The sequence below is a fragment of the Pelodiscus sinensis genome, chromosome 19, assembly GCF_052426305.1.
Source record: "Pelodiscus sinensis isolate ZL-2025 chromosome 19, ASM5242630v1, whole genome shotgun sequence".
In the NCBI taxonomy this organism is placed as follows: Eukaryota; Metazoa; Chordata; order Testudines; family Trionychidae; genus Pelodiscus; species Pelodiscus sinensis.
The window spans coordinates 22,176,005-22,247,362 of NC_143070.1; the positions used below are offsets into that span (position 1 = coordinate 22,176,005).

General features: G+C 49.7%; 1 protein-coding gene across 1 annotated transcript; it reads left to right on the plus strand.

The window, feature by feature from the left end:
* Positions 1 to 239: 239 nt before the first annotated feature.
* LOC102461324 (uncharacterized) lies at positions 240 to 33,754 on the plus strand. Its single transcript, XM_089771523.1, has 7 exons — positions 240 to 294; positions 1,100 to 1,273; positions 5,845 to 6,444; positions 8,991 to 9,191; positions 21,460 to 21,525; positions 27,028 to 27,141; positions 27,621 to 33,754. Exons 1-7 carry the CDS (start codon positions 240 to 242, stop codon positions 30,101 to 30,103), a joined length of 3,693 nt encoding a protein of 1,230 aa, XP_089627649.1. The 3' UTR covers positions 30,104 to 33,754.
* The last annotated feature ends 37,604 nt before the right edge of the window (positions 33,755 to 71,358 follow it).

A 71,358-nucleotide genomic window follows, 5' to 3' on the forward strand; every position in this document is an offset into this window, starting at 1 on the left:
ACAGAGGAAACGACCTCGGACCATGGGGCAGGGACGAGAACACAAGGCTGGCGGTTTGCATAAACACCGACCTAATGGCCCAGCAACAAGAACAGCTGCAAGATGTCCTTCAATGACACCAGCAGACCCTTACGACCCAGCCCGGGTGCACGACCCTAGGAGTGCACTGAATTATCACGGCAGACAGCAAAACCGTGCGGGAGCCACTACGGCCGCTGCTCCGGGAAATGTGGGACACCATGGCGAAGGAGATCCAGCTGATGCGGCACTGGGGGGTGATAGAAGAGTCAAACAGTGAGTGGTGGAGTCCGATCGTCCTAGTACCGAAGTCCGATGGGTCGACCCGATTTTGCATCGATTTTCAGAAGGTCAACTCAATAGCCTGCTTCGATGCGTACCCAGTACCTTGGGTGGATGAGCTCCTGGAACGGGCTAGGGCAGGCCGTCTATATATCCACTGTAGACCTCTCAAAGGGATTCTGACAGATACTATTGGACCTCGAGACCAGGGAGAAAAACACCTTTTCGACCCCCTTCGGCCTGTTCCACTTCATCACCATGCCCTTTGGCCTACACGGGGCTGCCCCCACCTTCCAGTGGATAATGGATCAATTACTGACACCCCACCATGAATATTCGACTGTGTATATAGACAACATCGTTATTTACCGCCAGACCTGGGAGGACCACTTGGGACATGTAGAGAAGGTACTCACCTCCCTAGGTAAGGCTGGCCTTACGGCCAACCCAAAAAAATACCACGTTGCGCAGAGGGAGGTTTCCTACCTAGGGTATACGGTCGGGCAGGGAAAACTGAGTCCAATTTATAGCAAAATACAGGCACTACGGGATTACCCAATGCTGACTACAAAGAGGCAGGTACGGAAGTTCCTGGGACTCACAGGCTATTACAGGAGATTCGTGCCGCAATTTGCCACGCTGGTGGCACCCCTAACCAAGATGGTAAAGAACACTGAGCCAACGAAGGTGAGGTGGACCCCGCTGGCTGAACAAGCTTTGCAGGCGCTAAAAGGGAAACTTTCGGCCTCCCCGATATTGGCTCAGCTTAATTTCAATAGACCTTTTCTCCTATATACAGATGCCTCTGAGGTGGGACTAGGCGTGGTACTGACACAACATCACCAGGGAGAGGAACACCCCATCCTGTACCTCAGCCGGAAGCTCCTACCTCATGAGCGAAGCTACGCCACCATAGAGAAAGAAGCTCTAGTGGTGAAGTGGGCGATAGACGCGCTGAAATATTACTTACGGGGTAATAAATTCAAACTGATAACTGATCATGCTCCCTTAGTGTGGTTAAATTCGATGAAAGAGACGAACGCTCGCATTATGCGGTCGTATCTGGCGCTCCAACCATATTGCTTTGAAGTGGTGCACCGGCCTGGGGCTTCCCATCAAAATGCGGACTTCTTTTCGTGAATAGGGGAGTCGGAGCCAACCCCAAAGGAGTTACCCAAAAGGGGAGAGGTATGTGACCAGGGTCGGGGGACCACACACCCCACCTGGCTAGGGGAGGGCAGGTGGGAGGCATGAACGGCTGGAGTAGCCCCGGCTGGGCTGAGACTTGGCACAGGGGAACACGCATGGCCCTGCAGCAAGGGGGGTGGGGCCAGACATGACCAGGGCAGGCGGGCTGGGAGCCCGAGGAGTGTGCCGGCAGCACAGGGACGCGCAGAGTGGGGGCAGAGCTCCAGGCTCTGGCCGTTATGTGACGGGGCGTGCGGATGCCGGAGGGGCGGGTCTGGCGCCCCCAGTGTCCCTGCCCGGGCTGCTTGAAAAGCAGCCGGGTGAAACAGTAGGAGACGGCTCAGGGAGGAACTGCCAAACTTCCCCCAAAAAGACGAGCATCCCACCTTGCTGGAGGGAAAGAAAAGCGCTTCTGGTGCCCATGGGCAGGTGAGTTTCAGGGATCGTCCCCACCTGTCGTAGAGGGAACATGTTAGTTGTCCCCCACTTAGGGCCCTGGGCTGGGACCCGGTGGAGAGGGTAGGCCCGGGTCCCCCACTCCTCCCCCCTTTTTGTCCCCGCTGCCTCAACCTACCCATTAACTACGTCACGCCGTAACTTCTGGGGAGCCAGGTGACCTTGAACGCGAACCGAACGCTTGATATTACACCCCCCCTTCCGGGGAGGACGTTTCCTTGGAACTGGCCCCTGGAAATCCCCCCTACCCTATGGGACCCCTGGACTGTAACGAGGGCGGGGCAGTGAGTCTGCTGAACCCCGGCACCAACTCGGCACCGGGTGATCGCACTCATGTACCCCTCCCCGGGGAGCCAGTCCCGGGACAGAAACACATCAGACTCAGACAGTGGGTCCGCTCAACCCCCCTGCTCTGTTGGGAGGGGGCGCTCGCACCCGGTAAATCCATCACATGTAGTCTTGCCTTAATCTTTGTATTCATGCCCATCAGTATGAAAGGAGCTATTTGCATATATATTTGCAAGTATATGCAACCACACTTAAGTTGCAAGGAAGAACTGTCTTGTCTAAGCCCTGGATAAGATTGTGCCATTCAGATCACAGCCCTGGGAAGCAGGCCCTGAGATGTCCCAACTTGGAAATGGGAAACACACCATAACTGCCCCTACACTCCATTTTTACTAGCACTGTAGAGGACTCCCTGTCCCCACCCCTATCACTTCCAACCCCTCTGCCAGTCCCTATCCTGGGGTTTCCCCTTTGCTAGTGGCTCACATAGCCTCTCTCCTGCCCCAATGTTGCCCCTTGGCCCCTTTCCTGGCCCTGTAGCCAGCTGTGTAATGCACTCGTGTGGTCAGTTTTGCCCTTGCACAGACTTGCCCAATCCCCACTTCCCTACCCATGGTTGTTGCCCGGCTACTCCTGGGGTAGGGCCACATGGAAGGCGGCTGCACCATGTGCTGGAGCCATGGTGTAGCCAGACATAACCCCCCCTCCTCCCTCTGACACACTTGGGAGAGAGAATCCTTGAGAGCAAAACTGTCTTCAAAGGCTCCAGGGCCTCCAGAGGTGCTGGAATAACAATGGCCCTGGCTGCTAGACAGGAACCAGATCACAGCAACAATTGGGCCAGCAGGTGGTCGGGGGTCTTGGGCTACCTTTGGCTGGTACCGGTACTGATACGCCTACACACACCATTCCAGAAGAGGAATCTACCGCCCCATCAGAAAAAGGACGTCTGGCCCTAATGATTTAGTTACCTCCACCTCACACGTGCAAATGAAGCTTTGGACCCCCTGTGGGAATGGGCGTCACAAAGACGTTCCAACTTAATTGGCATTTTAATGACAAGAGAAGCGTCTATGTGACCACAGGGGTATAAAGTGTGGTCGTGTGCCCCACTCTAATTGGAGATCCACCCATATACCTGCTGGTCAGGCAGTCTTGGACCCCCAAGACTTTAGGGATGCATTTGTCTCGTACCGACTGCTTCCCATTGGGACTGAGAGAAACGCTGGCTTCGCCGGAGTAAGGATCGCAGGAGTAAGAATATACTCGCTAGGTGTCTATTTTTGCATGCATTCAATAAGAGCTCAGAGAACCAAAAGGGTTTCATGGTACCTTTAAGTGACTTTTCATTGTATTTTCTTCTTGGCTTTTGTAGTGGCTGCGGTATCTGTAACACAGCAGTAACATTTAACAGCTAAGCTTGTGAAAATGGCGATCGGGGCTTTTTTTTTTTCAGAAAAGCACGTCTAGATTGGCCACAGATGCTTTTCCACAAAAAGTGCTTTTCCAGAAAAGCATCCTGCCAATCTAGATGCACTTTTCCGAAAATGCTTTTAATGGAAAACTTTTCCGTTAAAAGCATTTCCGGAAAATCATGCCAGTGTAGACGTAGCCTTGCTGAAGACACTTCTCAATTTTCAGTCAGACATTATTTCATCCCCTCTGTCACAAGACACATCATCTGCTTTTTTAATAGCACTGTTGTTTTTGTCTATTTACACATGTACATATTTGCATTCTGTTGTTTTCACATTAACTTCCAGAAATATGTACCATATAAAACAGGTTATTTTCCATTTTTAAATTAATATGAATTATTTTCTCCATCTAAGCAATTGTTTTAACTTTAATATGTATGTAAAGTACCAAAAAGGAAGTGTAACTATAGAAGGCAAGTAAAGGCATTGGAAGGGAGCTGAAGAGTTCCCTTTTATTTCTGACATGCAGCAAAATTGTGTAACTGGAAAATGACAAAACAATATTCCATAATAAAATCCAGTTAAAATCCACTACCAGTTATTATATCACTAAAAAGAAATATTTCCCCAGACCGATTTAATTTGGAAACATGAGCAATATTATCCAGCACTGTACACTGGCAGCTACCGAAAAGGGTTTAAAATACATTCTTGAAGATACATTCTCACACAACAGAGTATAGATTTTGGTGTAGACACAAAAGCTGTTTTTCAGCACTTTTAACTTAATTTCTATATGCACTCAGATTAGACAATTTGAAACCGTTACCAAAACACGAGTTTTAAATTATTTTCAAAGACATACAGCAGACAAAATTACACAGTTGGACATGCTATAACACACTGGTGTACGAGCAGATGATAGAAGTGGCTATAAAGTATCTTCTTTAAAAATAAGTAAAGTTTTGTTTTATTTTACTACATATCTCAATGCACAATCAACTCTCAAAACTCAGATTCTCATGGATTTTGGGACCCCCAAGATTTGTCCACCTCGCATCCCCCCCAAAATTTTGGGCTTCTGATAGTAACTAGTAAAGCTAACAGATGAACACAACGTTTACAAATAAATTTCACTCGCTGCTTTGTTTTTAATGTTTGTTGGGCTTTTTTTAGTGTGTTTTGTAAATATTTACAGTAGAATAGATGCAAGAGAAACAATAAATTTTCTTGCTAATAACCCGGTCCAAACCACCTGTTGAAAAGGTCTGTCAAGAAGTCAAAATGCTACCAATTGGCAAGAATTTAATAAGAAAATATTCCAGCATCCAGACGGGGTGTGACCGAGTAATATGAGAATAAACCCTGAGAATTAAGGATTCTTAAACCCCATAGTCTCCTATAGACAACCACCTAACCTCAAGATGATTCTTACCAACAACCAAAGGACATACCACACTAATACCAACCCTGGTACTTTCCCTTGCAACAAACCCCGTTGCCAGCTTTGTCCACATATTCACTCTGCTGATACCATTATTGGGCCTAACCAAGTGAGTTATAAGATCAAGAATACATATTCCTGCGCATCCAGAAATATAATCTATGCTATCATGTGCCGAAAGTGTCCGTCTGCTATGTACATTGGACAAACGTCTCAGACACTTCGCCAAAGAATCAATGGCCACAAAACAGACATTAGACAGGATCACAAAGAAAAAACAGTTTCTTGCCATTTCAACCAGAAAGGACACTGTCTCAATGACCTAATCACACGCATCACGCATCACCTAATCCTACTTCAGAAGACATTCAAATCTGCACTTGAAAGGGAATCCTCTGAACTGTTATTCATGCTAAAATTCTACACTCTTCGCAGGGGGCTGAACAAAGACCCCAACTACCTTACCCATTACAAAGATAGCTTCCCCAATTATCATCTCTAATACCATTAACTCACAGACATCTCCCCTTCCCCACCTCTAATATCATTAACTCACAAGCATTTACCTTCCTTCCCCCCCCCCCCCCATCCGCCCTCTGTTCTGTAATGTGATTTGTCCTTTTCATATGTGTTCATTTTTTTAATTGTATCCTTTGGTATATATGGTTGTGACTATTTTCTTTCACTATTTGATCTGAGGAAGTGGGTCTGGCCCACAAAAGCTCATCATCTAATAAACCATCTTGTTAGTCTTTAAAGTGCTACACAGTCCTGTATTTTGTGTAAACCCTATTCCAAAGTCTTTCTCTGCACTCTTGGACAAGCAACATCACCTCCAGGCCTCTGCTCCTCTTTCCCCTCTGTACCCGCACGCCACACAACATGTATCAGTTAAAATTTGTCAAGACTCCCGAAGAAAAACGAGCGGTTGCAGGAATCGGCCTGACACATGGAGCTGGACCCCTGCTGTTCCCCCACCCCCGGCGCCTTTGCACCTCGGCTCCTCCGATCCCTCCCGCCCGGCGCTTCCCAGAGGCAATAGCGCAGATGGTGCTGCCTCCCTCTGCCCCCCGCGGAGAGTCAGACGCTGCTGCGGGCTCCGCCCAGGGGCAAATCGCAGCAGAGGCGGGCGGAGCCTGAGCAGGGGTCGGGAGTGTCTGGCAGAGAGGAGCGGACGTACTGAAAACCCAGCCGGATTTATCCGGAATGGGGACGTTAGACTGCGCGTGCGCAGCGGGTCAGTGACTCCGGTCCCGAGCCAGCGCCAGGGCTCAGCTCAGACCGGGAGCTGCCTGGCCACGCCCCAGCCCCAGCCGCTTCCGCCTCCCGGAGCCGGGCCGCAGGCTGCAGGTGCGGGGCGCGCTCGGGAAATTGGGGGGGAATCTGTGCAGGGGCCGCACCCATCGAGCCGAGCGGAGCGGAGCGGGGCGGGGCAGGGCAGGGGAGCAGCGGCTGCCGGCGGGGCTGGAGCCCAGCCAGTGATCGCTCCCTGTCGGGCTGCGCCGCGCCCGGCGCCCTAAGCTCCTGCTCCTCCGCAGCGCAGCTTTCCAAGGGAGCAGCTCGATACAAACCTCCGGCGGGCCGGGGGTTGAAGTGGGGCGGACCCATCTGCGGTGTTTGCATACCGGCCCCTGGGGCAGATGCGGGTGTTTCCCATTCCCGGGACCGGCATGCGGTCGGTCTCAGGCCCCTTCCCACGTCTGGGATCTGACTGGCCAGGGCGGCGCTTCCCTGCCGAGTAAGGGGCACTCGCTTGCTAACGGGGCTGGATGCAGGGAAATGTTTTAGATGCAGCCGCTTGTAAAGCGCGCTATGTCAAGGTCTGGCTTTAGCGTCTAAAGAATCTCTGATCCGCTTCAGTGTCTGCTTAAAGCTGCCTGGCTCATGCTATAAAGCAGGAGCTGGGAATCTATGGTCTGGGGACGGACATGGCCCCTAGCTTGCCATGGCCAGGCCTGGCTTTAGGGTCTAAAACAGGGGCGAGGAACCTTTTTGGGGTCGGGGGCAACTGACCCATACAAAAAACAATCAGGAGCTGCACATAAGTGAGAAGCAAAAAAAAACAAACAAAAACCAAACCCTCACTGACCTGGCCTCCAACTGAAAAGGAGAAAGACACTCCACACCTTCTCCTCACACCCCAATTCTAGTGGGGCCCAACCTAATAGATTTTGTGTGTTCCAGCCTTGTGGTTGTTCAGCGGGGTGGGGGCTGGGGTGCCAGTGCTGGCTCCCCAAAGCTGGGAGGGCCCTGAGCTTTGGGGGCTGGATCTAGGCAAGTCAGGAGTTGCATTTGGCCCCTGTGCCTGGAGTTCCCACCCCTGGTCTAAAAGATTCCCTGACCCTCTTCTGTGTCTGCTTACAGCTGACTGGCTTCTACTCTACACATTCCTTTGTTTATGGAGGGAAATTGATGGATCAAATGGGAGGTGTGGGGGCCAAACTGACTGCACATGGTGGGGGGGGGGGGCTGGCTGCACAACCAGGAGAGGGGTTAAGAATCAGATTCAGCCCTATCAGGATAAAAGATACTGCAGTGCGGGAGGGGACATCTACAGTGTTTGCAAAAATAGCAGGGAAGGGACAGAGGGTTTTTTCCCCACTGCCAGGATGGGGTGTCACAGGGCTGTGTTGGTGGCCGGTGCCTGGAGAAGGCACTGCCAAAGGGGATTAGATTCAGTGGCTGGGGGCTGCCTGCGTGAACTTCTGTTTTGCCTCCTGTCCAGCACCCTAGTCAGGGTGAGTAGCACCTGAGTTAAAGGGACAGGGCTGGACTTAAGCCCTGCTGCAGGTGTCCTGACTTTTTCTTAAAAACAGGCAAATTGTCCTATATTTTCTGTCTCCATCTGTCAGTGCTGGTGAGTCTTGCTGCTGCAAGGTCCCTGCTTACCAGCCACCTGCCCACCAGCAGGAAGTGGGGGGTCCAGTGGCTGCAGCTGGTTCATCTGTGCAGCCTCTGTTGTATGTCAGTGTAAACCAGCAGCTCCCCCCTCCCCCCCATCCCGTTTCCATCTGGCACTGATTGCACTACTAGCAGCAATGGCTGGTCCATGTTAGCAGTTGCCAGGTGGCAGCCAGTGACCTGTTCCCTCTGCTGCCCCCATCGGTCCTTTCCATTCTCTCCCTTTTTCTGCTCTCTTCCTGCTCTGCTCCTTCATGGCCCGTAGCCTCCTGCTCCTCCATATCTCCCTGCGGAGCATAGCCCTGCCCATGTGCTGCCTCAGGGAGATGTGATTCCAGATCCTAGTAGAGGGGAGTGTGTCCTGGGGGCTCAGTCAGGCAAGCAGAGAGGTGAGCACCAGCCAGGGAGGAGCAGGTCTATCAGACACCTCACCCATGTGAGAGAGCTTTACGCGGTGGGGGAGGGATGTTCACCACTGACCATGTGATCCGTGTGCACGAAGCATTGCGCGAAAAGCCAGAAGTCCCTGATGATGTTCTGTGCTGGCAGTTTCCACATCCCATAGTCCTAGGGTAGCATTCCTGTCTGTGCTGCAGTTTTCCAGTCTACATTTTTGTACTTGCATTTCCTGCAGAACTTTATTCTTTCAGATCCCCTGATATCAAGGTGACAGATTTCCTGGGTTGGCATCAGAGCTTTTGCACCTAAACCTGTATTCAGACAGGTGAATCTGCAGCTTTTTTAGCAAAATCACTGGACACTCAGAACTGAATACCATTGTTACAAGCACAGTAATGTTGAAACTGAAGCCAGGTATTAAGAGAAATGAATGTGGATTTTGGATCTTAACTTTTATGCATTGTTTATGGACTACCTAGACTAAAGCATTTGCCCAAAATATGTGTCTCCAGGGACAGAGTCTGGGCAGAATGAGGGTGTGGAAAGGATTAAAGCCCCTTCTGAAAGGTCTCCATTTGCCCTTCTCCCCTTGACAGGCTACAGAACATCCATATCTTGCTCCAGCTCAGCCCACGGCCTGAAGAACCAGGGAAAGGAAGTGTCTGTAGCGGAACCGGTGAGCTTCAAGGAGGTGGCCGTGTTTTTCTCTGAGGAGGAATGGGCTCACTGGGACCCAGCTCAGAGAGTCCTCTGCCAAGATGTGATGCAGGAGAATGATGAGGCTGTGAGCTGGCTGGGTAAGGATTCCTGTCCCCTTGAATATAAGAAGCTGGGTGGGTGCTGGAGCAGCTGGGTTGGGTTTGGTTCAGTTTAGGGTCCCTCATTGCCCCTGCCCCCCAATGTCAGGAGTATCAGCCCCAGTAATCCTGGCTCCTGTGTGAGAGACTGTCCCCTCCATGCCCCCTTCCAGGGACAGCGGGTTCATGGACATAACAGTGGTGCTGCTCTTCCTACAGCCAAGGTCTCCATGTGCTTTCCCACTATCTTGCCCATGTTGTGCCTTGGCCGGAGGTGTCAGTGGAAGGGCCAGGCAGGAATGGCAGATACCAGAGTTGTGGGACTGGTGTGGCTGCTGCTAGTAGCTGCAGGGTACCCCCTGACAGGTTCTGAGGCAGCCAGCCAAGGATCCACTTAGATGCTCAGGCAGCTTCCTCTGCCACCTTCTGATTCAAGGAGACCTTGAGCCAAAGAGCAGGGTGATCCAAGCCAGGAGCTTTGTGGACAGAACCCTAGGAGAGCTAGAGCTCTGCTGGGTCCTTTCTTTCAAGTCCTAGTGACCTGCCACATGGCAGCTGCAATCTGAGCCCTGCCTGGGGGCCTTGGTGTCAGACCTGCCAGCCCTCACTGGAGCTCCCCTTCTGAGCAGTGTGTTCCTGTCCTGCCCTGGAATGGAACAGGCCATGAAGAAAGTCTTAGTTGTACCTTAGAGAATGCAGCAGAGGGCTCTGCTCCCCTGGGGAATCAGCTGGGCCATTCCTGAGGCAGCGGGGGATGCATCTTTACTGCAGCTGAGTGTGTCCTGGGATCCTATACCTGTTGAATTTCCTGTGCTCCTTCTTCCAAGCAAACAGGCCATTTTATTGTCCATGCACGTTTACAGCATTCTGAGTGGCAAAGATTTGGCGGCAGTTGCATTCCTTTATCCGTTTTGATATGTAAATTTACATGACTATAACTACTTTCCATAAACCTGTCTTTAGTAAGGTTAACTTCCATACAATGAACATTATAAGCAGGTGATGAATACAATTATACCCACCCCTGTTTGTTGTTTACTGGTCTTAATTGGCAGCTTACAGAGAGGGGAAAAGAACACTAGGCCCTGATAATAAGTTTTACAGCAAGTGAGAACAGGCAGGGCTACAATGAGAAGCCATTAACAATGGGTGGATTTATCAAGTTGCAGTTTAGTATAACACTGCCCCATCTATCTCATCATCAGTGGAGAAGGAGAAAACTGGCCTCACTTATCTTTTCTACAAGCAGCAAGGAGGGAGAAAGCAGGTCTCATGCAAGAGGAAAACAGACCTATAATTTAACTAGGAAAATTTGCACACCTTGCCAACCTCACAGGCCTTCCCAGACTCCTATGAACTCTGAAATATCCCAACACTCCCCCACTCTCTTTCAAAGACGGTCCAGGTGCCCCTCCTTCCCCCACACTGACCCGCAGGGCATTCAGGCCAGAGGCCCTGGCTCTAATTACCCAATGCCTTGATGCACTGATCATGCTATGGGGTGGTAGGAAAAGTAGGTCACATGTGGAGTGGGTAGCTGACCTGCAAGTATGGCTTCTGGGGAGTGGCCAGGGCAGCAAATAACTTACAGCCTGCCAGTTGTCAGACGCTGCCACCAGTGTGGTGCTCTGGCATCCATTCTGCTCCCTTCAATGTTGATAACTGTTCAACTTCGTATGGTGTGTGTGCTCTTTCCAAATGCTGTGCAGGTAGCCTAAACCGCAGACTTCTAAGAGCCCCCAATGACCACAAATCAGACAAGGTGAAAAGGCATTGGAACCAGGTTTATTGTCAAACAACTTATGGTCTCTAGCACCGTGGGCGTCTAGACCAGACGTCAACAGTTTACACTAGTACATACGCAAGCCCTGGCAACAGTCTTAACTCAGCGGCCAGGAGTTTCCACTATCCCCTAGACTGGGCAAGACAGCCCCTCTGAGATACGCTTTTATACACAGACACAAGTTATACATCATGTCTTACATATCAAGGTGCCACTCTTAAATGTATTTGGTTGACACTCCCTGACGTACCTAGATACCTCCCATTACCTTGTTTCTGATGATTTGAGCAAAACATTACTCTTCATCATGCTGTCATCCCGACCCTGTACTGAACCTGGGTCAGTATATCCCTGTTATCGATGGGGAGCGTACTGGTACCGAGCTGTTTCTGCAGCGAGATGTTCTGTTACCATCCTCCTGGAATGTTTACGTACCTGTCCTGTGCCTAGTACCTCCTAGGTATTTGTGTTTCTGTAATACCAGCAGCCCTGCCCTTGCCAAGTGTCTGTGAACAGGACCTGTCTTTTGCTCACAGCTTAGCTCTGCTTTATGGTAGCAAAACACTGACTGTTGCTCAGGCCTCCATTGTCAGGCCCTCTGATTACTACACCACTAATCAATGGTACAGTCAGCAGAACAAAATCCCAATAGCGTGGATAATCTGACTGAGAAGCGAATGTGTGTCCATGAGACCTGTCCTAAGGGCATAGTCTATATTAGTCCAAGCACAATCTGCAGGCAGGTCAGTTGCCAGTTGGAATGCATTCGTTCCTTGGATGGCCCAGGCTTTCAGGATCCACGTTTGGCATTGCTCAGCCTGGAGCTGCTTTAACAGGTGTATCAAAGTGTTCCAATTTATCCAGGTAGGTTCAGATACTGCCTTAGTCCAATCAGTGGGCACCATCAGATCTCTGATCAAGTTAAGCTGCTGTACAACTGGAATATGAATTTAGTAGATGGAGTTCCCTAGCTGCAAGGAAAAATGGCCAAACCAGGTCCCATCCTTCCCAAGCATTGTCATCCTCCCCGCCCCCAAAACCTGCCCATTGAGCATTGCTGTTCCCTCCAAACAAATTCTATTTCCCAGTTACACCCAGTGCTGAGAGACTAGCTCTGCACATTGCAGGGATGGTGTTTCTTGAGGCCCTTCCCTCCAGGTATTCTCAGGTTAACCCAAGGTGTGGACAGTATATCTCTGACCCTTCTAAAACCAAGTATAATTTCCCCCAACCTTAACTTGCCATACTGGCTCTTGGGACCATTTCCATGTGCACCTGCCCCCAAACCCAGACTGTAAGAGGGTGGCTGGGGTCCAGTTCCACCTTAGCAACTTCCTTGGTGGTGAGGATACATTGGGCTAGTGTGCATTTCCCCAGGGTTATGTGCCAAGTGGCCCTAAAAGCCCAGCAGTCCTTTAATTGGTTGGCTATATCGGTTCTTTCCAATACCATAGGCCCTAGCAGCTATCCTGCAGGAGGGTTACAAGGTGGGCAGTAAGAGTTTGTTACATTTGACCATAGTCTTCACACTACCTGCTAGATTAGTCATGAGAGACTCAGTGCTGTGTCCCAGAGTTAAAATGATGTCCCCTAACATCAGGTGATTGGTGGAACTAAGGGCAGATCCCTGTAACAGTGCCCCCTGTCCAATAATCCCAGGTGTGTATTTTCAGGCAGAATGGCTCTTGCACAAGAGGGGGTTTTTGCGCAAGGAGGAGCAGTGTAGAATGCTCCTTCTTGCACAAAAACCCCTTGCACAAATATGGCAGCTCATTAAGTATGCAAATGAGGTGCAGCAATATTAATTGCCATGCCTCATTTGCATATGTTCTTGCGCAAAACTGGGCAATGTAGACGTAGCCTACGTGTTTTATTAGTCTTTAAGGTGCTACTAGTCTATTTGTTGTTTTTTTAATTTTTCCTGTTACAGACTAAGGGGTTTTTTTCTGAAGAAGATATGCAAATTGTGCTCGCATTTGCATATCTTCTTCTGGTTTTTTTTTTTCCTCCCAAATGAGGATTTTCTGACATTTGGCCTATCTACATGGGGCCAAATGTCGGGAAAAAACCCTCTTTCAAAAGCCCCTGTAAACCTCATTTTATGTGGAATTTGCATACCTTCTTCGACACCTCCTCCCCCTCCCCAGCGTAGCCATACCCTAACTTGGCTACCTCTCTGAAGCTAGTGAATAGATTGTTCAAGTTACAAGAGGCTGATAAGAACAATTAGTACCTCCATTGTTTGGTTGGTTAACTCTTAAGTCAGCCAGGTCCTGAACCTAGGCTGGTATGTACTTTATTTATGGGGAGGTGATTGGTATCAAGATGTTTCTCAGCAAGGCATTCTGTTACAGCCCCTTTGGTATGTGCTTGCAGCCTGTGATTGGTACCTGTGCCTGGTACTTTTTGGTGTTCTTTATGCTTGACTTGGCTTATACTATTTCTCTTTAGCCAAGCCCCTTTCCTGCTTGCAGTTTCACTAAGCCAAAGTCTTGCTCACTAGATTTCAAGCCTGCTTTTTTTATGTTACAGGACGTTATTCAGGCCTGCTGATTTTATGTTACTGACCCTCAACTTACTACAATTTACACTACAATTTTGTATATACACAAATATACATACACAGGCGCACACACACATACACGCATCAGATTGTCTCCTTGTCTGGATTATTTGCAGACATTTATTTGGGAAAGGGCCCATTTTCCCATCAGAGTGGCTTCCAAGAATTCTTTTAATTCTTTTCCTATAACAGTTTACCCTAATAGCATTTACACAACATTCAGATGCTCAATTCCTCCCCAGACTCTGCAGAGTTAACTTCTCACTCATTCTTTTTCCTTAAATCACTTGCTTTATCTCCCAGAATGACACTTCCAATAGCTCCCACTATCACGGTACCAAGTTCCCACCATTCACAGGAATCTGAATTCCCTATTCCTGTACTCTTTTCCTTACCTGTCCCAGCACCTGTTTTTACAGTTCATCTGTTGTGTGCCAGCATATCTGGGCCTGATCTTTTTTCTTTTGCTGAATGGTCCCCTTCTGTGGACACAGGCTTCTTTCACTACCAATTTAGCAAGGAAAGGATCCTTTCAACTAACTAGCCCCACATCTTCTGGTCTTTTTTAAAAAAAATGTCAAATGTCCTATGCTTGTGTACCTCTCTGAAGAGAAGGGATCTTGATTTAAGGCATCTACGTGACCCTTCAGGGCCAGATTGTCTGATAGCCCCTCGCACAGAGCCTGCACCAGCATAGCCACCTCCTTTTCTGGGAAGCTTTGAATGCAAGAGAGGATTCTACCCATTCCTGAATGGCCAGCCAATCCTGATGATCCATGGAGGGACACTCATAAGGTGCCCCCCATTTACCCATCAACTTGATAATAAAATCCCTAAAAGTTGTTGCAGTAAAGAGCCCGTTAGACTTACCTAAGCAGTGCATCAATATATAATGATCAGGCACAACTCTCTTCTGGAATCCTGTTCATGATGCCAGATGTTAGAGAAGAAACAAGTGACTCAGGAGTGGATGGAGTAAACAGACCTTTTTATAGCAGATACTCTATATCCTCAGATCCTCCAACACAGCATTGTGAGTAAGCAATGATTTGGCACCAGTTACATGCCATTATCCATTTTAGTAAATGAGGGGTGGGGAACCTTTTTTGGGTTGGGGGCCACTGACCCACAGAAAAATCAGATGGGGGCTGCACATCAGTGAGAAGCAAAAGGGGAAAAATTCCTCTCTGATGTGGGCCCCAGCCGAGAAGGGCTTTCCCTTTACATGCCCTACATTCCCCTCACACAGCAGAGCCTAGGGTGTTCAGCCTGGTAAATTTTGTGTGCTCCAGCCCTGTGGTAGAGCAGCAGGGGAACTGGAGCATCAGCGCAGGCTCCCCAATGCTGGGGGGGCTGAGATTCAGGGGCAGGATCCAAGCAAACCAGGTGCTACATCTGGCTCCTAGGCCTGAGGTTCTCCTCCCTGCCCTAAATCCCTATTTAGTAATGTTAACTCCTATACAATGATTATTAATAGGCAGGTGATAAATATTATGATACCCACTCCTGTTTACTGTTTATATGATTTTCAGTTAGAACAGCACTTTCCTGCATTCTGCACTTTCCTGAACCAGCAGGTTCCAGAGATTACAAAGGATGTGTCCCTCAAAATATTCTTACAGAGCAAGTGAAAATATGCAAGAGACAAAACAGAGGACACGGTTCAGTGCAACTATCTTTCTAGGCTGTGACGGAGAATTTAATCCGAGGGTTCGGATGGGGGCCCAAAACCCCTACCAAATCAATTCCAGACACCCTTCTTAAGCAACCAGCTTTATTCAGGAATGCATTCCAGGGCAAAAACCTCCAGGATACTCAGGAGAAAAAAAGTTTCTGCAAAGTTTCTGCAAATGCCCAAACAAAAGGCAAGGTCTTTTGTACTTTCTTACATGGTAATTACCCCCCTTTTACTGACCACTTACAATTGCATGCATATACAGGTCATGCCCCTTTGCACCAAATTCCCTCCAATCATCATTTGTCCCCTCACTGTCATTTTGCAGGCCTTACAACAGGTTCAAACCAGTTTCACCTGTCCCCTCCTTTTGTATACCTGTGTTCAAGCACATACCTCTTTACAAAGACCAGACTTTAACAGCAGGGGTCATATTGACAACAGTTAAGTTTATCCTTCATTCCCCCCTTTGATCCACTTGTGGATCACAATTAATCTGAAGCATCCTTTCCCATTCATCCTCAAACGTGCAAGTGTCTTTGTAGTCTTTCTTGGGAGGGTTCTGTACATTTAGCAGAAGCATCTGTTGTACTTTGCTTTCTGCTACATTTTCTATCTTTTGTAAGCACCTTTTAATACAGCATAAGGCTAGCTGTATCATTATGTATATAGAGCATATTAAGACAAGGAACATCAATATTCCTCCCACCACTTTCTTCATGAGTTCGCTTAACTCTATTCCCAACCAATTCAAAGGATTCCAGTTTTGCAACTGCTCTCTAAATGTTTTTGTCTGGACAGACAATGTTTGGATTTCCTTTATCCTTGTGGTTAGGTTTGAACTCACATCAGAAACTTTAACACAACACTCTGGGCCTATTAATCCACATACCCCTCCTTGAGCTGCTAGTAGATAGTCAAGAGCCAGTCTGTTTTGCTGGGTAAAGATTCTTAATTCATTTAAATTTTCCTGTACCACACCTAATACCCTTTCTGTGGTATTCATGAATTTTTCCATAAGCAGGGACATTGTTTTTAAATCATGATTTGTTTTTGCCTGCCCTACCCATGGAATGGTAGTTTCAGCTTCTGCAAGGGCAGTTTGTTCTATCCAGTTCCATGCTTTCTCCCAAGACCCATCCCGCTTATTCCTGATATGCCCTGGTGGCAAAGTGTCAACAATTCTCATAGCTGGTATCACAAGACCGAGGTAACAAAACCCTGAGGCATTCTGCGGAAGCCTTTTATAGGCAAATTTACCGCATATCCACCAATAATTATACATGTTCCACGAGTCAGACTGATATATCATCATGGCTCGGTTCCCAAAGGTGGTGTTACCTTCCTTGCAAAGGTCTGTACTAGTGGTCCCTCCCCATATGGTTGTTATTTCTGGTTTGAATAGGGTGCACCAAAGGTTTGTGGTAGACATAGTGGAACCATTATGCCATACATGTGTCCCATTCACCTTTGTTATAATGTGTGTGCAGCTTGATTTCCAGACAAAGGTGGTACCTGTAAGATTCCTACATAGGGGGCTTGTACCACTGAATGATAATTGGATGCACCCAGTCTGATTGAACCACACAGTTTGGTCATTTTGTTCCAGTAATGCATCACTTACTAGTCCGGTTTTGTTTAATGGAAGGGCACCTATTGGGTATCCACTATGCGCACTTTGTGGTGCCCAGGCACACACCCAACAGTTAGTTTTGTTTGCGGCTCGTGCCATACCTTCTGCCAGCTGCAGAAAGGTGTTAGTACCAATACCATTCCCCCCTTGGAGCCAAATAAGGCCTATATAAAGGAGGAACAAGAGTTTAGCCATTGTGCAGGGATTGTAATCCTTTCAGCACTTGCGCGGACGGAGGTTATAAGTAGAAAACCCACCGTCCTCTGACAAAATGCAGGTAGGGTCAATGGCAAGGTCGGGTGCAGATTGTTGTGGAATGTCAACGTGACTAGTAGGACCAGAAGGGATCTGGCCTGTAGTTAGAGCGTAGTGAATGAGGTCCAGGTCTTTGATTTCCGATGATGTATATGCCTCGTTCAGGAGAAGTGATTCAATTTCTTTCTCAGAAAGCGGTAGAAAGTTGTTCTCTTCTGGCTCTGGGCTGACAGGTTTAGTAGGAGACAATATGTCGGGAGAGGCAAATTGACACAACTTCTGAGGGTCAACGGTGCGGCGCACGTGGCTTGCGTGTATCCAAGAATCTCGCTCGGCTACCTTCACAGCCGTGTTGGTAGTCAGCAGGACTTGGAAGGGACCATTCCACCTTGGAGATAGGCAGTCTTTCCTCCGGAATTCTTTTATCAGGACCCAGTTTCTTGGTTGCACATCATGGCAAGGCACATCAGTTGGGACAGGTAAGGCTTCTGCAACCTGAGAGGAGAGACTAAAAGCAATTTTAGACAGATGTATACAGTATTGAAGTAGTTCATCATAACATTCAGACAAGTGGGAAGGATTAATTTTTCCAGGAGGCTCAAATCCAAGTAAAATTGGCCTCCCAAATAGGATTTCATGAGGGGTGAGACCATGTTTGCGGTTTGGGGTATTTCGGATATGCATGAGGGCAAGGGGCAATGCCTGTGGCCACTTGAGTCCAGTATCAGAGATAATCTTGCTTAACTTCCGTTTGATATTGAGGTTTTTCCTTTCAACATGCCCTGAACTTTGGGGATGATATGGAGTATGGAATCGTTGTTCTATGTGGTGGGCTCTACACAGATCTTGCAGGATTTTGGCCGTGAAATGGGTTCCCTTATCCGAGTCAATTTTTAAAGGGATTCCAAATCTGGGAACCACCTCAGTAGCTAATTTCTTCACCACAGTAGTGGCGTCCGCTCGGCGGCAAGGGAAAGCTTCCACCCAACCACTGAACACACATACAATAACCAGACAATACTTGAACCCACAGGAAAGGGTTAACTCTATAAAATCAATCTGCAAATATTGGAAGGGTCCATAGGCCCAAGTATGAGCACTCAGAGTAGTCTTTTCTCCACCCTGGGTAGAGAACTTTTGGCAAGTAGCGCAATTGCTGTTGATTTTAGCAGCAGCTTGGTGAATCCCGGGTGCATACCAATGCTTCAGAATCTGGTCTGCTACCCCCCTTTTGTTCATATGTCCTAATCCATGGGTAATGGTAGCAAAGTGGGACACCAACGTAGAAGGAGCCACAGGTCGTCCGTCTGGTGAAAGCCAAATGTTATTATCTTGAATACGACACCTAGCTTTGTACCAATTGTGTCGTTCCTTCTCAGGTGCCCAAGATTGCAACAGGGATAAATCATTTAGAGTCAGGGGAACAGAAACAGCAACCAGGATTTGAAATGGAGCAGGAGGTCCACAGGCAGCTGCATTCTTGGCTGCAAAATTTGCCCGTCTGTTTCCTACTGATGCAGTATCAGTTTTATCAGTATGAGCACTGCAATGCATAATAGAAATAGCAAAAGGTAATTGAATAGCAAGCAAGAGGTCATTAACAAGGGATCCATTAGAAATAGCACTTCCCGAGGATGTTAAGAATTCTTGATGTTTCCAAATCTGACCTACAGAATGACAGATATTAAAAGTATACATTGAATCAGTATAAATGTTAACAGATTGATCAGTAGCTAAAATACAGGCACGAGTGAGAGCAATTAGTTCAGCAGCTTGTGCACTTTTTATCCCTGGAAGAGAATGAGCTTCAATTATTGCATGATCAGAAACAACAGCATACCCGCTTATAAGGTTTCCCCTTTCATCCCTTTTACATGACCCATCAGTGTAATACACTAAATCAGGATTGGACAAAGGAATGTCCCTTAGATCAGATCGTGGGGTACAAGTGAGGTCCACCAATGCTAAACAATCATGGGGTTCCATCTCATGGGGCTCTCCATCAGTAGGGTTAGGAAAAAGGGTGGCAGGATTTAAAGTAGAACAGCGTACTATAGAGACATTCTGGGCTCCTAAAAGGGCTTTCTCATAGTTAGTCAGTCTTTGCATTGACAAATGCTGGGTCTTAGTCTTATTCAACAAAGCTTGCACTGCATGGGGTACAGCAAGTGTCAGGTGGTGACCCAATACCAGGCTGTGATGGGCCGGCCCCTGATCAGGGGCAGGGGGAGCGGAGCCCCCGCCGGCCGTCACTCTCCCGGGGGCGGGGCGAGCGGAGTCCCCGCCGGTGGGGTTCTGCCGGCCAGCCCCAGACCCCCCAGCAACCCCGCAACTCCAGCCGCCGGGGGCGGCAGGTGGGGGCGCTTCCCCCGCGCCTGCGCCGGCAGCTGATGGGCGGCTCACCCCCCGCCGGCGCACTCAGGGAAGGCGGGGCCAGAGCGCACGGCCACTGGCGAGGGCCGACAGCGGGGACGTGCCCAGAAGGGGCGGGGCCCCGAGTGGCGGCCGGCGCGGCGGGCCAGTTTAAAAGTGCCCGCCGCCGGAGAAGCAGGGCGCAGGCTCCTCGCGGCAGCGGAGGAGCAACCCCCGCCGCAGGACGGAGCGTGAGCGCCACACAGCCCGGCGCTGGTCCCGGGGCCTCCGGGACAGCCACTGCCCCTGGCGAGTGCTCAGCCCCTCACCAGACGGCGGGCGGACCCCGCCGCGCCGAGCCAGGAGGGACCGGGACGGACAGGAGCACGCCAGGGCCGGAGAACTCACCCCCGAGACTCCGACGGAACATCGGATGTCGCGGACCGCCGAGTTGAGGTAGGCGCCCGGGCGACGGGGATCGGCCGGCAGATCCAACAGGAGGGAGGAAGGAGCCCGGGGCAGGGCGCTTCTGGCGACCGTGGGTGGATGTGACAAAGGGGGGAGAATCCTCACCCCCCCCCCGTCCACCGTGCCGGGGCGCTAGTGGCCCCGGCGCTTAGGGCCCCGGGCTGAGACCCGGAGAGAGGGCGGGACCAGGTCCCCCTCCCTCCACATGGGGAGCGTCCAGCACCCGACAGCCACACTAACTGACAGGGACCAAACTAGAACCCCGGACCGGGGGGGAAGACTTAAAGCTAGGGGCTTCGGCCCCACCCCGCTCGGCGGGTACTCACGGCCCGGGGTTCGCTGACCCCCCCTTCCGGCTGGGAGGGGGTGATCGCACCCCAGGGGCCCGGACCCCACATCGGTGGTCCAGGGACAACGCAGAACGAAAGGAGGACCAAAGGGGTCCTCAGACCCCCCTCTCGGACCGGCAGGGGGTGATCGCACCCCGAAACCCTCCCACAGGCATTGACTTTTTTCTAATAGTACAGCAGGTGCGGCTACAGCTCTAAGACACGGGGGGAAACCCTTTGCTACTGGGTCAAGCTGAGCACTAAAATAAGCTACAGGACGAAGGCGATTTCCAAATGGCTGACATAATACTCCCGAAACGACCTGATCCTGTTCGTGGCAAAAAAGAGTAAAGGGTTTATCATAATCAGAGAGCCCAAGAGAGGGTGGAGAGACCAAAGCAGCTTTCACTTTTTGAAAGGATTTTTCTTCCTCCTCTGTCCACGGGACGGGATCCTTCACCTTGTCACATGTCAGAGATACAAGGTGTTTTACAAGACCAGAGAAATTAGGAATCCATTGTCTGCAATAGCTAGCAGCACCTAAGAGAGACCGAACCTGTTTCTTAGTTACTGGGCGAGGGAGAGAAAGAACAGAGGTTATGCGTTTATCAGTAAGCTTTCGCCCTTCTTGGGATATGAGGTGACCCAAATATTTAACCTCTGCTTTACAGAACTGGAGCTTTGCCTTGGAGGCTTTGTGACCCCTCTTTGCTAATTCACACAGCAAATGAACAGTATCTGTTTTACATGCTTCATGATTTGGTGAGGCTATCAGTAAATCATCAACATACTGAACAAGGGTAGACTCTTTTGGCAAAGAAATTGAATCAAGGTCCCTTTTTAACAGTTGTGAGAAAAGGGTGGGACTTTCAGTATACCCTTGAGGAAGTCTGGTCCAGGTCAGCTGCTCCCCTTTATAGGAAAAAGCAAACAAAAACTGTGAATCCTTATCAGTGGGAATGGAGAAGAAGGCTGAACATAAATCTATGACAGAGAAACATTTAACACCTGCAGGGATAGAGGACAATATTGTTGCTGGATTAGGAACCACAGGAAATCTGGGGATAACAAACTGATTTACAGCTCTTAGGTCCTGCACAAATCTATAGATCTGTCTTCCTTGATCATCAAATTTCCCCTCCTTTTTGACTGGAAGTATTGGGGTATTACACACAGACTGTGTTCTTATGAGCACTCCTTGTTCCAACAGGGAGGAGATTACAGGCGCTATGCCCTCCTCTGCTTCCTGGGACAAGGGGTACTGAGACACTCGAGGGTAAGGCCGGCCGTGTTTATACCTGATCCGTACAGGCTCTGCTGTTAACAGTTTCCCAACTTCATTGGAGTGAGAAGCCCACAAAGACGTTGGTACCTGGTCCAGCTCCACACTCTCCAGTTTGGAGTCTGGGTTTATACCTTGTCCGTCTGTTGTTAACATCATGAGGAAATTTGGTGCCTGATTATGGGGTATATCAACAAAGACCCCTTCAGGGGAACAATAAATTGTAGCATTCAATTTACACAGCAGATCTCTACCCATCAAGTTTACAGGCGTACTGGGAGATAACAGAAAGGCATGTTCCTCTGTCAAAGGCCCAATGGTTAAGGAACACGGTTCACTCATTGCATGGGGTATACTTACTCCCCCCACCCCCACAGCATTTACTATTTCTCCAGTTCTGGCCAGACTGGGAGCTTCATCCTCTCTTATTGTGGAAAGAGAGGCACCAGGATCAATTAGAAATTCATGTTTGTTTCCATTAACGGAAAATGAAACTAAGGCATCAGGTGTAGCAGAAAGAGAGACAGAAGGTAACAGAGAGCATTGCAATGTATTATCAGTAACCTCTGGGCATAGTCAGAACGGATTACTCCTTTGTCGGTCCTCCGGAGGGTAGTCTCTGTTGGGTGCACCTGCTGGAAAGGGGTTAGTATTGGGCCACCTCTGTCCTTGTGACGATGGTCCGGACTGTCTGTTGGGGCCCTGGTTAAATCTAGTTTGTCGTCTTTTACGGCATTCATTTTTCCAATGGCCAAACCCACCACAGTAATTACACACATCATTAGGTTGGGGGCCACGCCGGGGTCTGTTTAGGCCTTCCCTCTGACCTTTTGGTTGCCCGTGGCCTTGTAAATCTTGTATTTGTAGTGCCATTAGGGTATTTTTAAGTTCCTTATTCTTTTGTTTTTCTATTTGCAAGTTGTCAAAGAACTGAGTTGCAGCTTCCAAAATTTTCTCAGTAGTTTCCATTTTCCATCCAATCATATTATTAATAATCTTGTCTCCAATTTCTGGTCTTAAATTCTGCACAAAGGTGGTTACTACCATAGTGCGCATATTGGCATCATTTGGGTTAAAGGTGCTATACTTTCTCATGGCTGCAAAGAGCCTTGCCTGAAAATCAACAGGGCTTTCATCTGGCTTCTGTTTGCAGTTATATACTTTAGACCAATCAGTTTGCACTGGAACCATTTCGGTAATTGCATTCAGGAGACCTGTACGGTCATTTGCTAGCCCGGTACGTTCTGCAGCAGTAGCAGGAATTCCTGGCAAATCTTGGGGCCATTGCTCACCCAGGTGGACAGAAGTATCCCCAGGGCCTCGCCTTGCTTGGGTGTAAAGAGCTTGCTTCTCATGGGGTTCTATTATTCCCGAGAGTAGCATGTCAACGTCTCTGTGGGTAGGCTGATAAACTTCAAAAATCTGGCGCAACTCCCTTTGCAAGCCCACAGGATCCTCTCTTATTTTTGGGAGAGTAAACTTAAAATTCATGATGTCATTAGGTGTCCAGGGGACATGGATAAGTGCTGGGGCGCCCCCTGCTGGATTAGGAAATTGTCTTAGTGGGAAAAGATTAATATTCTCTTTAAACAGTCCAGGAAAACTTTTAGGTCCAACTTCAATAATCACATCCTTATTTACTTCATTACTTATAGTCACTGAGTTATTTTTGGGATCTATTTTAGTTATAACAAACCCCAGGTCCTTTAAGTCTTTTGCCAATGTCCGCTGCAGCATTTTTGAGGAGACTTCTGACTACTTCAGAATTACTGGACTCTGAGTATGCTCACAGTCTGAAGTTTTATTGGCCAGGTTGACATTCCCCACTGCCCCTGCAGAGGTGTGAGTATGTGCGGGGGATTTAAATTGGGCTGATGCAGCTGAATGATCGGTAAGCAATATTTGGTGATGCTGGGGCAGGTCGGTGGGAAGGGGAGCCGGGAAATTGGGGACCCACAGGTCCAATAGATCTTCAGGTGGGTCTGGCAGCGGAGCTGGTGGTTTCGAGATGGATGGGTAAATTCCGCTGGGCACGCTTGGTGTAGGAACGTACGGAGGTGGACAAACTTTAGAGGAGTCAGATTTCTCCTTTATTTCTGCCAATTGTTTTTTCAGTTTTTCATTTGAGTCCTTTAGGCTAGCCATTATAGATTTATCTCTTAATTTAGAGGCTTGATCATCCCAGAGGTGGCAATAATTCATCTGGGAGGGGTGACTGGACTCTAAGACACCCTTTAAATAATTTAATTTCTCTAATTGAAAGGTACCTTGAACTGGGAATTGCAATTCTGATTCTACATAAGTATATTCATTCCACGCGTGTGTGAGCTTTGCCAGCCTCCTGAGCTTAAGACCTGCTGGCAATTTCCCTGGCTGGCTATAAATCTGCAGCATTTTACCCAATGGGGTTTTTGGATCTATCTTAGATCCTTTATTCCCCATAATCCCTGTCCTATTACCTATAAGACAGTTCCAATCCGGCACTAACCTGCCTTCCTCTCAGCTTCAAGCCTGAGCTGACCCTGTTTCTGTGTCTTCCCACAGTCCCCTTTTAAACAAAAACTTATTCAAAACCAAAAAAATAAAGAAAAAGAAAAGAGAAAGACTTACAGTTGCTTGGGAAGGATGTTCTAACGTAGGGTGGACGCTTACCGCCAGTGAAAGCAGCCGTTCAGGACAAGGAGAGAGGAACAGAACAGTGAGATTTTTAACACGGATCTCTTACCGATTTGTATGGCGCCTTTCTGTTCAGTCTCTCCAGTCCGGCTCGTCACAATCGCCTGGTGTCCCGATCCATCCCGCTCCTGACACCATAAATGACGGAGAATTTAATCCGAGGGTTCGGATGGGGGCCCAAAACCCCTACCAAATCAATTCCAGACACCCTTCTTAAGCCACCAGCTTTATTCAGGAATGCATTCCAGGGCAAAAACCTCCAGGATACTCAGGAGAAAAAAAGTTTCTGCAAAGTTTCTGCAAATGCCCAAACAAAAGGCAAGGTCTTTTGTACTTTCTTACATGGTAATTACCCCCCTTTTACTGACCACTTACAATTGCATGCATATACAGGTCATGCCCCTTTGCACCAAATTCCCTCCAGTCATCATTTGTCCCCTCACTGTCATTTTGCAGGCCTTACAACAGGGTTCAAATCAGTTTCACTTGTCCCCTCCTTTTGTATACCTGTGTTCAAGCATGTACCTCTTTACAAAGACCAGACTTTAACAGCAGGGGTCATATTGATAACAGTTAAGTTTATCCTTCAGCTGCAAGAATGAGGGGAAAGAGCATGTTTATATATCAGAAAGGACAATACCTGCATTGGCCAGACTCTTTATTTTTCCAGGCTGCAAGGATGAAGGGGAAAAAAAAATATTCAAAGCACAATGCCTTCTCTAGCTAGATTCCTACATGATTATATTGCCTTCCCAGACACCTATTAATTCTTACATATCCCAACAATGTTCATCACCACGCTTCCTTCTGGTGAACAGGGGTGTCAGACACTTAAAGAACATACTAATTCATCCCCATCTTCCCAGTTTTCAGTGGCCAGAAGCAGGGTACTGTCCCACCGACGTTATTTCTCCTACACACACCGTTCACCTACCTTTGAAATAGCCCAGAGTTTAACCCCAGAGCTGTGTGTGTACTAGAGCGGGTATGACAACACTCTTTGTCACTGAGATGTGGGGAGCCATTGAGCCCTGCACCACCCACCACAGCCAGTTGTGCGTCAGTCAGCAGGTAGAACAGCAAGTTAATTACTTCACAGGGATACAGCATGGAACAGATTAGGAATGTGTGTAGTTGATTATCCGATAAGCCTAGACTCAAATTTCAAAGGCAGTGGAGACCGGGGGAGCAGGAGCTGGTGCTATCAGGTAGCAGTGTGGGTGAAGGGGCCATTGGAAGCTGCCAGGAAGTAGGCCCAGGCTCAGCGTGGGCAGGGACTGCTCCAGCAGCAATTCCTGTCCACAGAGGATCTTAACTTCCTGCTGGGACCCCCTGTGGACACTGGCTGCTAGACCTGGTCAGAGTTGAGACTGAGCAAGCCCAGCTCTTAGGCTCTCTCTACACTGGACCCCTTTTCCGGAAAAGGGATGCAGATGAGACAAGTCAGAATTGCAAATGAAGCGGGGGATTTAAATATCCCCCCTTCATTTGTATAAACATGGCTGCCGCTTTTTTCCGGCTCAGGGCTTTGCCGGAAAAAAGCGCCAGTCTAGACGGGGATCTTTAAAATCAGGAATAAGGGACCTTTCGGAAAAGGCTTTATTTTCCGAAAGATCCCCGTCTAGACTGGCGCTTTTTTCCAGCAAAGCCCCGAGCCGGAAAAAAGCGGCAGCCATGTTTATACAAATGAAGTGGGGGATATTTAAATCCCCTGCTTCATTTGCAATTCCGACTTGTCTCATCTGCATCCCTTTTCCGGAAAAGGGGTGCAGTGTAGACACAGCCAGCCTGTATTTAAACTGCAGAGCTGCTGCAGGGGTACCTCCCAGACTGGCACAACCTGAATCTGAGCACACTTCATCCCTTATAAACTAATCATGTAGTTGATAACAATTCTATTGATTGCATGATTAGTTATATACCCACGTCTTAGCATTCCTAGAACAGACTTGTTAGCACAGTCAAAAAACAGGACTATGTAGCACTTTAAAGACTAACAAGATGGTTTATTAGGTGATGAGCTTTTGTGGGCCAGACCCGTGAGAGGAAGTGGGTCTGGCCCACGAAAGCTCATCACCTAATAAACCATCTTATTAGTCTTTAAAGTGCTACATAGTCCTGTTTTTTGATTCAGCTACACCAGACAAACACGGCTACATTTCTATCACTATTGTTAGCACAGGAACTTGGAGGAGTAAGTACAATCCATTTTGGGGAGAAGGGGGCCCAGAGCCAAGGGATCTGCCCCCAAGCCAGCAAGACTCACTTTCACCCTCCACAGTTCATCCCTGGCTGCAACCAGCCCCACCTCAAGCCTTTGACAAGCTTCCTTTGCATATGGTGTCACCTGGACTCACACCCCTCCCAGGCTCAGATTACAATAAGCCTGGGCCATTGTGAACATGCTGGCCTGTTTATCCTCCCTCAGTGAGTAATTCCCATTGTCATCTAGATAGTGGTGCAGTGCCCAGGGAACTGAGGCACACACATGGGGTTATTACAGGGCAGTAGAAATCACATGCAACACAAGAAAGCAAACAGAGTGAATACAATCTCAACTTCATCACATTCCCCCACCCCATTCTGTCCCCTTTCTGTCTTTGGTATTCCCCTGTTGGTTCTTTCTGCCCAGCACCAGAGAGTGACTCCTGCCTGGATTCTCTCCCTCCCAGTAGGTGCTAGGACAGTGAGGGAGAACAAGATGTCTGAGTTACCCCAATCCTATGTAGGATCATACTGAGCTCAGGGAATGTTCCTTGTGACACATGCTCTGCCCAGACTCTTTGTGCCTTAACCTTGACTGATTTCACTTTTGTACAGGATTCTTCATTCCGAAACCTGACCTAATCGCTTGGCTGGAACAAGGGGAAGAGCTGTGGGTCCAATATCTTCAGCACTCCAAAGAAATGGAGATCCAGAGATGCATCTACACAGGTGAGGAGTCAGGGAAACTGACACAGAAACCTTCCAGTAAGTGCAGGAAAAGCTGAGACTCCCCAAAATGAGCAGTAAACAAAAGTTCTTACTTCCGCCCCATGTATCCCAGGTAGGGCTGCAGGTATCACCCTGGCAAATATCTGCCATAACTCTACAGCCATCCTGTTGTCAGTCAGGAGTTCCTTCCCTACTTTTCCTTCCCTGGGAGTTTCTGAGAGTTGTGGAGACAGAATCCGATGTCTCAGTCTACCGAACTACTATTGTGCTTAAAAAACAACAAATAGTCCAGTAGCACCTTAGAGACTAACAAAACATGTTGGTATCGTGGGCACAACCCACTTCTTCAGATGACCGGAGTGTTGGAAGTCCAGATCCAAGAAATTGTGCAGTGCTTTCTGTCTTTGGGATTCCCCTGTTGGTTCTTTCTGCCCTGCAACAGATAGTGACTCCTACCTGGATTCTCTCTCTCCCAGCAGGTGCTAGTACAGTGAGGGAGAACAATGAGGAGAATCAACAGCAGGAAGGTTCTGAACTGGTAGAATCTCAAGGAACATTTGTGGAAGAAGCTGAAGGGGATTTTTCCCAGAGTGTACAACAAGGGGAAGCCTGGCAAAGTCGACACAGGTCAGAGAAGCAGCTGAAGAACAATCCAAGCAGGAAAGTGGAGCAATCCATTGAATGTGGGGGAGGATCCAGAGATCTCAAGGAAACTCCAGCCCAGCAGTCAAATTGCAATGGAAAGAAATCCTGTGAATACTCAGACTGTGGGGAAAAATTCAGTGAGAAGTCAGGCCTTAATCTGCCCCAGATAGGGCACTCAGGAGAGAGATTCTGCAAGTACCTTGAGAGTGGAAAAGCTTTGACTGAACTGTCATCCCGTATTGAACATGACATTATCCCTATGGGAGAGAAATCCCATAAATGCTTTGAGTGTGGGAAAAGCTTCACTTTGATATCAAATCTTAATAGACAACAACAAACCCACACTGGAGAGAGGCCATATAGATGCTTGGAATGTGGGGAAAACTCTCAGAGGTCAAACCTTATTTTACATCAGAGAATCCACACAGGAGAGAGGCCATATAAATGCCACAAGTGTGGGAAAGGTTTTACTGAGCGATCAGCCCTTCTTAGACATGTGGGAACCCACACAGGAGAGAGACCATATAAGTGCCATCAGTGTGGGAAAAGCTTCAGTCAGAGTTCACACCTTATTATCCATCAAGGAGTGCACACAGGGGAAAGACCTTATAAATGCCATGAATGTGGGAAAGGTTTCACTATGCGATCAGCCCTTACTGTCCATGAGAGAACCCACACAGGAGAGAGACCATATAAATGCCATGAATGTGGGAAAGGTTTCATAGTACGATCAGCTCTTACTGTCCATGAGAGAACCCACACAGGAGAGAGACCATATACATGCCATGAGTGTGGGAAGGCTTTCACTGAGCCATCAGCCCTTCTTAGACATGAGAGAACCCACACTGGAGAGAGACCATATAAATGCCATGAATGTGGAAAAGGTTTCACTAGGCAATCAGTCCTCGTTACACATGAGAGAGCCCACACAGGAGAGAGGCCATATAAATGCCATGAATGTGGGAAAGGTTTCACTATGCGATCATCACTTACTCTCCATGAAAGAACCCACACAGGAGAGAGACCATACCAATGCCATAAATGTGGGAAAGGTTTCACTATGCGATCGGCACTCATTAGACATGAGAGAACCCACACCGGCGAGAGGCCATACAAGTGCTTTGACTGCGGGAAAAACTTCAGTCAGAGTTCTTACCTTATTATGCATCAGAGAGTACACACAGGAGAGAGACCATATAAATGTCATCAATGTGGGAAAGATTACATTGATCAATCAGCCCTTACTGTCCATGAGAGAACCCACTCTGGAGAGAGACCATATAAATGCCATGAGTGTGGGAAAGATTACACTGATCAATCAGCCCTTACTATACATGAGAGAATCCACACAGGAGCAAGACCATATAAATGCCATGAATGTGGGAAAGATTTCACTATGCGATCAGCCCTTACTGTCCATGAGAGGACCCACACAGGAGAGAGACCATATAAATGCCAAGAATGTGGGAAAGATTTCACTGTACGATCAGCCCTTACTGTCCATAAGAGAACCCACACAGGAGAGAGACCATATGAATGCCATGAATGTGGGAAAGGTTTCACAATGCGATCAGCCCTTACTGTCCATGAGAGAATCCACACAGGAGCAAGACCATATACATGTCATGAATGTGGGAAAGGTTTCACTATGCGATCAGCCCTTACTGTCCATGAGAGAACCCACACAGGAGAGAGACCATATAAATGCCATGAATGTGGGAAAGGTTTCACTGTACGATCAGCCCTTACTGTCCATGAGAGAATCCACACAGGAGAGAGACCATATAAATGCCATGAATGTGGGAAAGGTTTCATAATGCAATCAACCCTTACTGTCCATGAGAGAACCCACACAGGAAAGAGACCAGGGAAGTGCTTTGACTGTGGGAAAAGCTTCAGTCAGACTTCATACCTTATTATGCATCAGAGTGCGCACACAGGGGAGAGCCCATTTAAATGCCATGAGTGTGGGAAAGGTTTCAGTGATCTTACTGACAATGGAGGAAACCATACTGTAGAGAGACCATATAAATGCCAGGAATGTGGGAAAGGTTTCACTGAACGATCAGCCCTCATTAGACATGAGAGAACCCACACAGGAGAGAGACCATATAAATGCCATGAGTGTGGGAAAGGTTTCACTCAACGATCAGACCTGACTGTACATGAGAGAACCCACACAGGTGAGAGACCATATAAGTGCTTTGACTGTGGGAAAAGCTTTGGGCGCACCTCACACCTTACTAGGCATCAGAGAATCCACACAACTCCTGCATCAGCAAATCCCCCAGGGAAGAAACCTCTTAGATTGCATTAGCACTGGGCATTAGAGACTGCTTTATGGCCAAGGGAAAGTCTCTAAGTGCCCTGCCTTATTCCACAAACAGATGAGTGAGATTTGGGTCCCAGGTTTTCAGCTGTCCAGCTGTGGGGTGAGGAGACAGCTGGCCCTCTGGCTCTGCCTGGTCTGAGTAAACCCCAGGGCTACGTCTAGACTGGCATGATTTTTCGGAAATGCTTTTAACGGAAAAGTTTTCTGTTAAAAGCGTTTTCGGAAAAGAGCATCTAGATTGGCATAGATGCTTTTCTGCAAAAGCACTTTTTGCGGAAAAGCATCAGTGCCAATCTAGACGCGCTTTTGCGCAAAAAAGCCCTGATCGCCATTTTAGCCATCGGGGCTTTTCTGTGCAAAACAGTACTGTGCTGTCTACACTGGCCCTCTTGTGCAAATGATTTGCACAAGAGGGCTTTTGCCCGAACGGAAGCAGCATAGTATTTCCGCAAGAACACTGATAATCTTACATGAGATCGTCAGTGTTCTTGCGGAAATTCAAGCGGCCAGTGTAGACAGCTGGCAAGTTTTTCCAGAAAAGTGGCTGATTTTCTGGAAAAACTGGCCAGTCTAGACACAGCCCAGGTGTACGTGTGTGATCCTCATCACCTCTCCTGCCAGCTGCAGCCCTGGCTGCTGGGCCATAGGTGGGAGAAGAAACAGATACAAACTTTTTCAGATGTTCCCTGTGACTGCCTCAAGTTCTTCTTCTCCCTTCCTGTCCCAGCTGGGATCCCCCTGCCATGGACATTATAAGAAGGACACTTAAGGCAGCCCCCAGTTTACCTCTTGACACCCATCCCAATTCCCCATCTGCCACCACCACTTGGCTAGGCTCCCTCACTCTTCCCTGAAAAGGGTGTATGCATAAAGGCTGCTAAATCCTCCCCTCCCCAAGTCTTTCAGGGATGCTGGGATCCTCTCACCTTAAGCAGAGTGATTGCTAGTTCCCTGTGTGGCTAGATTGGCTGATTCCCAGACACAGGGAGGGAGGAGGTTTCATTTGATGCGCCTGCCCTTAGCAAAATTCTCATCTCCTATTGGCCAGAAACTGGCCAATGGGAGCTGGAGGATTTTACTAGGGGGCAGAGACAGCACAAAAAGCTTTTTCCTTCTTGCCCAGGCTGTATGGCTACGTACAGCTGGCTGTTTAAAGCAGCTACAGCTGCTCTTTAGTAAGAGTGCCAGTGAGGCTGCAGTGGGCCAGATCTGCCCCATTAAACACTTCTTGCCCACCACTGCTCCAGGCCATGCTGAAAAGCATTTATTATATGTCCATTTCCTGCCTGATGGGCCAGAGCTCAATAGATCATGGATCAGCAACCTTTCCAAAGTGAGTTGCCAAGATTTAACCCACCTGCCCAGGGCCGCACCGCTCTCCCAGGAGGCTGGGGGGTGGGAGAGGGTTTCTCTTCACCATGGGCCCTGCTTGGTTTCCTGCCCTGGACCTCACTCCAGCTTTTCCTGTGAGGAGTGGCAGAGCAGCAGATGCACATTTTCCTGCAATCTGGATCCAGCGTGGAGCTTTGAGGCTTCCTAGGCCAGCCTGAGCTGCCAGACTTTGCCCTTCAGTGCCCACACACATGCACCCCATCTTCTCTGCTCCCCCCCCCCCCACTGGCTGCAATTGGGTCTCAGGCTGGGGGCTGTGACAGACCCAAGAATACACTGTGAAGTTGATGTCCCAGGTAGAGAAAGGGGTGGGGCCAAATTGCCATGAGGGGCAGCTTGGCTGACTTATGTCCTTTCCTCTTCTGCAGAGACAATGCACACATAACACCACATTACACATCCTATGTCAGCAGCACCACAAATGTACCTAGACTCTTCCCCCCCACCCCAAAGCTCAGTGCCATGTCTGCAGGGCACACTTAATGAATGGGCTCCCCTTCACTCCTCCCTGCCCCCACACAGGAAGTTGGCACTGGCTCCAATTTTGCAGGGTGTATGATGCTTGATCGCCAGCACAGGCTCCCAGGTATAGGTGTGGAGGAGTGAGGGAGAGCCTGTTCATTGCACATGCCACTGAAAATCATCTTGTTCCACTTACGGCATGTGTTCCAGACATTGCTGCCCCCTGCACTAGATGCCAAAGCAGTGGGACAGTGAAACATGGTGTTTTCCTTCCAGTGCCATTAGAATGGGACCAGTGAGTCTGAGGCTTCTCTCCTTTCCCTGTCACTCTCCCCCCTAGACGCAGGAATCTCTGTCCCAGCAATGGAGAGTTTTATCCTCTCCCCATTCTACTGCTACTCCTCCCCAAGGGTCACTGCCCACAGCAGCCTGGGCTCTCCAAGCACAGGGATCCCAGAGTGATTTCTGTGGTCCTAAGTCAGGTTCCTGAGGGATGCAGGAGAAAGCATCACAGGCATGGGCAGGGAAATCCCAGTGAACCTCCCAGCACAGTGGGACTGGTTCCATCTCTGGCCCAGGTTCCGTCTCTGGGTATAATTGCTGCTGGGCTTTTCTGGGCTACTCCAGCTTGTTCATTTATAGGAAGTTGGGGAATTTGTTTGAGCACAATGACATATAGAATTTTTGTAACTAACACAGTCAAGTAGTAAGGCAAGAAGTAAAGCAAGTTTAGCCACTTTAGACGAAAATGAGCAAATGTGTTTATTTCCCTGATTTTGAGGCTTAAGAGATTCCCTGATGTTTCACTCTATGAATGTGAAAATATTTAACAGCCCATCCTGTGTTGTGGGTTTTCTCTCTGTGTGAAGGCAGTTGGGTCGGACACTTTGATCTCCAGTTAGTTAGATGTATGGAGAACACAACACAAATGATCATTTGCCAGAATTTTCATTGTAATCATGTTGTATCATTTGCCACAAGCTGTGTGTGTGGTTGGAGCAATGACAATGGTCAGTATCTCTCAGCAGTGGGGGTAGGGAGGGATTGGAGCAGGGGAAGATGAGTGACATGGGGTAGGACATTGCCCTGATACTGCACCCCTCCGGGGATGACCCTAACTGCAGGTTTCTAATCTCCCACCCCAACTCCTGCAGGCTGGATCCACCTGAGCTGGGCCAGCTGCAGCCTGGCCACAGGGCTGTTCTCCGTGCCGACACCCAGGCTACGTCTACACTGGCACCCTTTTCCGGAAATGCTTAAAACGGAACAGTTTTCTGTTATAAGTATTTCCGGAAAAAGCGCATCTACATTGGCAGGATACTTTTCCGGAATCGTCATTTTCACAATCGAGGCTTTTTTGCAGAAAAGAAATCTGTGCTGTCTACACTGGCCCTTTTCCGGAACAGTTTTCCGGAAAAGGACTTTTGCCCAAATGGGAGCAGCATAGTTTTTCCGGAAAAGCGCTGATGATTTTACAGTAGATCGTCAGTGCTTTTCCAGAAATTCAAGGGGCCAGTGTAGACAGCTGGCAAGTTATTCCGGAAAAGCGGCTGATTTTCCAGAATAAGTGGCCAGTGTAGAGACAGCCCCAGAGTGTTTCCTTTTGTGTTGGTGCCTCAGGAACTCTCTCCACTTTTGAGCCCCCATGTGCGAATGCTGCTCTCTGGTGGGTGCCTGGAGGAGTGCTGGGCTGGGATGCAAAGTGCCAGGCTGAGTGGGGTGGGGACAGGAGTCTATCTTTGTTCCTTCTTTGCAAATAAAGCAGATTGTTAATTTCTCCCACTCCTGGTGTCCTTTTTTCTGCATTTACTGGCTTCCACCTTCCCATGGCTGCTGCTGGGAATCCCCATCTAGGATGGGGATGGCCCCTCTCCTGGAGGCCGGGGCTTGGGCTATTCCATGCAGGAAACCCCTTCTGAGGGGGAGAAGGGATGTTGCTGTGGTGTCCCTGAGAATATTCAGCCCACTTCTGCTCCTGCTCGCCTGGGGGCAGTAGCTTGGGGCTCATTTCCCCTTCCTCTCTTGGGTGGGGACACAGCTCTGAGTGAGGGTCTCACCTCTCAGGGGAGCTCTGACCAGTGAGCTGGGGCACGGCTTGGTTGAAATTTCTCCTGGAGACTCACAGGCTGGAGAGATGTTTGTTGAGAAGCATTTTGTAAACATCGATGGATTTAAACAGTTCCCTCAAGTGGTGGTTTTGAAGGTTTAATTTAAAAATATTCTCTGTTCGGATGTTCACAGTTGTAAGGAATTAGTGTGGGGGAGGGGGACTGTCAGCCAATGGGGAGCAATGAATGACAGTGATGCTGTCAGTCACAAAGCTTTACAGCCATAGATCAATGTAACTACAGGAAACAAAGGGGCCACAGGGCCATGCTGGCTGCCACTTCCCACAGCTCCCCTGGCCGGGAACAGGGAACCATGGCCACTGGGAGCTGCAGGTGAGATGCCTGCCGTCGGACAACACCAGCACAAGGCCTGGCAGCTGCACTCAGATTGCCCTAATGAACCATATGCGCCAGCGGGCTCCTCACCACTGTTCTCAAAGAGAACTTTTATGCCCTCTGGGTTCTGCTTGGGGAAGGAGGCACCAGTCATGTGACAGCCTCCCAGTGTGAGGAGCAAACTCCCAGCTCCCCTCCCCCAGTTGCTTTGCCATGAGGGAGGAGGGAATGTCAGGCAGTAGGGGGTGGAGGGATTTTCCCATCACAATTCAGGAGACACTGGCTGCCCTACGTGTGCCCAGGCCTGGCCTTTCAATGGTGTCAATTGGCAAAGGACTAAACAAGTCTCCCATCAACTGGTTTCTGTGGGACATTTGCTACTGCTGCAGAGGGCAGGAGCCATGGAGACAGGCCCCAGGGGGGCAGAGTTGCTTAGTTGGGGAAATGTCTTCTACACAGGTGAGGGGCAGCAGCTTGCTCCACATGATTCCCAGCCAGCTCCCTGGCGGTGAGGCATTGGCTGCTTCCTGGGTGACCTAATGTGAGAGCCCTGGCCCTTTGCCCTCTCCCTGATACTCCTCCCACAAAACTGCAGGGCTGCGTCTAGACTGGAAAGTTGTTGCTTTTGTGCAAAAACTTGCCAGCTGTCTACACTGGCCACTTGATTTTGCGCAAAAGCACTGACATTCTACTGTCCGAAATCAGTGCTTCTTGTGCAAATGCTTTGACGTTCCCATTCAGGCAAAAGCCCTTTTCTAGAAATGTTTTTGCACAAGAGGGCCAGTGTAGACAACTGAGAACCATTTTGCGCAAAAAAGCCCCGATGGCAAAAATGGCGATCGGGGCTTTCTTGCACAGAACTACGTCTAGATTGGCACGGACACTTTTCCGCAAAAAGTGCTTTTGCGGAAAAGCGTCCGTGCCAATCTAGACGCTCCTTTCCGCAAATGCTTCTAATGGAAAAACTTTTCCATTAAAAGCATTTGCGGAAAATCATGCCAGTCTAGATGCAGCCCAAATGTGCTTAGCCTGCAACCTGCAGATTTAAAGGTCAGAAGAGACAGTTAGATCATCTCCTCTGACACCTTCCCCACCCACATGTATTGGCAGCCTCCTGCATGGCACAGCAGAGAGTTTTGGACCCAAACAAATTCCAGAAAGGCATCTGATCTTCATTGCCAGCCCTGCACAGGTGGAGGAAGCACCACACCCCTTGAGAGTGGGGAGGGATTGATACAGTAACAGGAAGGGAAGTGACCCCAAAGCCACACTTAAGATGCATGCAGAGTTGGAGGGGCAGCTAGCAGAATAACCTCTGCAAGACCTGTCTGTGATTCCCATAGACAAAATTATTTCATCTCAGTCCCTCTGAAATTCAACCCCCTCCAAAAACCCCCCCAAAAGAACAACAAACCCACCCCCCTGGTTCTTTGCTGCCACCACCCAAATGATTCCAAGAAAATATAAAAATAAACCATTTTCCAGGGAAGATATCACTTGGAAAATCTCCTCCCTAAGGTAAAGCTCTTCCCCCTGCCCAAACCTCCATCTTGCTTGGAGTTGGGAAAACAAACGGGGAATCCACAGACAACAATGGACTCTGCCCTTGTAGAGTAAACTTCTAATAATCCAGCACCTTTAGGTGCTGCTGGGTTGGTCCGGTAGCGCCACCCCTTGGCGCTGCAAGATCAACCCAGCAGCACCTCAGTTGCTCTTGGGGATGCCTGGGGCAGAGCAGCTGGGGTGCTGCCAGGTTGGTCCCACAGCACCAAGGGGCGGCGCTACTGGACCAACCCAGCAGCACCCCAGCTGTCCCCAAGTCAGAGCTGCTCTGTTCCGGGCTTCCCAGAGTCAGCCACTGGTCAGTTTCAGCAGCGGCTGACTTGGGGACACCTGGGGCAGAGCAGCTGGGGTGCAGCCAGGTTGGTCCAGTAGCACCGAGGGGCAGCGCTACGGGACCTACTGGCAGCACTCCAGTTGCTCTGCCCCCGGCTTCCCCGATTCAGCCGCTGGTCAGTTTCAGCAGCGGCTGAATTGGGGAAGCCGGGGGAAGATCAGTGCTGGACCAATGGAGTTTTACTGTAACTAGGCACTGAGTCCTAAGGACACAACAATCAACCTATACCGGTTAATTAGAATAAAAAGAAAACTCTTTTATTATCAAACCAAAACTACTGTTGCAAGCATAGTAAATTGCCTAGGTGGAAAATAGCTACAATTTGATATATCTACACTAAAGGAAAGTCCCTGGGCTGTGATCCTTAGTCACAAAAGAAAAAAAAAAACAATTAGCCACCTCAGACATGATTTCCAAATCCCCAAACAAAGAAAACAATAAACCCTGATGGACTATCTAAACTTTTCCCTACTTACACATTTTGAGAAGTCTGTTCTTGGAGAGGGAAAGTGTCTCCCATCTCCCTAGGTACCGGGGATAAACTGCTCTCATCTCAAACAAAGAAAACCTCTCTTTTCCAATTTGAAATTCCTGCCTGCATTGTTATTGGTTGATTGCCTGACCCTCCTTAGCCAACACCTTTGTTAGGTACCCTTAGTCACCGGGTGCTGGTCAGCACTCCTGATCATGATATTAATTTGACCTTATCCTGTACTGTAGACATAGCCCTGCTGAAGAAGAGGAAACCAAAGGGCACCAAGCATTTTTATTAACTCAGACAATCACCACAAATGCTGCTAAAGCTTTTCTAATTGGCCCTTCTCACAAGGAGATAGAACACAGCCAAACCTTCCAGCCAGCAAAGCTTTCACTCCAGTGTCACATGGACGTTGAGCCAAGGTAGCTGCACACAGAGCACGAACCACTCTACAGTCCCAGTGACTGGGAGAGATGTACGTTAGAGCCTCTGCCCACTGAGCTGTAGCTTTCTGTGCCCAAAGAGCCAGACACCACCAGGGCTGGAAGGAAATGGGGAATGGCTGCACTTCGGTAGTCAAAGCTGTTGTCTGGGACCATGAAAAAAAAAAAGACGACAACACTGTTTCTTGTAAACAGGAGATCATCGGTTCAACTCCCAGTGGTGCCTTGCTGTACACATTTTCCTATGTCCTTCTGGGACTCCCCTGGCCACTTGTGGAACTGCTTGTTCAGGAAAAGGCTGATTGGAGAGGAGCGTTGGAAAGAAGGCAACCACAAGCCTGGAGCTGATAAAGAAGCTTCTGTGCCTGGCACTGGCAAGGCAAGGGAAGAGTTATGGGGGCATTAGCCCCCCTCCTGAGTTTGAACTCCTTGGATTTCATGCTTGAGCTCTGCTGAAAGCTACATTCCTGACTCCAGAGGCAGCTCTTAAATGCAACAGAGTTTGAGCTGCTTGTAGCTTTGCCTTTGGGACAGGGAGTTTGTACTAGAAAGAGGCAGGCAGGGTGACTAAGAATAAGAAAAGGTCAGGCATTCCCATCATTAAAAGATCATTAGATCATCATGAAAACATTGCCAGGTATCCACTTAAAGATGGGGCTGGGGGAAGAGTAGGAATGAGTCCATCAGGGGGATGAAGCAGCGGGATTGGGGTGACCAGGCCAGTTGTGAAGGGAGGAGCTTTAATGGGGCTGAGGTGCAGCAGAGATGATGATTAGGAAAAACCTCGCAGTCTAGTTGCTGCCCCGTGCAACAGGGCTCAGAACTGAGACCACTGCTTCTCTGCTACTTTCTTTTGGTCACTCTTCTGCCGATCCCATAATACTCTGGCCATCCACCTTCTCAAGCCAGTGCACTTGTTGGGCAGTTTCTCTCTCACAGCACGTCTGCCTGAAGCATCTGGGAGGGGCTGGCTCAGGGTTGCAGAGGCTGGTCTGTCCCCACTGCCCAGTAACAATGTGGAGGATCACTGAGAGGTCCCATTGCTGAGGGGTGGTGCTGGGAGCTCGGGGAAGCTGTCTGGTGCCTCTCCGTGATTCACAAGTGGCTCTGGGAGGGTCCATACAATCTAGCTGGTGCAGGAGGTTGCATGTGAGCGGGGAGACAGTAGTCCCAGGGAAGGGGGGGCTATTGCTTGTGGGCACTAGGAGGCGCTGGGAGAGACAGTGCAGGTGGAAGAGGTTCCAGGGGGCAGAGCTGCCCCAGGCTGTGCCCCTGGAGATCCCATCCCAGGAAGCTTCTTTTTCATCCCCTTGCTAAGAAGAAACAGGAGAGGAAAGGGGAACCGAAAAGGGACTGGCCTGACTCATCTCCATTCCCCAGGCTGACACCAAGGTGCATTCTCAGCTGATGTCATCACCCTCTGTCACATGGGATTATCACAGGCTCAGGCCAGGTTGTAGGAGCTGTGCTTACCTGGGCCCTAAAGGGAGCCATAGTAAGAGATGACAGTTTTTCTGACTGGTTTTGAACCAAATGCCTTTGGAGTGTTAGGCAAATATGATAACCCCTACGCTACAGAAACTCTTGCAGGAGCCTATTGTCCTGTACACGTTAGCTACGTGTAGACTGGCATGATTTTCCGGAAATGCTTTTAATGGAAAAGTTTTTGGCACTTTTTGCGGAAAAGCATCCGTGCCAATCTAGACGCGCTTTTGCGCAAAAAAGCCCCGATCGCCATTTTCGCAATCGGGGCTTTTTTGCGCAAAACAAATCTCAGCTGTCTACACTGGCCCTTTTGCCCGAACGGGAGCAGCATAGTATTTCCGCAAAAAGCACTGATTTCTTACAGTAGGAAGTCAGTGCTTTTGTGGAAATTCAAGCAGCCAGTGTAGACAGCTGGCAAGTTTTTCCGGAAAAGCGACTGATTTTCCAGAAAAACTGGTCATTCTAGACACAGCCACTGTGACAAAGTCCCTTGGTAGCTTCCTGGGGGTTCTGTGCTTCTTGGCAGTTACTTGAGCACCTCAGAGACTCACAGAGCCCCCTTTGTTGCCCTGGGATTTCCCTAGGGGCAAGGGTCCCCACTAACCAAGTCATTCTCATCACAGGCCAGTCCTTGGTGTTCAGCATTTCCTTGCTCTGCTCTGTGCACCTTCCAAAAACTCCTCCCTGCTGCATGGGAGGAATCCTTTTATAAGAACCAGGAGGCCTTAATTGGCAGCAGGTACTTAATTAACCCCAGCTGCAAGCTGACTCCTAATTAGGCTTCTGTTTTCTACCCTGGCTGCTGGGCTGTGTTCAGGTGAGGCTAATTGGGAAACAAGAAAGCATTAACCCACTTCCCAATATGGCTACCTTCTATAAGGCTGTGTCTAGACTGGCCAGTTTTTCTGGAAAATCAGCCGCTTTTCCGGAAAAACTTGCCAGCTATCTACACTGGCTGCTTGAATTTCCGCAAAAGCACTGACTTCCTACTGTAAGAAATCAGTGCTTTTTGCGGCAATACTATGCTGCTCCTGTTCGGGCAAAAGTTTTGTGCAAAAGGTCCAGTGTAGACAGCTGAGATTTGTTTTCTGCAAAAAAGCCCCAATCGTGAAAATGGCAATCGGGGCTTTTTTGCGCAAAAGCGCATCTAGATTGGTCACGGATTCTTCTCCGCAAAAAGTGCTTTTGCAGAAAAGCGTCCATGCCAATCTAGATGTGCTTTTCCGAAAATCATGCCAGTCTAGATGTAGCCTAAGAGTTTTGCAAGAGGGTGGGGAGCCCCAGTGGGCCAGCCTCTATTTGACCTTGGTTCCACTGCTCACCGGGGACATCAGTTGGAGAATCCTGCACGGTGTGGTGAGCACAGGCATGTACTTGGTGTGGTTCACGCCCATTCCCAACACTTGCCTCTTTTGTGGCATGAAGGAGACCCTGGCGCACATCTACCTTGAGTGCGCCAGGTTACAGCCCCTCTTTCAGTTCCTCCAGAATCTCCTCTCCCATGGCGGCCCGGCTGAGGGGCGCACCACTCAGCGCCACAGCGGGAGGAGGAAGGGGGGGGGGCAGTGATGTACATAGCCCTGCCCCCTGGCTGTGTACATCACCTCCCCGCCCCCCTTGCTGTCCCACTGGGGCTCAGCTGAGCGGTGCAGCACCAGTGCCACAAGCGAGCAAGCGGCAGCAAGTGGCTGTTTGGGGTCCGGCTACAGCCAGTGGCTGCACCCCCCCCCACCAGGTCTGCTTCCCGCTCCCCTCCTCCCATCCAGCCCCATGGCCCCCCAATTCCCCTCCCCCAGCTCTACATCCCACCCCCTCTTCCTGCTGGCCAGCCCCACGGCCCCCTGGACACCTCCCTCCTCCCCCCCACCAGCACTGCTTCCCTTCCTCCAGGCCCCCCATCCTCCCCTCCAGCCCCACAGCCCCAGATCCCCCCAACTCTGCTTCCCTTCCAGCCAGCTCCGCCCTCCTCCTCCTCCTCCTCCTCCCTGCGTGGTGCCCTGCCCTCCTTCTCCTCCCTCCCTGGCGTGCTGTGCCTCTCAGCTGGGCTGAGCAGTGCTCATCTGGGCCCCAGCGGGGGAGCAAGTGGCGGCAAGCGGCAGTTTAGGGTCCGTGCTCCCCACACGCTGCACTTTCCCCCCTACTTGTTAATTTATATACACCCTATCTGTATTTTTACAAACACCAGAGCCCAGGGAACAAGTCACTGGCTCCCGCGCCCATGTCAGTTTTATCCTAGGAGCAGCTCTCCACGTACCACCGGTGTCGGTATCACGTGAACTCTGCCACCCCATGCAATGAGCCTCCCCCATCCGTGATTTGGGTCACAGGGCAAAACCTCGTCCCAGCGATATGTCTGCAATGCCCAGCCCCTATCTGAAACGTCACCTGTTCCGCCCCCTCCCCTCCATGTCTCCCCGCACCGCATCTTCTCGCCTCACCACGGCTCCTCCTGCCCGACCCTAGCACTGCGCTAACCGGAAACTGAAGCAGTCACGCGGCGAGTAACAGCAACAACGGCTCCCTCAGCTCGCATGCCTGTTTGTACGCAGAGTCAGACGCGACTGCGCTTTCTGCAGGCGGAGGGGGAGGGGGAGAGGGAACGCATTGAAAACCCGGCCGGGGTGGAGCGGCATGGGGGGAGGGATCGTACCGCGCGTGCGCTGCGGGTCAGTGGCTCCGGTCCGGGAGCAGCATCAGGACATAGCTCAGAGCGGGAGCTGCCTGGCCATGCCGCAGCCCAGCGCGGTTGGTCTCCCCGGCCCGGCCACAAGCTTGCGGGGGCGCTGTTTCACTCCCCAGTCACGCCCTCTATCCACCACCCCCTGCTTGCCCGGCCCCTTGTGCACACAGTGCGCGGGGAGGGGCGCTTTTAAGAAGGATCCTCCTCGTGCCCCCCCTTGTGCTGCTCTCGGATGGGGGGAGGGGAACTAGGCGGTTTCCTATGCGGGTGCCAGGAGGACCAGCCGCTCACACCCCCAACCACCTTCTCTCCCGCGCTGCCCCGCAACACGCGCTACTACCAGACAGTCTGAGCTAAATCCTGGCACAGGACTCCCAGTGGAGTCACTGACGCGCTGCGCATACGCGGTCTGACCACGTCTTCCGGTTCCGCGGCCGGGTTATCAGTGCGTCCCCGCCAGTCACTCCTCGCCTTTGCTCAAGTCCTGCCCACTCCGCTGTGGCCTGCAGCAACTTCTGTCTCTGCGCGCGAGCACAGGGACTCAGCGGACTTCTCGCCGCTGTTACTCCCACGTGCTGCACGCACTGAGGTGGGAGTTCTGAGGGAGCTGTTGGTGCCATTACTCGCTAGGGGGCTGGCGCAGCGGGCGGCAGAGCTGGGGAGCCCAGCGTAAGGGAGCTGGATGGGGAATTGGCGTGGCTAGTATGGGAGGAGGGGCTGTGTCCACCGTCCTGTGTTGCCTGTGGGTCTGCCATTGGGTATTGGGCGCGCATGCTGGAAGGGGGGGTGGCTCCGGCTGGGCAATGGCCTCGCTTCGGGACAGTCCAGCGCTGCCGGCCCCCGATTCTGTGGTCACGTTACAAACATTTAGCCTTGCTCTTGGAGGCTACGTCTAGACTGGCCTGATTTTCCGGAAATGCTTTTAATGGAAAAGTTTTCCATTAAAAGCATTTTTGAAAAAGAGCATCTAGATTGGCACGGATGCTTTTCCGCAAAAGCATTTTCGCGATCAGGGCTTTTTTGCGGAAAACAAATCTGAGCTGTCTATACTGGCCCTTTTGCACAAAAGTTTTGCGCAACAGGACTTTTGCCTGAACGGGAGCAGCATAGTATTTCCACAAGAACACTGATGATCTTACATGAGATCGTCAGTGCTTTTGTGTTAATTCAAGTGGCCAGTGTAGACAGCTGGCAAGTTTTTCCGGAAAAGTGGCTGATTTTCCGGAAAAACTGGCCAGTCTAGACACAGCCGAGCTGTTGGTACTTCCTGATGCTCACGCCAAGCTGGGGCGTACAGAGTGTCTGTGAGAGGGGGCTGCGGAGTGTCCGGGGGGGCGGGGATTTGAACACAGGATAAGGAGGGGCCCTGGCATGAAGGACACAGAGATGCAGTGTGGGGCGGTTCTGGCTGGAGCCCAACGGAGGCCCTGGCTGGGCAGTGGGTGAGCAAAGCTTTTGAGGCTTTTTTGGTTTTTAATTTTGATTTTTTTTTTATCATCAGTGCTGGTACACCACGTACATGCCTTCTGGACCTGCCCCTCCATTGCTGAGCTCAGGAAAGTGAAACTACCTCTGTTCCCCAGCCCAGAGGCAGCCATGGCTGAAGAGAGCCCTGTGGAAAGTCTCCTGGAGAAAGCGACTCATCCTGTCTGTCTCCAGGATTTCACAGCCCCTGTCACTCTGGAGTGTGGGCACAGTTTGTGCGAGGCACATTTCAGCCCTCAGTGCAGAGACACTGAGCAGCAGGAACCACTCTGGCCCAGTCGGCAGCTGGCCAACATGGTAAAACTAGCCAAGCAGGTGAGTTTCTAGTCAGCAAAGAGAGCAAGATGAGACAGGGTGTGTGGGGAGCATCAGGAGGCTCTGAAGCTGTTCTCTTAAGAGGCTCAAACTCCCATCTGTGTGGTGTGTGACAGATCCTGGTCTCACACGGTGCTGCCCAGGAGTACAAGGTACAGAGTTGCTATCCAGTGTAATGAGAAATGTCACTGGGTTTTCATTACAGGCTAATTACACTGACAGTTACCTAGCACAGGTGTGACACAGCTCTGTAAAGCCTTCATGGTACAAGAGATGCAGTAAAACAGTAAATGCTCTGGCTTTGTGGCAACTTAAATCAAGTCTTTATAGATATCTGATGTGGGAAATGTTTCTCTGAGTCCTGAAACCCAGCCCTCACTGGTGACAGGAGGGGTGTTTGCACAAGGGAAGGTGTTAACAATCAGAGAGGTTTAGATCACAGGAGCTACAGGCACCTGAGTGAACTGCCTCATGGGTTCCCAAACTGGGGGGTGTGAAGAAATTTTGGGGGGGCGCGGGGCGACTGTCAGCCAATGGTCAGGGCAGTGTGTGTGTGTATGCTGAGAAAAGGTTCTGTGTGCCCTGCATGCTCCAGGCAAGCAAAAAAATGGATGTTACAAGGGGGGTTCCTGTCTGGCTACATTCCACCCCCTGATACGACACACCACATCCCAGGATACAAGATAGCGGTGATACCAGCACCTCTTGCCCACCTTGGGGGAATTTAAAAGTGCCCAATGGCCGGAATAGAGGGTTCAGGATCTAGGAATTGGCTAAGGTCTATTCCTAGTGCAGTATATCAAATATGCACAAAAAAGGTAGCTGCATTAACTAGGCATTGCACAATACATAGAGTTATGCAGAAAATGATTACAAAAATTACAGTGGTTAGAGCAGTGGTTATAATAGAGTGTAGAAAAGGAGTTAGGGAAAATCTCAGTTGTTGGACTAACCAATTTAGCTATGAGATGTTTACATTATTAGTTACAGCATGTCTTATCCCATACAGTCCGTTGCCACTTCCCTTGCCTTCCCCCAAAGTTATTTTGAGGATTGCGGTGGTCGCTGTCATCGAACCACACCTGTCCCCATTGGAAGATGTTGCTCTTGTTCCACCAGTTGTTTTGGGCTGAGAGGGACAAACTCGATTTCTAGTCCAGTAGAGGAGTCAAGTAAGGTGTTCTGGTACAGCAGTAGCAGTTGGGATGAGGAAGAAGACCGTGGCAAGTTGGAGTACCATGTCTTGCTTCAGCTTAGGTTTTTCCCATAATTCAGTCTTTAACCAGCAGCAGCGATTGCAAGGGCTATAACAGCAAGCGGTATATATACAAAAAGTTCATGGTGGTTTCCTGGATCCACACCAGCGTTGTGAGGGATCCATCCCACTGGAGCACTGTTCAGGGCCATTGCCTCAGTTTTCTGTAATAAAACATAAGGTTTGCCGGTCTTGGATACAATCCAAGCCTCAGTAATGGTTATTGGTGTTAGCCCGGTGTCTGCAGTGGTCCAGACTCCTTTTCCCTTGTAGGAGTGCAGTACGTGGGTTTGCATTCTTAAACTGGGGTGTTTCATTACCACAGTGTCTCCAGGTGCATATTTAGAATCTTTGAGTGGTACAGTGGGGCTAGGAGGTGTTCTCCCTGTAGGGAAAAAAATCCCTTAGGCTATGTCTAGACTGCAAGCCTCTTTCAAAAGAGGCTCTTTCGAAAGAGAGCATCTAGACTGCACGTGGAACTTTCGAAAAAGCGGCTTGCTTTTTCGAAAGAAAGCACCCAGTGAGGCTGTGTCCAGACTCAGGGGTTTTTTCGAAAAAAGTAGCCTTTTTTCGAAAAAACTTCACCTGCGTCTAGACTGCAGCTGCGTTCTTTCGAAATTAAATCGAAAGAACGCGGCTTTTCTTTCGACGGCGGTAAACCTGCCTCTTTCGAAAGAAGTTGTTCTTGAATGTAAATAGGGCTTCTTCGAAAGAGAGTATCCAGACTCACTGGTGCTTTCTTTCAAAAAAGCAAGCCGCTTTTTTGAAAGTTCCGCGTGCAGTCTAGACGCTCTCTTTCGAAAGAGCCTCTTTCGAAAGAGGCTTGCAGTCTAGACATAGCCTGAGTCTGGATGCTCTCTTTCGAAGAAGCCCTATTTACATTCAAGAACGCCTTCTTTCGAAAGAGGCACTTTCGAAAGAAGGCGTTCTTCCTCGTGCAATGAGGTTTACCGCCGTCGAAAGAAAAGCCGCGTTCTTTCGATTTAATTTCAAACGAATGCGGCTGCAGTCTAGACGCAGGTGAAGTTTTTTCGAAAAAAGGCTACTTTTTTCGAAAAAAACCCTGAGTCTGGACACAGCCTTACTGATGACTGCCCGTAGGGGTCTGCCGATTGTTTAATCTTTGCACTACAGTATTTAATCTGTTTTCCTATTTGCTATCTGTGGGCCTTTGGGTCCTCATGGATTCTTTACTTCCCCACTCCCATGGGTAGGCATGGGGAAGTTGGGGACTCACCACTATTAGGGCTGGGTGGTCAAAACTATACTATTCTTCAATACTGGCCTTCTAATTCCTTTAATTTAGTTCTGTTAGTTTATGGTTCAAATATCTGGTTAGGTCTAGTGAAGTGGACACAGAGCTGGACAGATCCTTCAAACTATCCAGGATCACTTGATTAGCTTAGCTGGTGTCTAGGCCTTTATGGGCACTGGATATTATTGCATCTACCAGCCTGGATTCTATACTATTTCTGGGCTATGACGTAAGTGTTGCTGACAGAGTTTCCAGGCCTAAGCTAATTTGTGATGGTATCTGCTAAGCCCCGTTGTTGCCTAATTAGGCACTTGCCAATTTGATTAGCCAGTCTAGCACACAGCTGGTCTATACCAGTGTGGAACATCACCAAGGTAAGGACCAGTGACAGTTGTCCTGGTTCTGGGACATGGGTCTGTTCAGGGCATGATGCACAATTGGGAGGCTCTATTTTGTCCTTAAGGACTTGGTTAATAATATCTAAATGAGGGCAAGTTAGCAATGGCCATTGTTTAACAAATGACAGCCATGCCTCAGGGGTTACCTTTGTCTGGGCTTTAAGTGGTAAGCCCCAGTGGGAGTCAGAGGTCCAACTTCAGTGGCCTAATTTTAGTATTTAGCTTCTTTCCCACATTATTCCATACAAACTTTAACTCAGAGGACTGTGTATTCTTTGTCCTTGTAGTGTTCATGTTGTTACAATAAACAAATAATTATGTGTGAATGAGGGGTGGCCCAAGGCCGTGTATTCCTCATTGCTATTAGCGTGTATTTGTTCTATGTATGTGACTTGAAGGAGGTTATGTTGACTAGAGTCACTATTTTTCTTTTAGGACTAAGCATGGTTCACAGATGTTTAATTGATAAACCATGCAATTCCATAATTCTTGAGGCCTTTTAAGTAGCAGGGCAAGTAGCTGTTATTGCAATTGTGAGGTTACTAGTTTCCTCATTGTTGTGGGCATCTTTACTTAAATATGCTGATGTCCCACTTGCCCGTGTTGTTTCTTACTCTGGCCAAACCACTTTTATGGTTGGTGTGCAAATTTGCAGAAGCTAAATATTTCATTTGTGTAGCCATTAAAGCAAAACCAATCCGGTGGGGGAGAGGGCTGGTACCCGACTCCCAGTCCTTCTGTTCACGTGATGTACTCCTTCCTTCCTTCCAGTTCCCTTTTTGTTCATCTGTGGAGATAGTTAACATTCTCCTAACCTAAACAATTACCAAACTATTATCCTTTCATTAAAACAATATCCTACACACAACAATATTTGCAATACGTATTACAATTAAGACACACAAGACAAACTTGGACAGAATACAAACTTATGTCATGACACAGAACCATGGTTTTGTTGTTGTTGTTGTTTGTTGTTTTACTTCAGCTGGCACCAGCACTTTCTGATGATCTGAAAGACAAGAAAACATTTCTACCCCCATCGGGGTGACCCATTATAACTTAAAATACTGCCTAAGATCTGCTAGGGGAACTGGTCACAGCTAGTTTCTTACCACTTCCATGGGCGAGTGAGCTGCAATTTTCTGAGAACAAGGGCACTTTATCGGTACTCGTGACCTTCCACTCCCTCGAATTACCTCAGAGTTGCTAGCCCTCCCAACAGTGGCATGCCTCAGTTTCCCTCTTGTACCACAGATCAGGCTGAATGTGTGAGGCTATAATGCTTTTCCTTAGTACAAGGTGTTGGTTGGCCAGTTACTATTCCTGCAAGCAAAAAGCTTTTATTTTCCTGAAAAGAATCATATGTACAATGTTACAGGCTTACTTATAAGGGACAGTTGGTTTCACACCTCTTCAGAAAGACAGGCAGTCTGCACCCACTTACAACCTTGGATCTGAGAGCAAGCCAAAAGTATCATCAACTCAGCCTTGAACAGAGACACAGTGAAGTTTCAGAGTTTGGATTCTTAAAACAATAACTTGTTTTCTAGAGAGTTAAATTTAACCTTAAAAGTTGAATGCCCAACACAAGCACTAACCAATTTGTGCTTTTTCTGTTTGCAATTTTAAGCAAGAGGACATTATTCAAAACACAATAAAACTAGTTCATTTGAAACCCACAAAATAGAATTACAATATTTAGAGCTCATTCTTTTATGCAGTTAACCAATTAAGTTTCAGTAGGATTCCTAATTTTTCTTTTGCAGATTTAACAAAAGTGTCTGTAGACAAATGTTTACATTTGATTGTTTCTTTGCCTAGATGGTTTGCACAGTGCTTAAGAAAGAGACTGCAAAGAAACGAGGTGTCATTTTTAAAGCAGATTTCCCTTCACATATTATAACAATCACTTAATTCCTTCCACATGCTTTTTTTTCAATGATTCATCCTAATTCCTGGTAAATGACTTTTCCCAATGACACAGGTTTGTTCAGTATCAATTTGGTAAGAAGGGTGGGCTTTCCAATTAGCCTCCCATACCTCCTGATTCCTTTTCAGTAGGTAAATCCAAATGTGTATTGCAGTCAGCTATTACTAATTTTAAACTTTTAAACTTTAGCTGCAGCAAAGTCTGTGGTGTAAATAGAGTGCTCATCTTTGGACAGTCATTTTCTTTTGGGCTATTCCCGGTGGCAACTCCTTTCCCTCCAATGTGGACTTAATGATTGGGAGAGGAGTGTGAAGTGTTATGGCTTGAGCTTGGGTTAGCTCTTCTGTTTCCCTTAGTGCTGTGTAGGCTGTCAGAAGCTCTTTTTCATAAGGCAAGTAATTTGACTGTGACCCCTGCCATAACTTCGAGCCAAACTGTATGGGACGGCGGAGTGTACCGCTTCTCTTTCTTGCCATAAGGCATAGGACATCCCTGTGTTTCCCACAGTGACGTACAAATGAAATGGTGCATTAGGGTAAATCGGACCCATAGATTGATAAGTGTGTATCTTGTTATTAGCTGTCTCAGAGCTTCCTCGTGGGTGGGGGCTCATTCCTAGCGAGCACGCTTCCTGAGCAAATTATACGGGGAGAAGGTACAAATTAAGATTCCCCGTTTTTCCAGATATTTAATTAGTTCACAGCCATAGCTTCGGCTGGAACGCTGTACTGTTTTATCTGGGTTACAATGGAAGGCGGGAGATCAGGGGCTTGAGCCAGCAAAGTTTTAAAGCCAGCTTCAAAAGCTCATTTTTTTCCATTAATTACTTTCTCCTTTTCCTCTCTAGCCTTGGGAGGAGCCATTCCTGTAGGTGCTCCATGTCCTTATTTAAGGGTTTGCATCCGGGTATCTAGGTTCTGGCATTGTTCCCAGAGTTTGTATCTCTCTCTCTCTGCACTCTTATCAGCTCTATTTTTTAAGTTCCAGTAGCTAGAGCAGGCTGCTGGCCACACACCCTTTAACAGCCAGATGCAAGCGCCTTTCCCTAACATCTCTTTATCCCCTTTAGGGTTGCCCCATCCCTTTTGGGCAAACTCTTTCTCCTTACAGCTAAAATCCATGTCCAGCGTGACAGGCTTCATGTTGCTGTATGCCAGGGGTGTCCAAACTTTTTTCAAAGAGGGCCAGATTTGATGAAGTGAACATGCGTGAGGGCCAACCATTTTGCCTGACATTCTTTGAACCATTAAAATTAAATGCAAATTAACTATTTTATGCAAAGTTTATTGCAAACGGCATACTTTTCATTTCGTCACATGGATGACAAATCTAAACAGGTGTTAAATCACTCTGCCTTTCATATCTGAAGGCCAGATGAAAAAAAAATCCAGGAAGCTGAAATATGTCAGGAACATTGTAAAGTACATTACATATTATTGGTAATAAAGGTTGTCTGTCAACTTTTAAGTTCAAAAAATATGAACAGGAACATAACGCCAAGTATACATGTTGTCCAAATATATTTATAACTGATTTAGACCAACTGACATTAACTGAGATTTTACAATGTATTCATCTCAATAAATATGGATTCGTTGGGGGCCATAAAAGATAGATATTGCCAAATTACCTGTGGGGCCGTATTAAACCGGAACACGGGCCGCAATTGGCCCACGGGCCGGACTTTGGACATGCCTGCTGTATGCGAACCAATAACACAATCCTGCTGACTACACCAATTCTGTCAGCTGACGGTCAGGGCAGTGTGTGTGTGTGTGTGTGTGTGTGTGCTGAGAAAAGGTTTAACGTCTGTGTCTTTACTGCTAGGACCAGGGTCCCTTCGCAGAGGGCAGCCAACAGACGCCCCTGTTTATAGGAAGAGCTTATTACACCTCAGATTTTAGCTGCTAGGATACAAAATCCCTTCACAGCGGGCAGTCTGGGAAAGACTGAGAGATGCCTCAACAGATCTGTCACCTGGAAGTGTCACGATCCAAACGCCCAAGCTCTTTCTATACCTGTCCCTTATGACTGGCTGAAGTTCTTTTAAATTGTGCTTGGTTCTGTTACAGCAACTGAAGGAGTCAGGTTAAAACTTAAACAGTTACAGGTTTATTAAGAAAAAATCTTATAAAAGCATATGGTTACAATGGCTATTGCTCTCTTTCTTAACTGTTAACAAATACAGATCTTAAAAATGGTTACAAAGAAAATAAAGATAGAAAATAGAAATAATGGTACCAAGTGACAGCTTAATCTTTAAATACCTCTAAGTCTATGTGTACACTTAAGACAAAGGACCACATCCAGGTACAATTTTTACCCCTTTCTGTGCCTCTCGACTCCAGCGTGTCAGGCCAGGGCCAGGGCCAGTCCCTCAATTCCTAGGAAAGACGAATATGAGGTGGGCGTCCCCGTTGAACCTCGGGAGGTCAAACACCTAACTCGACCAGCAGATAGATGGTAGATTGACACTCAGAATAAATGTGCTGCTGGACCCATCTTTATACCCCTGGGGGCCCGTATCCTCTTTCTTATCTTAAGATGCCAAATTGTACTGGTCCGTTTTGTGGCGCCATTTCTTACAAGCAAGTTTCAAGTTAATTTACACTTGCAAGAGAGATAACTAAATTGTGAGTACTAGGCATTTTTTTACTGGGCGAGAGATTCCTCCCCCCGCGGACGGCTGTGTGTTCATATCAATATGGGTTAAGTCAAGGGCACTCCTCGGCATCCTCATGGTCAGCAATTGGCATATCTCTGTTTACAGCCATTCATGGTCACTGCAGCCTGGGCCTTCTGTTCTGTGTGCCCTGCATGCTCCAGGCAAGCAAAAAATGGATGTTACAAGGGGGTTCCTGTCTGGCTACAGCGACCCAGGTCTCCCGCCCCCCCCCCCGTCAATTCCCCCCAAGTTATGCTGCTATTTTTTTGGGGGGGGCGGAGGGGGGCGTGAGACTTTCTCAAAAATCAAAAAGGGAGCATGATGCCAAAAAGTTTGGCAACATCTGGTCTAGTTAGACAAATGGTGGGCAGGGAAAGTGGGGCAGCAAGTTGCTCATGGTCACCAAGCACGTCAGTAATAGAGTTTATCCCGAGCCCCAGTCCAAGGTTCTAACCGCTAGGCTACACTGCTCCCTTTCCCTCAGTATCACTGAACAGTGATGAAGTGTGGTCCTCAGGAGGGAAAGATGCCTTGATAAAGCCCCAGGCCCAGCAGGGAGAAGAGGTTTCCCACTGGGATTCTGAGCTCCTCGGCTGCTCCTTGAGGGGTTAAATGCCAATCCTGCAGCCAGCACTAGAAGAGGTCATTGGGCTGGATGTTGTGTGGGGCCCCAGGTACCTTGAGTCCATCCACAGCAGGGCTTCAGGCAGTGCAGGTCCATGTTAGATACCACTGGGATTCAACTGGGTTGTAGAAAGAGTTCAAACTGGTTAACTGATGAGTTAATGCTTTTTGGTGCAGTAACTGCTTAAACTTTCCACTGCCCCCATCAGTGCTCACTTGCCCCAGCAGGTAATGTCAGTCTGCAGCTGCTGGGTATCCCCACCTGTCAGCAGTCCTTGTGCCATCCGGGGGGGAGTCAATCGGGGGGCTGCAGGAGAGCTTCCACCCTGACGAGCCCGCAGAGCCACCCCAGTCCTCCCCATCGGGGGCTCGTACCCCATTCCTCCCTCACCTCCTTCTACTTACCCCTCCCTAGCCCCCCTTCCTGATGTACAAAATAAAGGACAAGTGTGTTCAAAAATAGAAACTCTCTTCATTGAACAAAACTGGGGGAGACTGGGAAAAGGAGGTGGGAGAGGGGAAGAGAGAGGGTGGGAGGAGGAAACCTGGGAGGAGGGAGCTGGAAGGGGGAAGCCAGGGGAAGAAGGCGGAGGGCTGGCTTATGTCGTGCCAGGTGCAGGGTCTGCTGGCTGGGTGCTGGCAGACTTGCACCTGGCACGGGCACTGTAGCCAGACCGTGCACCTTTAAGGTGTCCGGGGCCAGGAGGGGGGCAGACAAGTTTTCCTTGTTGTGCCCAGAGTGGCCACCAGGGCAAGCTGGGGAGGACTAGCCTCCCACTAGTTCGAATTAAGTGGCTACACAGCCCTTAATTCGAACTACTTAATTCGAACTAGGCGTTAGTCCTCGTAGAGTGAGGTTTACCTAGTTCGAATTAAGCACTCCGCTAGTTCAAATTAAGTTCGAAGTAGCGGTTTGTATGTGTAGCGCCTATCAAAGTTAATTCGAACTAACGTCTGTTAGTTCGAATTAACTTTGTAGTGTAGATATACCCTCTGAGTGTGTGTCCTCTTTTCTAGTCCTCTTTCAGATTTTCCTTTCAGCTTATCATAGACACTAACTTGTGTCTGGATTCTTTCTCTATCCCAGCAGGAGTTGGAATGCTGACTGAAAACCATGAGAAAAGCCTTCAGCAGGAAGGACTCGAGCAAGTGGCTCCATGTGGGATGTTATTGGGAAGATCTGAAGGATATGTTTCACAGAGTCCTGAGCAGGGAGACACCTGTGAGAGTCAGTGTAACTCAGAAAGGCAGCAGAGAAACTATCCAGAGAAGGGACAGGGTAAATCTAGTCACAGGAGCAGAGGGGAGAAAAGAAACATAGAAACGGTTCAACAGAAAATCCCCCATCAACAGTCACTCTGCACTTGCAGTGACTGTGCAACTGTTACTAAATACAAAAGAGCCCACCCAGGAGAGAAACCCTTCAGCTGCTGTGACTGTGGGAAAAGTTTCCGTCAGAGATCACAACTTGTTATCCATAGGAGAACCCACACAGGGGAGAAACCCTTCACCTGCTCTGACTGTGGGAAAAGCTTCAGGGAGGGCTCAAACTTTGTGAAACACAGGAAGGGAATTCACCTGCTCTGAGTGTGAGGAAAGTTTCCATCAGAAGTAACTCCTCATTACCCATTGTAGAACCCACACAGGAGAGAAACCCTTCATCTGCTCTGAAGAGCTGAGCCAGAGCATAGGCTAACTGGGCCAAGCCTGTGAGGGTATGGCTCTTTTTGCTTCTCACTTGTGTGCAGGCACCTATTGATTTCTCGGTGGGTATGAAGCCGCCCAGCCAAGAAAAGGTTCCTGGCCCTGAGCTGAAGGGAAGGCAGGAGCACAGAGTCTCAGCTGCCAGATGAGCATCACAGCTGCCCAGAGAGCAGTATCCCAACAGGTCTCATGGTGCAATTGCTGGGGGAAAAGGGAGAGGAGCCAGGTCTGTCTGTCTGTCTGTCTTGGGGGAGCAAGTAGGAGGAGGGAGGAGCCACTGGAAGCCCTTAGTCCCCTGGCTGACTCTGTATGTGAGAAGATGGGAGGGAGGACACTCCTCCCACTAGAGAATGTGGGCATCGATCCCTCTGCCTCTCTCACGCAAAGCCACTTGAGCTAATTCCCCTGCTGCAAGGATGGTTTCCTGCCCACCCATCTCATTCTAGAGCCCACAGTGTCCCTGCAGCTCTCTGAAAGGGCCATTTGTGAGGCACTTTGCTGTGGGCTGGCTAGCCCAGCTGGTTTGTGTTTGGGGCTGATCATGCCAAGGTGCTGGCTTCAAGTCCCTTGCTGGGCACTGCAGGCTTCCAGCATGGTGGCCTGCTCTTCTTTAGCTGCCTGCTCTGGGCAGGGAGGCCAGAACAAGAAACAGGGTGAGCAGCTTGCAAGGAGCAAGCAGGAGTCCTGGTGGGAGGAGGAAGCAGCAGACACAGGCTATGTCTACGCTACAGGGCTTTTGTGGGGGAAAAAAAAGTCCACACCTGGGGGGATTTTGTGGTGTAGGTAGTCCTCTTTCTATGAGGAATAACTCCTTTTTTTACAAGAGCTCTTGCACAAAAAGGTGTGTGTGGACAGGGAACAGGCATTCTTTGTGTCAAAAGAGCCAGTAGAAAAAAGCACAGGTGCCTGGTGGTCGTTCTGTAAATAGCAATCAGAGTTTCCTTTTAAGAGAGTGTCCATGCAGTCTGGATGCTCTCTTGCACAAAAGCATATCGCTTTTCTGATGCGCATTTGCAGTGTGGACATGTGCCTGAGCAAGAAGTTTTTTGCGGAAGATCTCTTCTGGAAAAAGCTTCCTGTGCAAGAAGCCTCTAGTGTAGATGTAGACATAGCCACAGCCCCAGTCTGCTGAGAGAGGGCTCTGGTCATCTCTTTTCCTCCCCACTTTCAGCTCCCTCCTTCTCCTGGGAGCTGAAAGGGACTTGGACCCTTCCCGAGTGGCAGGAGAAGATGCTCGTGTCTTCTCCCCATTGTCATTAATCCACTCACCTGATGACCCAAATTCTTGGTGCTCGTGGTGTCCATCAGGCAAGTGAGGGCCTCTGTTTTCCCTTATCTGGCTGCTGTTTCCCCTCCTGCTTAGATGTTTGGCCTCAAGTAAGATCACAAGACTATCCTAATGTGCCCCCATCAGTACATGAGCCACAGCCCTTGTGCCCATATCTAGGGCCAGCACTGTGGGGCATTAGCCAAGGAAGAAGAGACTCTGAGGCAGAATAGGAAGGGACAGTGACTGATCAGATGAACATGAGTTTCCAGGGCCAAGCGGAGGCCAAAGCAGACAACCTCACTTCCCCCTTTCCCGGTAGCCTGACTCTCTTCCCCACCTCAATCCCTTTCCTTCAGTGCATCAATTTCCTCCACTCTGCTGAGGGAACTGATGCTTTCTCCAGTCCTGGGTGTCTTCCAGTGCTAACCAGATTTCTTTCTGGAGTGCACTTTGGTCCAACACTCACTTCCATGATACACAAGGCCTGTGATCTGCAGGAGGAAGTCTGCAAATTTCTGCGAACTGTGGGTGGCACTGAGCAGCCTCTGGTGTTTCCATGTGCAGCCTGCTTAATCTCCAGAACTAACCCTGAGTGAAGGGGGCAGATTAGCCATGTAAAGGGGCTGCTGGGGTAGGACATTAGACTTATAGGGTAGGAGTGTGTGTGGCAGTGGCATCACAAGGGCCTTTTGCAGCCCCTCAGCATATTGGTTTTATAGTTATTCTGAAATAGCTTATTTTGAAATAGCACATCTACACTGCAGAGATGCCTCAAAATGAGTCTGAGGCAGGATTCCCTAATGTAGATGTGATGGTGTGGTCCAGCCTTGTACTGGCCAAGGGGGTAGCCAGCTGGGCTGTGCAGGCCCTGCCCCTGCAGCAGTGCTGGGCATGCTCCAACTGCAGGCCAGATATAAAAGCCAGGGAGACAGCTCAGTTGGGGCTGGCCTCCGGGGAGGGAGGAACTCCTGCCCAACCTCCAGAACTGCAACCAGACCTGCCACCGGAGCAAAAGCTGCTGGGTCTGCCGCCGCTGCCACTACAATCCCTGGGCTGAGCCTGACCACAATGCTGACCCCAGTGGGCAGCTCACCCTGCCGCGGGGGACAACCCCGTCGCTGCTGCCCCAGATGCCGGACCTGCCAATGCCATGGCTGCAGCCAACCCAGCGCCTGCAGGTGGGGTCTTTGTCAGCCACAGGGCTGGGATAGGAAGCAACCCGGGGCAGGGAACCCCCCAGTGGGCTTGGTGCATTTCGGGGAGAACCCCCTGCCGAGCCAGGGGTGGGAACCACCCACCACTAATAGGGCCCTGGGTTGGAGTCTGGTGGAAAGGGAGGGCCCAGATCACCCCATCCACCCTGAACCTGGACTAGGCCTCAGGGCTTGCGTTTGTGTTGGACTAGGCCTCAGGGCCGGTGAGTGTAATGGCTCAACCCCAGGGTTGCCCCAATGGGGCCTGTTGGCCTGGGCCCCCCACCCCAAAACCTTTCCTCCCACAACCCATCCCTGCACCAATCTCTGGACAGTGAGAACAAACACACCAGGTTTAATATAAAAAATGTTATGTTTATTAACAAACTGTGCAAATAAATAACTTTTTGCAACAAAATAAAACTGTGCAAAATGTTTTCAAAAATAAATTTTCTTGTGCAACTAGCAAAGTCTTTTTAAAATTGGGGAGGAGGGGGGATGTAAACCTGGAGGAGGGAGGGCAGATGAGCAGTTTAGGTCTCAGGGTGTTGCCTGGCCTACAAAACTCTGCTGCCTTGGGTCCATGGCCCTAAATGTCTTTGTGGTTGAGTGGGGCCTGGGACCATGGCGGGGGGGGGGGGGGAAGAGTGGTGAGCTAGCACGGGGTGAGGGATGGCAGGGGCTGAAGTGGGGGCTGGAGCAGGTTGAGCGGGAGAAGCGGCAATGGGGACAGGACCTGGGACAGCCAGGGCCTCACATTGCCGTCCACTGCGGGAGGGAATACTTCAGCAATTGGTTGTGCCACCGAGCCTCTTCCTGTGCCCTTTCTTCCATGGACTTCTCCATCCTTTTGAGGGCCTCTGCATGCCAACGCATGAGGTCATTGTAGACCTACCAGTTCCTGCGGCTTCCATGGGACCGGGTGGGTGGTGGCATGGGTGTCGCACAGCACTCTGATCCAGCAGATCCGGCTGTGGAGGAGAAGAGGGAGAAGTGATCAGTTTTATGAATGCACACACTGACCCTGCTTATGATCAGTGAGTAAGTCCTTAGAACAAGGGATGGGAATGTTCTCAATGCAAGCCTACGTCTGGCTTGGCCTCACAGGGGCCCCAAGGTGACTAGAGCAATGTCCCCACCCAGACCCACCCACCCACACCCACCATGGCCATACAGCTCAGGGTAGTGTGCAGCCACAGTGGATCACAAGACGCAGGCCAGGGGCCTGGAGCAGCTTGAGTCTCCCAGGGCACACACCCACTGCCTGCCTGTGGCAGCACTGTCTGCGGGACTGATTGTTGTGTCACTTGTGCATACATGCTCAAGTGCTAGGTGTGACACTTGCGGTGGTCTGTGTGGTGTCGAGCATGCACTCTTGTGACCAGCCTACCTCCCATAGTTCCTGATGGGGGGAGGGCAGCCCTCCCTGCAGTCAGACATGTGTGGGGCTCTCCCCCAGCTGCCCACGTGTGTCCTGGGAATAAATATGCTTGCACATGCACAGAGAGGTGCAAGCTGTCCAGGAAGGGCATGGCATGTGCAGATTGCCCCGCATCCCTTGTGCTCCCACCTGCCCCCTTCTGGTGTGTGTGACCCTGACTGCACTCACCCGTTATTCCTTCACCAGCATCAGAGGATGCCTGCGAGGCCTCCTGGGTCTTGGGGACCAGCTCCAGGGTCAGGGTAACCACATTGTGGTTGGGGTCCTCCTCCTCCTCCTCTTCATCCTGCAGCTGCTCCTCTGGGTTGTTCTCAGCCCCCTCCTGGCATTTCTGCACCAGTGTCTGCAACTGGTCTGGACCAGAACGGGGGCAGAGAGAGGTTCTCCACCACCCAGAATTCTGTCCAGCTCCTGGAAGTATGAGCAGTAGTATGGCGCTTCCCCTGAGGTGGAGCTGCACTTGCAGGCTCTGGCATAGCCCTGCCTTAGTTCTTTAACCTTGGCCCACACCTGGTCCAAGGTTCTGGGGTGGTGTCCTTTTTTGGCCAGCCCCGGGCTATGTGCCTGTAAATGTCTGCATTTCAGCGATGGGGATGCAGAGCCTGGAGCGATTCCTCCTCTCCCCATAGTTCTAAAAGGGTCTGGCCCTGACCAAGCTGGAGCTTGCCTCTTACCCCTGGAAGGCTGCTGGAATGGCTCCCAGGAACGTCCTCGGGGGTTTCGGGGGACTTGGGCTTGTGCCATGATGAATTCTCAGAGAGACAGGGAGAGTCATGTGGTCAGAGGTTTCCTCTGGCTGCCTTCCTGCCATGATGGCTGCCCAGGGTGCCCATGCCTTTAAAACATGGGAACAGACAGGAACAATAGAGGTTTTTCCTGTAGATGGACTGTCCACCAGGGCTTTTCCCTGGAGGTCTGTTTTTTCAAAACAAAAAAACCCAATAACCCTGCATCCACACACGCCTTTTTTCAACAGATCATTGTCAAAAAAGGCATTATTCCTTGTAAAATGAGGTTTACCGCTGTCGACAAAACTGCCATGTTCTTTCGAAAGAATCCAGCAGTAGTGTAGACGCAGGTAACATTTTTGTGAAAAAGGCAACTTTTTTCAAAAAAACTGTGTAGTCTTGACACACCCTGAGTGATATTGCTAGGTTGATCTAAGTATAAGTGTGGAGCAAGCCTCAGAGGGTTTCCCGGGAGCTGGGTGGGGACACAGGGGCTGGGGACTGGCTGGCAGCTTAAGTGTGTGTGAGGCAGAGGCCAAGAGAAGCAGGCATGTGTGAGAGCCTGGTAGGACACAGACACACACAGCTGGCTTCAGGCCCAGGGGTCCCTGGAAACACAGATGTGGGGCTGGGAGTCAGGGAGCTGCCAGTTGCTGTTTGTTTCTACCCTGCTCAAGGCACAAGAACGTACTGATAAATAATAAAGTTTGCACCAGAGAAACACCCAACTCCTACACTCAGCATCGTCAGCCAATGGCAGAACCGAGCGAGGCCCCAGACACTGGCTGGAAGCTGAGGCCAAAGGTGCCAGGGTACAACCTGCATCAGGATCTCGCTCTAGAGCAGCAAATGTGCAGGTGGGAACATTTGCAGGCAGCCCAGTGGCACAGAGCCTGTGCAGAGAAGCAGGTTGCTGCTCCCTGGGGATTTCAGCATGTGCAGCTCTGTGTGCTGAGCTGCCCCCGATGTCCCTGCTCTCCAAACCGACACCTCTCTCTCCAGAATCAAACACACCCAGCATAGACCCTGGCTTGTATTTCCCCCCTCTCCTCCCCCATAGTTATGGGCTCAGGATTGGCTCTAGGAGAAAAAACAACTGGAAGAAACTGGGACAGCTGGAATGGGGTGGAGGATGAGTAGGGTTGTTACTTTCCCTCTTGTCTATGGAATTTTACAAAGTTTCACAGTGTGTATCCTTCCTTCCACTTGCTAGCTGCTATATTGAAGGGGCTGGTCTCTTATTTTAAGATTGAAAAGTTATAAAGCTGAGAATGTTAACCATAAAATCCTCCTTCAGCTCAAAGGCTGCTGCTAATTAATTCATATGTTGCTGACATTTCATGCCTTGTCTCTAGCACACCTTAATGCAGGGAGCCCCTGGAGTCCGGCTGTTGCCAGGCAGGAGGTGAGATGTTCAAGTCACAGCTAGGTCAAGGCTCCTCTGCACACCCAGTGTCACTGCAGTAACTCAATGGGACTAGTTCCTATCCCTTGTTTCACTGCTAGAGTGTGTGCTAGTTGAATTGCAGGCTTGTATACACAGCCTGAGGAGGGGAGGGTTCCAGCTCCAGACATGTGCACACCCTGACTCTGTGAACAGCTGGAGTGAGCACCCAGCCAGTTGCCATGAGGCAGCAGTAGCCAGGGAGTGGCTGCACTAGCTGCTGGGATATAATCCAACTGGACCCCGGCCTTGTGTGTGGACAGATCCTGTGTTTAAGCTTTAGTGTTGTTGTCTGTTTCCCCCTTTTCCCTTCATTTCCTCCCTGCTCCTTACACCTCCCTGCTCCCTATCCCTTGCTTATGTAACTCCTGCTTCCTCCTTTCTTATCTGTCTCCAGCTTCTCCTCCCGGCCTTTCCTTTCTTTCCTGCACCTGGGCAGCTGATATGGGATCCCTTATCAGCATTGCCATTTCTGGTACAGAGAGAACAGGAGGCTAGTGAGCTCCCAGCAGCCATGGCCTCAGTGTTTCCTATTTGGGAAATCCAAGAGGAAACCAAATGTCCCATCTGCCTGGAATGTCTGACAGACCCAGTGACCCTACACTGTGGGCACAACTTCTGCCAAGGCTGCATCACGCAGCCTTCTTACCAACGACCACAGGACATACCACACTAATACCAACCCTGGTACTTTCCCTTGCAATAAACCCCGTTGCCAGCTTTGTCCACATATTCACTCTGCTGACACCATTATTGTGCCTAACCAAGTGAGTTATAAGATCAAGTTATAAGATCAAGAATACATATTCCTGAGCGTCCAGAAATATAATCTATGCTATCATGTGCCGAAAGTGTCCATCTGCTATGTACATTGGACAAACGTCTCAGACACTTCGCCAAAGAATCAATGCCCACAAAACAGACATTAGACAGGATCACAAAGAAAAAACAGTTTCTTGCCATTTCAACCAGAAAGGACACTGTCTCAATGACCTACTCACCGGCATCCTACTTCAGAAGACATTCAAATCTGCACTTGAAAGGGAATCCTCTGAACTGGCATTAATGCTAAAATTCGACACTTTCCGCGGGGGGCTGAAAAAAGACCCCAGCTATCTTACCCATTACAAAGATAGCTTCCCTAATTATCACCTCTAATACTATTAACTCACAGACATCTACCCTTCCCCACCTCTAATATCATTAACTCACAGGCATTCACCTTCCTCCCCCTCCTCCCCCGCATCCTCCTTCCACTCTGAAATGTGATTTGTCCTTTTCATATGTGTTCATTTTTTTAATTGTATCCTTTGGTATATATGGTTGTGACTATTTTCTTCCACTATTTGATCTGAGGAAGTGGGTCTGGCCCACAAAAGCTCATCATCTAATAAACCATCTTGTTAGTCTTTAAAGTGCTACATAGTCCTGTATTTTGTTCACGCAGCACTGTGAGACGTGGGCAGAAGGGGACTATGACCAGCTGCAGAGCCCTGATCTGGAAAGGGACTCTCTGGAATAATTACCAGTTGGCAAATATCATGGAAAAACTCAAACAAGTGGGTTTCCAACCTGGCGATGAGGATGTCTGTAAGAGATATGGCAAAGCCCTGGATCTGTTCTGCAAAGAGGATGGGGAAGCCATGTGTGTGGTTTGCTGGAGATCCCCCAAGCACAGATTTCACCAAGTGCTGCTCCTGGATGAGGTTGCCCAGACACACATGGTAGGACACACTCAGGATCCAGGTTAAGTCCAACCTTCTGTTTTCAGACTCAGTCTCTCTGAGTTCCAGAATCAACCTATTTTCCCAGATTTTCTCCCCTGATCTCTGACTCCACCTAAATCTCTGCCTTGCAGTCTCCTTCCTCTGGGCAGGTGCAGGGAACCCAGGGTATGTCTACACTACCCCGCTAGTTCGAACTAGCGGGGTAATGTATGCATACCGCACTTGCTAATGAAGCCCAGGATTTGAATTTCCCGGGCTTCATTAGCATAAGCGGGGAGCCGCCATTTTTAAATCCCCGCTGCTTCGAACCCCGTGTAGCGCGGCTACACGGGGCTCGAACTAGGTAGTTCGGACTAGGGTGCCTATTCCGAACTACCGTTACTCCTCGTGAAACGAGGTGTACCGGTAGTTCGGAATAGGCACCCTAGTCCGAACTACCTAGTTCGAGCCCCGTGTAGCCGCGCTACACGGGGTTCGAAGCAGCGGGGATTTAAAAATGGCGGCTCCCCGCTTATGCTAATGAAGCCCGGGAAATTCAAATCCCGGGCTTCATTAGCAAGTGCGGTATGCATACATTACCCTCCTAGTTCGAACTAGGAGGGTAGTGTAGACATACCCCCAGGCACTGATACTGCCCCAGCCTGTCATTAGGGAGAGGTGGGCACAGAGGTGAAAGTGAGCTGGTGTACTCTGCTGGCTTGGGCACTCCGTTTCAAGAGGAAGCAGGCTCCTGGGGCTCTGCGGCAGTCTGGTGCCCTAAGCACCAGGGAGGCAAAGGGTCTGGCTGGCAGTGCCCTCCTCTCCCATAGGGCACCATTAAGGAGGACAGGGCTAAAGTACCCCATTCCTGTTGAGGCTGCTTGTTGTTCCCCCGCTCACTGTCTGAGAGCGAGAGGAAAGTGCAGAGTCCTTTCATTTCTCTCCCTTCTGGTTGCTGAGGGCAGGGGGCAGAGGAGTGTGTGTGGTTTCCTCTCACTCCCTGACAGCTTCAGCCCCCTGTGCCTTCCCTAAATGGCACCCTTTGCAGCCTCTCCCCTCCAGCTTTAAGGCTGTGTCCAGACTCAGGGGTTCTTTCGAAAAAAGTAACCTTTTTTCGAAAGAACTTCCCCTGCGTCCAGACTCAAGCTGCGTTCTTTCGAAATTAAATCGAAAGAACGCGGCTTTTCTTTCGACGGCTGTACACCTAATTTTACGAGGAAGAACGCCTTTTTCGAGGGAGATCCGTTGAAAGTAAGTGAGTGTGGACGGGGGGAGCCCTTTCTTTCGAAAGTATTGGCCTCCAGGAAGAAGCCCTGGTGGACAATCTGGGGCATGGGTTGCACGTCTGTGGTTCCTGGCTGCAGCCATTCCTTAAAGGGACAGGCACCCTCACAGACACTTGTTGCAGAGAAGGAGCCAGAGCACACGGCTACTTTGCTGCAGCATGTCCCAGCCCCAAGACCGTCCTGGCCCTTCCACTGAGCCTTCTGGGGACCCAGCCAAGGGCTCCAAACGCCGGGCACCATCCTGGTCTGGCGCAGAGATCAAGAGCCTGCTGGAGCTCTGGGGAGAGGAGGAGGCCTTACAGGCCCTCAAAAGCCGGCGGCGAAACGCTGATATTTATAGCCGCATGGCTGAAGCCCTGGCCCAGAAGGGCCACTACCCCCACACCCAGGACCAGGTGCGGTCCAAAGTCAAAGAGCTGTGCCAGGGGTACGTCAAGGCCAGGGAGGAGAGCTCCCGTTCTGGGGCAGCCCCCCACTACTGCCCCTACTACCCCGAGCTGGACCAGATCCTGGGTGGCAGTGGAGAAGCACGCACACCCCGGCGGTTCATCCAGTCTGGATTGGCAGACCCCGTGGTGGACGCTCCCGAGCAGGACCCAGAGCAGTCTGGAGACGGGGACATGGTCCCAGAGGAGGAGGACAGTGAGGAGACGGCGACCCTCACCCTGGAGCCAGTCACCCAGACCCCAGAGGCCTCCCAGGCGTCATCTGGTGCAGGAGAGGAAGCAGCAGGTGAGTACAGTGAGGTTGTGTCACACCCGGGGGGGGGGGGAGGTAGGTGGGTGCACAGTGGGTGATGCACAAGGGAAACCTGTCATGCTCAGGCTGATGCCCAGGTCACACACACACAGTGTAACCTTCAGAATGTCTGATTCCCCTGTCTCAAGGGAGAGGGCATGCCCTTTTGGACAGCTGTTGCACACATGACTGATTGTGATAGAAATGTAGCCGTGTTACTCTGATCTGAGGAAGTGGGTCTGGCCCAGGAAAGCTCATCCCCTAATAAACCATCCTGTTAGTATTTTAAGTGCTACAGAGTCCAGTTTTTAGGACTGATTGTGTCTTCTTCTTTTCCTCCACAGCCGGACCAGCCGTGGAAGAGGGCCGCAGCACCCCAGCCCCACCTCCATCTCCATCTCGGGGACATGGGAGCCACAGACACAGGCGTGTCTATGCGGACATCCTGAGGCAGCACGTGGAGGCTGTGCAGGAGCTCAAATCCATCCTGCGAGAGAGGGCGGAGGCAGAGGATCGCTGGCGTGACCAGCTCATGGACGAGCTGGTCCTGCAGCGCACGTCCCTGTGCACCACTCTCAGGGAGGTCTGCGGCTTGCCTGCTCCTGTGCCTGTTCCTGCTCCTCCAGCACCCCATGACCCCACCCCACCAAACCCCCCTTCCACAACAGCATCCCTTTCCCCCCTTGGACCTCCCTCTCCCCCAGCCCCCCCAGTTCCCCAGCCCCTCTCTCCCCCTGGCCCTCCTCTCCCCCAGGCTTCCACGTCCCAAGAGCACCCCAGCCAGCCAACCGACAGGTGCACCACCCGATCCCGTAGCCGTGGAGCACCCCAAACACGAGGCCCAGGCAGGAGAGGGAAATCTGGCAAGCCCCATGCAACCTGATCCCCTTCCCCCCTCCAGGTTTCCAGTCCCCTTCCCCCCTCCAGGTTTCCAGTCCCCTTCCCCCCTCCAGGTTTCAAGCACCCCCATCACTCCAGTTAAAGCTCAAACAAAGGGTTCAACAAAATGTTTCTTTATTGTAAATAGTGTTTTCAACAACAAAAATGAAAAAAAAATTGTTATGTTTGCTACATTTATACTATTGTTTGAGAATATGTACAAAAATTAAACAGAACATTTTATTTTGCAACACACCCTGGTGTTACTGATGTGTCCAAACAGGGTCAGGAGATGGGTTGTGGAGGGAAGCTTCTATTGGGCCAGGGCCCAGTCCCCAGGCAGAAGCCCCTCAGTAGAGTCAGTGGCCTCCACTGGAGAATTGCTCCCGGAGGGCCTCCCGGATGCCAACAGCAGACCGGTGAGCCTGGCGGATGGCAGCTGTCCGGGGCTGGGCAAAGAGCCTCTCCTGGCCATCAGCACCTCTACCCCACCCTGGTAGGAAGGCATCCCCTTTCCTCTCCACGAGGTTATGGAGGACACAACACGTGGCCACCACCTCAGGGATGTTGCTCTCCCCCATGTCGAGGCGTGTGAGCAAGCACCGGAATCTGCCTTTTAAACGTCCAAACGCACATTCCACCTGGTTGCGAGCCCGGTTAAGGTGAGCATTAAACTGCTCCTTGCTCGCATCCAGGTGGCCGGTGTAGGGCTTCATCAGCCACGGCATCAGGGGATAGGCGGCATCAGCCACTATGCACACCGGCATGTGCACATCCCCAACCGCAAACTCGCGATGGGGGAAAAATGTTCCTGCCTGAAGCCTCCGGTAGAGGTACGAGTTTCTGAAGATCCGGGCATCGTGTGCCCGTCCTGACCACCCAACACAAATGTCCGAAAACTGGCCACGATGGTCGACCAGGGCCTGGAGGACCATAAAAAAGTAGCCCTTTCTGTTGATGAATTGGGCTGCTCGATGGGGCGGTGCACGGATTGCAATGTGTGTCCCATCGAGCGCTCCTCTGCAATTCGGGAAGCCGAGGGCAGCAAAGCCGGCCATGACGCTGTCCAGATCTGGTAGACAGATGAGCCTGTTGAGCAGCTCCGAATTGATGGCCCTCACCACCTGCAGAACGAGACAGACAACAAAATGTTAGAAGGGGTGCCTTATCTCTTAGGAGGAGAACCCACCGCCCACCTTCCCTCTCAAACACCCCGGGAATCCCCTCCTCAGAACCCCCCCCCCCAACAATTCAGGGTGAGTGGAGGAGCTCCCTCCCACTCCCACTCCACTTGGCCCTTCCTGATAGTCTCCCTTCCCCCCACCCCAAACTGTGACTGTCCCCAGACAATGACTTACCTCCGTCAGGATGGATCCTACGGTAGACCTGCCCACGCCAAATTGGTGTCCCATGGAGCGGTAGCTGTCGGGGGTTGCCAGCTTCCAGAGGGCAATGGCAATCCTCTTTTCCAGGGGGATGGCGGGCCGCAGGTGGGTGTCTTGCCGTTGCAGAGCAGGGGCAAGCCAGGTACACAGCTCCTGGAAAGTGGTCTTTCTCATCCTGAAGTTGTGTAGCCAGTCTTGGTCATCCCAGATCTCCATCACGAGCCGGTCCCACCAGTCAGAGCTGGTGTCAAACCTCCAAACACGCCTGTCCACGAAAAAGTTTGGAGGCAAGGGCAGTGCGGCTGCTTGACGGAGGAGCCCCTCGTACCTCTGGTCTGGGTCCAGCTCGGGAAGTAGCCTCATGACAGTGTCATGCAGATGCAGCAACAGCTGCAGTATGGTGGTGTGGGGCCATCGCCTGCCCAGGGGCAGCTCTGGCTCCATGCCAAAAAAAAGGGTCTCAAAGCGAAAAACCTCAAAAGAAAAAAGCTGCTGGGGTGTCCCAGGAAGCTGAGCACTCCAAACCAGCACTGCAATGCCTTGCTTACTTCCTCGAGGGACAGCAAAGGCAGCTGCAGGAGCAGAGCAACGGGTGTTCAGGAGTGTCCCTCTCACCACGCGTCTCTGCAAAGGGCAGGCAGGCAGCACCCGGAAGGAAATGCTGCCCCCATGCCCTGGCAGAAGCAGTTCCGGGTGGCTTTCAATTTCGAAAGAGTGTCCAGCAGTCTGGACGCTCTTTTTCAAAAAAGCGGATCGATTTTTCGATCCGCGCATTGCAGTCTAGACGCGCTCTTTCGAAAGAGGCTCTTTCGAAAGATGCTTTCGAAAGAGCCTCTTTCGAAAGAAGCCTGCAGTCTAGACATAGCCTAAGAGTGGCCAGGAGACAGGAACTATAGAGCTGCGATGAGACCACCTGTGCTTTTTCCTGGAGGCCATTTCTTGTGCAAAACCCCCCTCCTGCCTGTCCACACAAGCTTTTTTGCAAAAGAGCTCTTGCACAAAAAGGCTTCTTCCCCACAGAAAGAATACCAATTGCACAAAAACTCTTCTATTCTTTCAATTTACTGTCAATTTTCTGTCAAAAGAACGCGCTTGCAGTGTGATTGCACTGCAAGTTTTTGCAGAAAAAATGGCTGTTTTTCTGCAAAAACTCTGTGAGTAGACATAGTCTGAGTCTTCCAGCCTCCTCCCCTCTTTCACAGTCTGGAGTCTGAAACTTTTGGGCCTCCAAGTTATCTCTCCAAACATTAATAGTTTATTCACTACTAATCCCGAGAACTACACAATCATTTCACACATGGGAAAAGAGACACAATTGTCCATACAAAAGGGATCAATCGAATTCCTAACATAAAGCTTCTATTAGTACAAACTTTTAATCATTCATCATATTTTCTTTAGAACACAATCTATATTCTAATTACTCCTAAGAGCAACAGTGTGATCATGCAAACTCACAAGACCTTTCTGAGAGGGTGTGGGGAACACCAGGAGGCTCTGAAACCTTTCTGTGAAAATGATCAAACTTCTTCCTACCTGGCTTGCCATCTAAGCTTATATTCACAGAGTTCACATGGTGGATCCCATGGAGCAAGGGCGGGGAACCTTCCCCCACCTTGCCTGGATCCAGCCCCCAAGGCTTGGGGTTGCCGCCCAGCACTGGGAAGCCTGAACTGGTACACCACCCCCCTGCCATTTTCCCATGGGTTGGAGAATACAAAATATATTGGCCTGCTCCTCTCCCCCCTGGTGTGTGAAGAAAAAGTAGGGAGTGTCTTTCTCTTTCTCGGTCAGGAGCCACGTCAGTGAGGTTTTCTTTTTTCTTTTTTGCTTTTCACTTCCGTGTGGCTCCCAACTGATTTTTTTCTGGCTCAGTGGCCCCCAGCCCAAAAAGGGTTCCCCAGCCCTGCCATAGAAGAAGCAGTCCAGGAACACAAGGTACCGAGTTACTGTTTTCATTTAATTGGCAATAACTTTGGATTTTAATAACTGGTTATCGGCATCATAAGCTGCCTGTCACAGGTGTGACTGAGTCATTCAGCTCTGTGCTGCTGTCACTGCACAAAAACAGCTGCACAAATCAGTGACACTCCAGCCTTATAAGAAAAGTGACAGTGGAAGATTATGACTGTGTCTGATGTGGAACGTTTTCTCTGAGCAGCTGAACTCAAATCCGGCTTCTAGTAGGGACAGTCTAGACATAGCCTTAGTAAAAAGCTTGTTGGGCTGTGCGCAGACAGCACCAGTAGAAATCTGGGTGGTGCTGAATGTGCTGGGAAAAACAACATGTGGCAAAGCCTGCAAGTCAAACTAGGGGAAGAGATCTTTGATTTTGGTTGGGGTGCATATGAACCACATTGTTTATCATTCATGAAAACAGTAGCTGAATGTCTTCCAATTTTTATGGAGTTCTTTGCAGTGAAAGTTTCATATTTACATTATGTTGAAGAATTGAAAGACTTCTGCCAATGTGTTGATGATGAGTATTTTGAATTGCTAGAACAGTGGTCCCCAACGCAGTGCCCATGGGCACCATGGCACTCACTGGGCCATTTCTGTGCTCCCGCCAACTGATCAGGGCCGGCCCTGCCCCCGGGCACATGGCACAGGGGCAGCGCCAGCCCCGAGCTTGCAGCACATGGGCAGTCCTGCCCCTGGGCACGCGGTGCATGGGCTGTGCCAGCCCTGGGAGCATGGTGTATGGGCGTCCCCGACCCTGGGCACTCAGCATAGGAGCAGCACTGGCCCCAGGCACACAGTGCATGGGCACTGCTGGTTCCTGGGCACACGGCACAGGAGCGGCGGTGGTCCCGGGCATGTAGCGTATGGACTGTTCCAGCCCCGGGTGGGCCCACCCCTTGGCACACAGCACAGGAGCGGTGCCAGCCCCGGGCACGTGGCATATGGGCAGCTCCACCCTGGGAGTGCGGTGCATTGGTGGCGCCGGCACCGGGCATGCAACGTGTGCACGGACCCCCCGGGTGTGTGTGCGGCCCGCCCCCGGGAACCCAGCAGCCCCAAAAGTTTGGGGACCACTATTCTACAGCAAGGCAGTGCACAATTACTTTCTCTTGGGCCAGCGCTAGAACAAATTTTGTTGATTTTTTTTTTGATGGGCACAAGGCATATTTTTCTCTCCAGACATATGCCCAATACTGTTCAAGAAAGTCTTCAGTGACCCTTGCACAAAACTGGGGCTTGTTTAGGCTAGTGATCAAACAGACAGGTTCCAAAACAAGTAGAGGCAATTGAGAAAAATTCAACAGTGATAAAAGTTGCACTGCACATTCGTACACTTCAACATAATTTAGCATGAGGCTGAGACGGTGGTTATGTCTAGACGGTGGTTATGTCTAGGTGGTTTTTTTTGGCAGAAGATATGCAAATTGCACTCTCATTTGCATATCTTCTGCCGATCCTTTTTGTGGAAGAGGTTTTTCTGATATTTGGTCCCCATGTAGACGGGACCAGATATCAGAAAAAACCCTTTTTCACAAGACCCTGTAAACCTTGATTTATGAGGAATAAGGTGTCTTGCAAAAAAGGGGGGTTTCCCGACATATAGCCCTGTCTACACGGGGCCAAATACTGGAAAAAACCTCTTCCGCAAAAAGGATCAGCAGAAGATATGCAATTTGCATATCTTCTGCCGGAAATAAAATGGCAGGCTAGACATAGCCAAAGATTTGTCACATCACACACAAGGACCCTGCTGCAGTCTTTGGTTGAGGGTGAAGAAATTAAGGAACAGAAATTTTACAAGTCAAGAATTTGTATTCAAGTTCTCAGAAGTACTTTGAACACTGGAAACCTGTCTAAGTCAGACAACTTGAGTGGTTCTTGTTGAGAAGGATGCTGATGTGGGATAATGTACAAAACAATCTTGCTTTTGCCACACAAGTATTCCCACCTCAGATGAGATGAGAACTGAGTTTTTGATGAATGGACAAATGCAAACCCAATAATATCCTGTCATATGTCTGACAGGGACGCTCAGAAAATCCCCACTTCTAAAAGGGGGTGGAACATTTTTCAAAAGATGGACAACAAGGCAGCAGAACAATTGGATCTGGCAAAGGCCATTGAATTCATTTTATGTTTGCCTGGCAGCACAGTCTCTGCTGAATATGTTGTTTCAGGAATGAATGCAGTTTGGTCACCTGAACAAAAATCACATCTGTTTTGTTTGTGCCAGTAAATTTTGCCCTAGACTGTGCTGCATTTTATAACAAGTTGCTGAAAAGCATGAGGATCCTATGAAAAATGTCTTCATGTGACAACTACAGTCCACAAGAAGTATCACTCTGTGGAGGAAGCAAGATGAGAACAAGCCAGCACTTTGAGGCTATGTCTACAAATAAAAGTTATTTTGGGATACCAGACGTATCCTGAAATAACTACCTAACATCCTCACAAACTACTCATTATTGCAAAATATTTTTTGAAATAATGGGCATGCTATTTTGGTATCCCAGTAAGCCTCGTTCCACGAGGGTTTAAGGGATGTCACAAAATGGCACTTTATTTTGAAATTTGGTGCTGTGTAGACAGCACCAAAATTTTGAAATACCCTATTTCAAAATAAACTCAAAATTAGCTACATAATTTGCATAGCACAAATTGCGTATCTTATTTCGATTTAAGAGTACAGTGTAGACATAGCCCTAAAGAACAGTGACCTATTCTCTAGTTGCTAGAGAATTTACACAGTCCTTGTTGGGGCTCCGGTTAGGGGGTGGAGGAGGTGGATCAGTCAGTAGAGGGAGCTGGAAGGTGTCGAGGGGCTCAGGACAGGGGGCTGATAGGTGTAGGAGTCAGTGCAGGGGGTGGTAGTGTGAGGGGGACTGAGGGCAGGTGGTGGGGGTTCCGGGCAGTGGGGAAGGAGGTCTGGGATTCAGGGCAAGGGTGTGTGGAGGAATTGACATGGGGCTCAGGATAGGCAGCTTGGAGGTGGGGGATTTACTGGGGCCTTGCTGGGGCCATGCGTCACGTTACTGGATTTTGAGGGAAGCAGCCAGCTCACTGCTGCACCCATGGGGGGGTGTTGGCCCCAAAAGTGGCACAAAGGGGGCCATGTGAGGTGTCCAATAGAAGCCTGCTTTCTTCTGATTCTATATATGCTATTCATGTGATTGTATAATAGACTCATAGACTCATAGACTTTAAGGTCAGAAGAGACCATTATGATCATCTAGTCTGACCCCCTGCACAGTGCAGGCCACAGAATCTCACCCACCCCTCCTAGAATAATCCTCTCACCTATATCTATATCTAAGATATTGAAGCCTTCAAATACTTTGAAGACCCCGAGATGCAGAGAATCCTCCAGCTGTGATCTCTACCCCATGCTGCAGAGGAAGGCGAAAAACCTCCAGGGCCTCTGCCAATCTACCCTGGAGGAAAATTCCTTCCCGACCCCAAATATGGTGATCAGCTAAACCCTGAGCACGTGGGCAAGACTCACCAGCCAGATATAATGTCGGTATGTGACGTTATAAGCATGTATTTTGTGTGAATACCAAATGTTTCTCTGTATGTGGTTAAACTATGGGCAAAGCAGTTCAGCCTATGGACATGCTAAGGAGAAAAGCTCTGGAACAATAGCCCTCTATAGGCCAAGGACACACCTCAAGAGTGGTGACTCATACCTAAGGGCTACCAGCAGGGAACACAGGGATAGGCCATGGGCCAGGTGACGTGTTGTAGCCAAGAAGAGACCAGGAAGGAGGGATAAATAGGCCATGTGGTCAACTCCATCTTAGTTCTGAGCTCAGCACTTCATCCCAGAGGTAGCAATGCAGGTATTGAAGAGCCAGGAAGAACTGTGGACCCATCATGATCCTAGGATGTGCAACAAGGACTTTTAAGCCAGCAGCTGTAACATCTCTGCTAGAGCCTGCATCGAGAATTGGGAGATTCGATGCATGTAATGTACTATCCTTTAACAACCTTACTCTTGTGCTTTTCTTTATGGCAGTAATAAACCTTTAGATGTTAGATGCTAAAGGATTGGCTCAGCGTGATTTGTGGGTAAGGTCTGGAGGGTAAATTGACCAGGGATCTGTGGCTTGTTTCTTGGAACCGGACAGAACTTGTTCGGGGTAGGTGGGATTGGGTTCTAAGACCCCCCACCTGTGTATGAGGCTCGGGGCCATCTGGGGCACGGATATTGCTGGGGTGTCGGAGAGGTTTTGCTCGGGAGGCTTCAGGCAGATTGCTGAAGCGCTCTGTGTGACTGGTTTGTGGCCTGTTTGG

Bases quoted from the DNA above. Each gene is read 5' to 3' on its own strand.
- LOC102461324 (XM_089771523.1), top strand. From the start codon at position 240: ATGGCGAAGGAGATCCAGCTGATGCGGCACTGGGGGGTGATAGAAGAG. The intron at 1,274-5,844 runs GTAATAAATTCA...CCATCTTGTTAG, and splicing joins GCTGAAATATTACTTACGGG to TCTTTAAAGTGCTACACAGT. The intron at 6,445-8,990 runs GTGCGGGGCGCG...TCCCCTTGACAG, and splicing joins AGCCGGGCCGCAGGCTGCAG to GCTACAGAACATCCATATCT.